The following is a 72,089-nucleotide window of genomic DNA, read 5'->3' on the forward strand; positions in this document are numbered from 1 at the left end:
CTTGCAACAACAATTAGAGGACGTCTAACTTGTTTTTGCAGCAAGTGTTTTGTGATGTGATATGGCCAAAGGATGTGATGAATGATATATGTGATGTATGAGATGATCATGTTCTTGTAATAGGAATCACGACTTGCATGTCGATGAGTATGACAACCGGCAGGAGCCATAGGAGTTGTCTTTATTTATTTATGACCTGCATGTCAAACATAAATGTCATGTAATTACTTTACTTTATTGCTAAAGCGTTATCCATAGTAGTAGAAGTAATAGTTGATGTGAAAACTTCAAGTTGACACGATGATGGAGATCATGATGATGGAGATCATGGTGTCATGCCGGTGACAACGATGATCATGGAGCCCCGAAGATGGAGCAAATGATATTGGCCATATCATGTCACTATTTGATTGCATGTGATGTTTATCATGTTTTACATCTTATTTGCTTAGAACGACGGTAGCTTAAATAAGATGACCCCTCGTAAAATTTGAAGAAAGTGTTCCCCCTAACTATGCACCATTGCGAAGGTTCGTTGTCTCGAAGCACCACGTGATGATCGGGTGTGATAGATTCTAACGTTCGAATACAACGGGTGTAAGCCAGATTTACACACGCAATACACTTAGGTTGACTTGACGAGCCTAGCATGTACAGACATGGCCTCGGAACACAGAAGACCGAAAGGTCGAGTATGAGTCGTATAGAAGATACGATCAACATGAAGATGTTCACCGATGTTGACTAGTCCGTCTCACGTGATGATCGGACACGACCTAGTTAACTCAGATCATGTTATACTTAGATGACTGGAGGGATGTCTATCTGAGTGGGAGTTCATTGAATAATTTGATTAGATGAACTTAATTATCATGAACTTAGTCAAAAATCTTTACAATATGTCTTGTAGATCAAATGGCCAACGTTGTCCTCAACTTCAACGCGTTCCTAGAGAAAACCAAGCTGAAAGACGATGGCAGCAACTATACTGACTTGGTCCGGAACCTGAGGATCATCCTCATAGCTGCCAAGAAAGATTATGTCCTAGAAGCACCGCTAGGTAACGCACCCGTCCCACAGAACCAAGACGTTATGAATGCTTGGCAGACATGTGCTGATGATTACTCGCTCATTCAGTGCGGCATGCTTTACAGCTTAGAACCGGGGCTCCAAAAGCGTTTTGAGAGACACGGAGCATATGAGATGTTCGAAGAGCTGAAAATGGTTTTTCAAGCTCATGCCCGGGTCGAGAGATATGAAGTCTCCGACAAGTTCTTCAGCTGTAAGATGGAGGAAAATAGTTCTGTCAGTGAGCACATACTCAAAATGTCTGGGTTGCATAACCGCTTGACTCAGCTGGGAGTTAATCTCCCGGATGACGCGGTCATTGACAAAATCCTTCAGTCGCTTCCACCGAGCTACAAGAGCTTTGTGATGAACTTCAATATGCAGGGGATGGAAAAGACCATTCCTGAAGTATTTGCAATGCTGAAATCAGCAGAGGTAGAAGTAAAAAAGGAACATCAAGTGTTGATGGTGAATAAAACCACTAAGTTCAAGAAAGGCAAGGGTAAGAAGAACTTCAAGAAGGACGGCAAGGGAGTTGCCGCGCCCGGTAAGCAAGCTGCCGGGAAGAAGCCAAAGAATGGACCCAAGCCCGAGACTGAGTGTTTTTATTGCAAGGGAAGTGGTCACTGGAAGCGGAACTGCCCCAAATACTTAGCAGACAAGAAGGCCGGCATCAAGAAAGGTATATGTGATATACATGTAATTGATGTGTACCTTAACAGTACTCGTAGTAGCTCCTGGGTATTTGATACCGGTGCGGTTGCTCACATTTGTAACTCAAAGCAGGAGCTGCGGAATAAACGGAGACTGGCGAAGGACGAGGTGACGATGCGCGTCGGGAATGGTTCCAAGGTCGATGTGATCGTCGTCGGCACGCTACCTCTACATTTACCTATAGGATTAGTTTTAAACCTCAATAATTGTTATTTAGTGCCAGCTTTGAGCATGAACATTGTATCAGGATCTCGTTTAATACGAGATGGCTACTCATTTAAATCCGAGAATAATGGTTGTTCTATTTATATGAGAGATATGTTTTATGGTCATGCTCCGATGGTGAATGGTTTATTCCTAATGAATCTCGAGCGTAATGCTACACATATTCATAGTGTGAATACCAAAAGATGTAAGGTTGATAATGATAGTCCCACATACTTGTGGCACTGCCTCCTTGGTCACATAGGTGTCAAACGCATGAAGAAGCTCCATGCAGATGGACCTTTAGAGTCTCTTGATTACGAATCATTTGACACGTGCGAACCATGCCTCATGGGTAAAATGACCAAGACTCCGTTCTCAGGAACAATGGAGCGAGCAACCAACTTATTGGAAATCATACATATTGATGTGTGCGGTCCAATGAGTGTTGAGGCTCGTGGTGGCTATCGTTATGTTCTCACCCTCACTGATGACTTGAGTAGATATGGGTATGTCTACTTAATGAAACACAAGTCTGAGACCTTTGAAAAGTTCAAGGAATTTCAGAGTGAGGTTGAGAATCAACATGACAGGAAAATCAAGTTCTTGCGATTAGATCGTGGGGGAGAATACTTGAGTCACGAATTTGGCACACACTTAAGAAAATGTGGAATAGTTTCACAACTAACGCCGCCTGGAACACCTCAGCGTAATGGTGTGTCCGAACATCGTAATCGCACTCTATTTGATATGGTGCGATCTATGATGTCTCTTACCGATTTACCGCTATCATTTTGGGGCTATGCTTTAGAGACTGTCGCATTCACTTTAAATAGGGCTCCGTCGAAATCCGTTGAGACGACACCGTATGAATTATGGGTTGGGAAGAAACCTAAGCTGTCATTTCTAAAAGTTTGGGGATGCGATGCTTATGTCAAGAAACTTCAACCTGAAAAGCTCAAACCCAAGTCGGAAAAATGCGTCTTCATAGGATACCCTAAAGAAATTGTTGGGTATACCTTCTACCTCAGATCCGAAGGCAAGATCTTTGTTGCCAAGAATCGGTCCTTTCTAGAGAAAGAGTTTCTCTCGAAAGAAATAAGTGGGAGGAAGGTAGAACTTGATGAAGTATTACCTCTTGAACCAGTAAGTGGCGCAGCTCAAGAAAATGTTCCTGAGGTGCCTGCACTGACTAGAGAGGAAGTTGATGATGATCATGAAACTTCAGATCAAGTTGCTACTGAACTTCGTAGGTCCACAAGGACATGTTCCGCACCAGAGTGGTACAGCAACCCTGTCTTGGAAATCATGTTGTTAGACAACGGTGAACCTTCGAACTATAAAGAAGCGATGGCGGGCCCGGATTCCGAAAAATGGCTGGAAGCCATGAAATCCGAGATAGGATCCATGTATGAAAACGAAGTATTGACTTTGACTGACTTGCCCATTGATCGGCGAGCCATAGAAAATAAATGGATCTTTAAGAAGAAGACAGACGCGGATGGTAATGTGACCATCTATATAGCTCGGCTTGTCGCTAAGGGTTATTGGCAAGTTCAAGGGGTTGACTACGATGAGACTTTCTCACCCGTAGTAAAGCTGAAGTCCGTCTGAATCATGTTAGCAATTGCCGCATTATATGATTATGAGATATGGCAAATGGACGTCAAAACGAAATTCCTTAATGGTTTCCTTAAGGAAGAATTGTATATGATGCAGCCGGAAGGTTTTGTCGATCCTAAGAATGCTGACAAGGTGTGCAAGCTCCAACGCTCGATTTATGGGCGGGTGCAAGCATCTCGGAGTTGGAACATTCGTTTTGATGAGATGATCAAAGCGTTTGGGTTTATGCAGACTTATGGAGAAGCCTGCATTTACAAGAAAGTGAGTGGGAGCTCTGTAGCATTTCTCATATTGTATGTGGATGACATACTATTGATGGGAAACGATATAGAATTCTTGGAAAGCACAAAGGCCTACTTGAACAAGTGTTTTTCAATGAAGGACCTTGGAGAAGCTGCTTATATATTAGGCATCAAGATCTATAGAGATAGATCGAGACGCCTCATTGGTCTTTCACAGAGCACGTACCTTGACAAGATATTGAAGAAGTTCAAAATGGATCAGTCAAAGAAGGGGTTCTTGCCTGTATTGCAAGGTACGAGATTGAGCACGGCTCAATGCCCGACCGCGGCAGAAGATAGAGAAAAGATGAGTGTCGTCCCCTATGCCTTGGCCATAGGGTCTATCATGTATGCTATGCTGTGTACCAGACCTGATGTAAACCTTGCCGTAAGTTTGGTAGGAAGGTACCAAAGTAATCCCGGCATGGAACACTGGACAGTGGTCAAGAATATCCTGAAGTACCTAAAAAGGACTAAGGAAATGTTTCTCGTTTATGGAGGTGACGAAGAGCTCGTCGTAAAGGGTTACGTCGATGCTAGCTTCGACACAGATCTGGATGACTCTAAGTCACAAACCGGATACGAGTATATTTTGAATGGTGGGGCAGTAAGCTGGTGCAGTTGCAAGCAAAGCGTTGTGGCGGGATCTACATGTGAAGCGGAGTACATGGCAGCCTCGGAGGTAGCACAAGAAGCAGTCTGGGTGAAGGAGTTCATTACCGACCTAGGAGTCATACCCAATGCGTCGGGCCCGATGACTCTCTTCTGTGACAACACTTGAGCTATTGCCCTTGCCAAGGAGCCCAGGTTTCACAGGAAGACCAGGCATATCAAGCGTCGCTTCAACTCCATTCGTGAAAGTGTTCAAAATGGAGACATAGATATTCGTAAAGTACATACGGACCTGAATGTAGCAGTTCCGTTGACTAAACCTCTCCCTAGAGCAAAACATGATAAACACCAGAACTGCATGGGTGTTCGATTCATCACAATGTAACTAGAATATTGACTCTAGTGCAAGTGGTAGACTGTTGGAAATATGCCCTAGAGGCAATAATAAAATGGTTATTATTATATTTCTTTGTTCATGATAATTGTCTATTGTTCATGCTATAATTGTGTTATCCGGAAATCGTAATACATGTGTGAATACATAGACCACAACATGTCCCTAGTGAGCCTCTAGTTGACTAGCTCGTTGATCAAAGGATAGTCATGGTTTCCTGACTATGGACATTAGATGTCATTGATAAGAGGATCACATCATTAGGAGAATGATGTGATGGACAAGACCCAATCCTAAGCTTAGCTCAAAGATCGTGTAGTTCGTTTGCTGTAGCTTTTCTGAATGTCAAGTATCATTTCCTTAGACCATGAGATTGTGCAACTCCCGGATACTGTAGGAGTACCTTGGGTGTGCCAAACGTCACAACGTAACTGGGTGACTATAAAGGTACATTACAGGTATCTCCGAAAGTGTCTGTTGGGTTGGCACGAATCGAGACTGGGATTTGTCACTCCGTATGACGGAGAGGTATCTCTGGGCCCACTCGGTAATGCATCATCATAATGAGCTCAATGTGATCAAGTGGCTGATCACGAGATCATGCATTACGGTACGAGTAAAGTGACTTGCCGGTAACGGGACTGAACAAGGTATTGGGATACCGACGATTGAGTCTCGAGCAAGTAACGTACCGATTGACAAAGGGAATTGTATACGGATTGATTGAATCCTCGACATCGTGGTTCATCCGATGAGATCATCGTGGAGCATGTGGGAGCCAACATGGGTATCCAGATCCCGCTGTTGGTTATTGACCGGAGAGGCTTCTCGGTCATGTCTGCATGTCTCCCGAACCCGTAGGGTCTACACACTTAAGGTTCGGTGACGCGAGGGTTGTAGAGATATTAGCACACAGTAACCCGAAAGTTGTTCGGAGTCCCGGATGAGATCCTGGACGTCACAAGGAGTTCAGGAATGGTCCGGAGGTAAAGATTCGTATATAGGAAGTCCAGTTTCGGCCATCGGGAAGGTTTCAGGTGTCACCGGTATTGTACCGGGACCACCGGAAGGGTCCCGGGGGTCCACCGGGTGGGGCCACCTATCCCGAAGGGCCCCATGGGCTGAAGTGGGAGGGGAACCAGCCCCTAGTGGGCTGGTGCACCCCCCTTGGGCCTCCCCCTGCGCCTAGGGTTGGAAACCCTAGGGGTGGGGGGCGCCACCCTTGCCTTGGGGGGCAAGGCACCCCCTTTGGCCGCCGCCCCCCTAGGAGATTGGATCTCCTAGGGCCGGCGCCCCCCCTAGGCACCCTATATATAGGGCGGGGAGGGAGGGCTGCGAACCCAAGCCCGTGGCCTCTCCCTCTTCCTCCCGTGACACTCCTCCGTCTCCCAGCGCTTGGCGAAGCCCTGCCGAGATCACCGTTGCTTCCACCACCACGCCGTCGTGCTGCTGGATCTTCATCAACCTCTCCTTCCCCCTTGCTGGATCAAGTTGGAGGAGACGTATTCCCAACCATACGTGTGTTGAACGCGGAGGTGCTGTCCGTTCGGCACTTGGTCATCGGTGATTTGAATCACGTCGAGTACGACTCCATCGACCCCGTTCTCTTGAACGCTTCCGCTCGTGATCTACAAGGGTATGTAGATGCACTCCTCTTTCCCTCGTTGATAGATGACTCCATAGATTGATCTTGGTGATGCGTAGAAAATTTTAAAATTCTGCTACGTTCCCCAACACCACAGTATTATTTTCCTTCAAGAGAGAAGCCTCTAGTGAAACCTATGCCCACCTGTGTCTATTTTCCATCATATATTTTCAGTTCTATAAACCAAAAAACCCAAAAATACCTCACTGCAATTTATTTACTTTTATTTTGTTTTATGTTTTAGTAATATTTTATATCTATCTCTATCAGATCTCACCTTTGCAAGTGACCGTGAAGGGATTGACAACCCCTTTATCGCGTTGGGTGCAAGTGTTTGATTGTTTGTGCAGGTACATAGATTGGAGACTTGCGTGTATATCCTACTGGATTGATACCTTGGTTCTCAAAACTGAGGGAAATACTTGTCTCTACTTTGCTGCATCACCCTTTCCTCTTCAAGGGAAAAACCAACACAAGCTCAAGAAGTAGCAGGAAGAACTTCTGGCGCCGTTGCCGTGGAGATCTACATCAAGCCTACCAAGTACCCATCATAAACTCTCCTCTCTTGCATTACATTATTTTCCATTTTCCTCTCGTTTTCCTCTCCCCCACTTCTAAAACATTTTCAGAAAAACACAAAAATATTTGCCTTTTTTTCGCCCTTTTCCGCTCCTCCTTTTTGTTCGCTTGATTTTACTAAACATATATAGTCGATGCTATGATGAAATCTTTTGAAGAAAAACTTGAGTTGTAAGTCTCTATCCCTAGAAAGCTTTATGATGAGTGGGAACCTACAATTAATATTAAAATTAAGGATTATGAGTGCCATGCTTTGTGTTATTTGGGTGCTAGCATTTCCACTATTCCGAAAACTTTATTTGATGTATTAGGTTTCCATGAATTTGATGATTGTTCTTTAAATTTACATCTTGCGGATTCCACTATTAAAAACCTATGGGAAGGATTAATGATGTTCTTATTGTTGCAAATAGGAATTATGTGCCCGTATATTTTATTATGCTTGATATAGATTGCAATCCTACATGCCCTACTATTCTTGGTAGACCTTTCCTTAGAACGATTGGTGCAATTATTGATATGAAAGAAGGAAATATTAGATTTCAATTTCCATTAAGGAAGGGCATGGAACACTTTCCAAGAAAGAAAATTAAGTTGCCATATGAATCTATTATGTGAGCTACTTATGGATTGCACACCAAAGATAACAATACTTAGATCTATGTTTTATGCCTAGCTAGGGGCGTTAAACAATAGAGCTTGTTGGGAAGCAACCCAATTTTATTTTTATGTTTTTGGTTTTGGTTCTGTTTTGCAATAAATACACATTATTACCTCTGTAGTAACTGTGTTTTGGTGTTTTAATTAGTGATTGAGCTAAGTAAGACCTTTGGGATGGCTCACGGTGGTAGTTGATTTGATCTTGCTGAAAAAAAAACTTTTGCTCCTAGTATTTTTTAAAGAATCACAGAAGCATTCTTTTGATCTGATTTTTTACACAAGATTGATATAGAAATTTCCCAGGTTGTCCTAATTTTTCAGAAATTTTGAGTTACGTAAGTATTAGAAGTTTTCAGATTGCTATAGACTATTCTGTTTTTGAAAGATTTTGTTTTCTATGTGTTGTTTGCTTATTTTGATGAATCTATGGGTAGTATCGGGGGGTATGAACCATGGAGAAGTTGGAATATAGTAGATATTACACCAATATAAATAAAGAATGAGTTCACAATAGTACCAAAAAGTGGTGATTTATTTTCTTATACCAACGGATCTCATGAATTTTATGATGAGTTTTGTGTTGTGAAGTTTTCAAATTTTGGGTAAAGATTTGATGGACTATGGAATAAGGAGTGGAAAGAGCCTAAGCTTGGGGATGTCCAAGTCACCCCAAGGTAATATTCAAGGACAACCAAGCATCTAAGCTTGGGGATGCCCCGAATGGCATCCCCTATTTCGTCTTCGTCTATCGGTAAATTTACTTGAGGCTATATTTTTATTCACCACATGATATGTGTTTTGCTTGGAGCGTCTTGTATGATATGAGTCTTTAATTTTTAGTTTGCCACAATAATCCTTGCTGTACATACCTTTTGAGATGGACACCATGAATCATGAATTTATTAGAATACTCTTTGTGCTTCACTTATATCTTTTGAGCTAGGCAATTTGCTCTAGTGCTTCACTTATATCTTTTTAGAGCTCGGCGATGGCTTTATTTTATAGAAATTGTTGAACTCTCATGCTTCACTTATATTATTTTAAGAGCCTCTCTAAACAGCATGGTAATTTTCTTAGGTTATGAATTTAGTCCTAATATGATGGGCATCCAAGAGGGATATAATAAAAACTTTCATATAAAGAGCATTGAATATTATGAGAAGTGTGATTCCTTATGATTGTTTTGAGATATAAAGTGTTGGGGAATGCATTATTTCAAAAAAAATCCTACAATCACACAAGATCTATTTAGGAGATGCATAGCAACGAGAGGGGAGAGTGTGTCTACGTACCCTCGTAGACCGAAATCAGAAGCGTTGAGTAACGCGACTGATGTAGTCGAACGTCTTCGCGATCCAACCGATCAAGTACCGAACGCATGACACCTCTGCGATCTGCACACGTTCATCTTGGTGACGTCCCTCAAACTCTAGATCCAGCTAAGGCCGAGGGAGAGTTTCGTTAGCACGACGACATGTTGACGGTGATGATGAAGTTACCAATGCAGGGCTTCGCCTAAGCACTACGACAATATGACCGAGGTGGAAATCTGTGGAGGGGGCGCCCCAAAGGGGGGAATCCTACTCCTACTAGGAGTAGGTTCCCCCCTTTCCTAGTCCAACTAGGAGGGGGAAGGAAAGGGAAGAGGGGAAGAAGGAAAGGGGGACCGACCCTCTCCCCAATTCGGACTGGGCTTGGGGGGGCGCGCCCCTCCTCTTGGCCGCCTCCTCTCTCTTCCACTAAAGCCCATGAAGGCCCATTAACCCCCCGGGGGGTTCCGGCAACCCCCCGGTACTCCGGAAAATGCCCGAACCTATCCAAAACCTTTCCGGTGTCCAAACATAACCTTCCAATATATCAATCTTCATGTCTCGACCATTTCGAGACTCGTCACCATGTCTGTGATCACATCCGGGACTCCAAACAACCTTAGGTACATTAAATCACATAACTCACAATACATATCATCATCGAACGTTAAGCGTGCGGACCCTACGGGTTCGAGAACTATGTAGACATGATCGAGACTCATCTCTGGTCAATAACCAATAGTGGAACCTGGATGCTCATATTGGTTCCTACATATTATACGAAGATCTTTATCGGTGAAACCGCATAACAACATACGTTGTTCCCTTTGTCACCGGTATGTTACCTTGCCCGAGATTCGATCGTCGGTATCTCAATACCTAGTTCAATCTCGTTACCGACAAGTCTATTTACTCGTTCCATAATGCATCATCCCGCAACTAACTCATTAGTCACAATGCTTGCAAGGCTTATAGTGATGTGCATTACCGAGAGGGCCCAGAGATACCTTCATTTGCTGCTTCACACATGACACCTAGATCGGATATGAACTCCTTCATTTGCTGCTTCCGAAGCAGCTATGTATTCTGATTCACACGTAGATCCCGCCACGACGCTTTTCTTAGAACTGCACCAACTGACAGCTCCACCATTCAATCAAAATACGTATCCGGTTTGTGACTTAGAGTCATCCGAATCAGTGTCAAAGCTTGCATCGACGTAACCGTTTACGACGAGCTCTTTGTCACCTCCATAAACGAGAGACATATCCTTAATCCTTTTCAGGTATTTCAGGATGTTCTTGAGCGCTGTCCGGTGATCCACTCTAGGATTACTTTGATAGCTCCCTGCTAAACTAATAGCAAGGCTCACATCAGGTCTAGTACACAGCATTGCATACATGATAGAACCTATGGCCGAAGCATAGGGAATGACTTTCATGTTCTCTCTATCTTCTGTAGTGGTCGTGCATTGAGTCTGACTCAACTTCACACCTTGTAACACAGGCAAGAACCCTTTCTGTTCTTGATCATTTTGAACTTCTTCAAAACTTTATCAAGGTATGTGCTTTGTGAAAGTCCAATTAAGCGTCTTGATCTATCTTTATAGATCTTGATGCCCAATAAATAAGCAGCTTCACCGAGGTCTTTCATTGAAAAATTCTTATTCAAGTATCCTTTTATGTTATTCAGAAATTCAGTATCATTTCCAATCAACAATATGTCATCCACATATAATATCAGAAATGCTATAGATCTCCCACTCACTTTCTTGTAAATACAGGCTTCTCCAAAAGTCTATATAAAACCGTATGCTTTGATCACACTATCAAAGCGTATATTCCAACTCCGAGATGCTTGCACCAGTCCATAAATGGATCGCTGGAGCTTACACACTTTGTTAGCACCTTTTGGATTGACAAAACCTTCTGGTTGCATCATATACAACTCCTCTTTAAGATATCCATTAAGGAATGCAATTTTGACATCCATTTTCCAAATTTCATAATCATAAAATGCGGCAATTGCTAACATGATTCTGACGGACTTAAGCATCGCTATGGGTGAGAAAGTCTCAATGTAGTCAACTCCTTGAACTTGTCGAAAACCTTTCGCAACAAGTCGAGCTTTGTAGACAGTAACATTACCGTCAGGGTCAGTCTTCTTCTTGAAGATCCATTTATTCTCTATGGCTTGTCGATCATCGGGCAAGTCAACCAAAGTCCACACTTTGTTCTCATACATGGATACCATCTCAGATTTCACGGCCTCAAGCCATTTCGTGGAATCTGGGATCACCATCGCTTCCTCATAGTTCGTAGGTTCGTCATGGTCAAGTAACATGGCCTCCAGAACAGGATTACCGTACCAATCTTGTGCGGATCTTACTCTGTTTGACCTATGAGGTTCGCTAGTAACTTGATCAGAAGTTTCCCGATCATCATCATTAGCTTCCTCACTAATTGGTGTAGGAATCACTGGAACTGATTTCTATGATGAACTACTTTCCAATAAGGGAGCAGGTACAATTACCTCATCTAGTTCTACTTTTCTCCCACTCACTTCTTTTGAGGGAAGCTCCTTCTCTAGAAAGGATCCATTCTTCGCAACGAATATCTTGCCTTCGGATCTGTGATAGAAGGTGTACCCAACAGTCTTCTTTGGGTATCCTATGAAGACACATTCTCCAATTTGGGTTCGAGCTTATCAGGTTGAAGTTTTTTCACATAAGCATCGCAGCACCAAACTTTAAGAAACGACAACTTGGGTTTCTTGCCAAACCACAGTTCATATGGTGTCGTCTCAATAGATTTCGATGGTGCCCTATTTAACGTGAATGCAGCCATCTCTAAAGCATAACCCCAAAACGATAGCGGTAAATCAGTAAGAGACATCATAGATCGCACCATTTCTAATAAAGTGCGGTTACAACGTTTAGACACACCATTACGCTGTGGTGTTCTAGGTGGCGTGAGTTGCGAAACTATTCCGCATTGTTTCAAATGAAGACCAAACTCGTAACTCAAATATTCTCCTCCACAATCAGATCGTAGAAACTTTATTTTCTTGTTAGGATGATTTTCCACTTCACTCTGAAATTCTTTGAACTTTTCAAATGTTTCAGACTTATGTTTCATCAAGTAGACATACCCATATCTGCTCAAATCATCTGTGAAGGTCAGAAAATAACGATACCCGCCACGAGCATCAACACTCATCAGACCGAATACATCAGTATGTATTATTTCCAATAAGTCTGCTGCTCGTTCCATTGTTCCGGAGAATGGAGTCTTTGTCATCTTTCCCTTGAGGCATGGTTCGCAAGCATCAAGTGATTCCAAAAGCCCATCAGCATGGAGTTTCTTCATGCGCTTTATACCAATATGACCTAAACGGCAGTGCCACGAATAAGTTGCACTATCATTATTAAACTTATATCTTTTGGCTTTAATACTATGAATATGTGTATCACTACTATCAAGATTTAGTAAAAATAGACCACTCATCTAGGGTGCATGACCATAAAAGATATTACTCATATAAATAGAACAACCATTATTCTCTGATTTAAATGAATAATCGTCTCACATTAAACAAGATCAAGCTATAATGTTGATGCTTAACGCTGGCACCAAATAACAATTATTCATGTCTAAAACTAATCCCGAAGGTCGATGTAGAGGTAGCGTGCCGATGGCGATCATATCGACTTTGGAACCATTTCTCATGCACATTGTCACCTCGTCCTTAGCCAATCTTCGCTTAATTCATAGCCCTTGTTTCGAGTTGCAAATATTAGCAACAGGACCAGTATCAAATACCCAGGCGCTACTGCAAGCATTAGTAAGGTACACATCAATAACATGTATATCAAAAATAGCTTTCACTTTGCCATCCTTCTTATCCGGCAAATACTTGGGGCAATTCCGCTTCAAGTGACCAGTCCCATTGCAGTAGAAGCACTCAGTCTCAGTCTTAGGTCTGGATTTGGGCTTCTTCACTTGAGCAGCAACCTTCTTGTCGTTCTTCTTGAAGTTCCCTTTCTTCCCTTTGCCCTTCTTCTTGAAACTGGTGGTCTTGTTGACCATCAACACTTGATGCTCCTTTTTGATTTCTACCTCCGCAGCCTTTAGCATTGTGAAGAGCTCGGGAATTGTCTTATCCATCCCTTGCATATTATAGTTCATCACAAAGATTTTGTAGCTTGGTGGCAGTGATTGAAGAACTCTGTCAATGACACTATCAACCGGAAGATTAACTCCCAGTTGAGTCGAGTGATTGTTGTACCTAGACATTCTGAGTATGTGGTCACTGACAGAACTATTCTCCTCCATTTTGCAGCTATAGAACTTGTTGGAGACTTCATATCTCTCAATCTGGGCATTTTCTTGAAATATTAACTTTAACTCCTGGAACATCTCATATGCTCCATGACGTTCAAAACGTCGTTGAAGTCTTGGTTCTAAGCTGTAAAGCATGGCACATCGAACTATCGAGTAGTCATCAGCTTTGCTCTGCCAGGTGTTCATAACATCTGGAGTTGCTCCTGCGGCGGGTTTGGCACCTAGCAGTGCTTCCAGGACGTAATTCTTCTGTGCATCAATAAGGATAATCCTCAAGTTACGGACCCATTCCGTGTAGTTGCTACCATCATCTTTCAACTTAGCTTTCTCTAGGAATGCATTAAAATTCAACGGAACAACAACACGGGCCATTTATCTACAACAACATAGACATGCAAAATACTATCAGGTACTAAGTTCATGATAAATTAAAGTTCAGTTAATCATATTACTTAAGAACTCCCACTTAGATAGACATCCCTATAATCATCTAAGTGATCACGTGACCCATATCAACTAAACCATGTCCGATCATCACATGAGATGGAGTAGTTTTCAATGGTGAACATCTCTATGTTGATCATATCTACTATATGATTCATGCTCGACCTTTCGGTCTCAGTGTTCCGAGGCCATATCTGCATATGCTAGGCTCGTCAAGTTTAACTTGAGTATTCTGCTTGTGCAAAACTGGCTTGCACCCTGTTGTATGTGAACATAGAGCTTATCACACCCGATCATCACTGTAGCAATGGTGCATACTCAGGGAGAATACCTTGAAATTTAGTGAGAGATCATCTTATAATGCTACTATCGTACTAAGCAAAATAAGATGCATAAAGGATAAACATCACATGCAATCAATATAAATGATATGATATGGCCATCATCATCTTGTGCCTTTGATCTCCTTCTCCAAAGCACCATCACGATCACCATCGTCATTGGCTTAACACCTTGATCTCCATCGTAGCACCGTTGTTGTCTCGCAAACTATTGCTTCCACGAATATCACTACCGCTTAGTGATAAAGTAAAGCAATTACATGGCGATTGCATATCATACAATAAAGCGATAACCATATGGCTCCTGCCAGTTTCCGATAACTGTGTTATAAAACATATTCATCTCATACAACAATTTTTATAATCACGTCTTGACCATATCACATCACAACATGCCCAACAAAAACAAGTTAGAAGTCCTCTACTTTGTTGTTGCAAGTTTTACGTGGCTACTACCACTACAAAAAAAAGACACACCTGTGACATTTTGGGCCGAATGAATTTTTTTTCTGTCATACATATGACACTTCTATGACGATAATTGTGAAAAAACCCGGTATCATCATAGATGTGGTGGGCTCCTACTTCCATGATAAAAAATCATGACAGAAAATGGGTTTTTCATCCTGGGCGGGCCGGAGACGCAGCTGCATGACATTCTTTGGGCCGTCCATGACGGAAAAAACCGTGGTAGAAGCGAGGGCGAGGAAAATTTCGGGGAGTTCCCGGTTACGGTGGGAGGCCGGGGGCCGAGCGATGCGCATTTCTCTTGTACACGTACGCGTGTGTGTGCGAGGCATTGGCTCTAACTGAACCCGAGCGAGGCATTGGGCTCTAACTGAACCCGAGCGATTGCACTGCAGGCTACGCATTACTGAACCCGAGCGATCGATCGATGGCTGTTAACTGAACCCGATCGAGGGATTCCTTCGCTACTGCTGCTAATTGAAGCTAACCGATGCTGCCTCTGAATGAACAGTGAGCGTTGTAGGGGGGGTTGGATGAACAGTTCCCGGTGGGGGTGGATGAACATGACCCCGTGGTGTTGCCTCTGGATGAACAGGACCCCGATCGATCGAGCCGGCTGGGGATGGATGAACAGGACCCCGTGGAGGGCTGGATGAATGGGACCACCCCGTGGAGGGCTGGATGAACAGTAGACGGTGGAGGGCAGGATGAACAGTAGCCCGTGGAGGGGTGGTTGAACAGGAGCCCGTGGAGAGGGCTGGTTGAACAGTAGCCGGTGGAGTAGCGCGCGGTGGAGGCTGGATGAACAGGAGCCCGTGGATGAACAGTCGCAGGTGGAGGCTGGAGGAGGTCGACGGTGGATGAACAGTAGCTCATGGAGGCTGGAGGGGGTCGACGGTGGAGATGAAAAGTATCTCGTGGAGTCCCGTTTTGCGGTACGCCACACCCCTCCCGATGAACAGGACCCCCGTTTCGACCGTAGGAAGTCCGTTTCGTCCGTTTTGCGGTACGCCACACCCCTCCTGATGAACAAGACCCCCGTTTCGACCGTAGGAGGTCGGTTTCCTCCGTTTTGCGGTATGCCAGACCCCTCCCGATCAACAGGACCCCGTTCCGAACGTAGGAGGTCCGTTTCCTCCGTTGTGCGGTACGCCAGGCCTCGTTTCCATCGCCTGTTCCGTCCAAGCCCTCCCGACACTACTAGGAAAAGGGCTATAGATGGAAATGACACTAATGGCGCACCAGACATGTGGTGCGCCATTAGTATATACTAATGGCGCACCATGTGGAGATGCTCCAGTAGTGTGGAAGACACTAATGGCGCACCAGGCACACGGTGCGCCACTACTATCAAAATGTTTTTTTATTTTTTCAAACATACTAATGGCGCATCCGGGCAGAGTGCGCCATTATTAGTTAGAACTACTAATGGCGCACCAGCCATAGAGTGCGCCACTACTGTATTTTTTTTACTTTTTTGCAAAACTATTAATGGCGCACCATTGCATAGTGCGCCATTACTAGTTTAATACTTTTGCAAAACTACTAATGGGCACTTTTTGAATTCATGAATATTTTTTCAAATTTGATGATATTTTTTCATATTCAATATGATAAAATATTGAATATTCATGAGGACCAGAGATGCGCCATTAGTAGGCAAAACTGGTGCGCCATTAGTAGGCCTTTTCCTAGTAGTGGACACTTGATCTCGATCCCCCTCCATCTCGATCTCTATCCCCCTCCATCTCGATCTCGATGCCCCTTCATCTCGATTGCTATCCCACTCCATCTCGATCTCGATCCCACCCGCACCCTCCCCCGCTAGCTCCACCGCCGCCGATGACCCACCGCACCCTCCCCCGCTCCACCGCCGCCGTCGAGCACCCCCCGCACCCTCCCCCACTCCACCACCGCCGACGAGCACCCCCCGCATCCTCCCCCGCTCCACCACCGCCGACGAGCACCCCCCACACCCTCCCCCGCTCCACCGCCGCGGACGAGCACCCCCCGTTTCATATTCATATTCATTTTAAAAAAATAATAATAATAAAGTGTAGACTACAATTGTTGTTAAACAACAATTATTACTATTTTTATAAAAAAATATTACTGTTTCATATTCATATTCATTTTCTAAAAAAATATTACATGCAACAAAAAATAAAAATAAATTACTTATGGCGCACCTCTGGCTGGTGCGCCATTGCTATTTATATAAAAAAAGATTACTAATGGCGCACCTCTGCCTGGTGCGCCATTGATATTTATAAAAAAAGATTACTAATGGCGCACCTCTGCCTGGTGCGCCATTGCTATGTAAAAAAATTACTAATGGCGCACCGACCGCAGGTGCGCCATTAGTACGCTTCCCCCCTCTCCCTCTCGCCAGATCCCCTTCGTCCCTCTCCCTCACCAGATCCACCCACGCGCTGCCCCGACACCGCCGCCCCGACCCTCGCCGGACTCCACCCCCGCTGCCCCCGCGCCCCCACCACCGCAGCTCCCCCGCGCCGCCGCCCCCGCGCCCTCGCGCCTCGAGCCGGAGGAGGAGGACCAGGAGGAGGAGGACCAGGAGGAGGAGGAGACGACGACCGCCTCTACCTCAGCTCAGCCAGGCCATGCGACGCCGAGCCGAGCGCCGCCTCCCTCGCCGTCCCCCCTCCGCCCGTGCCCGCGCACTCGATGTCCTCCCGCCCAAGCCCCTCCGCCCGCGCCCGCACCCCCGACGTCTTCCTCCATTCCTCCATCCCCTCCCCAGGTGATTCCTCCCTTCTCCTCCACCCCTCCCCTGCAAACCCTAGGGCCACCTAGAGCTAGTAGCTAGATTGACAGTGATGGTTAAGAAGGATGGATCATGCCTTGATCGAGGGCAAACATTTTTTGGGGATTTGGTTTCCTTGGCCTTTCTTTACCTTGTCGTCAAGATCGGCATGGCACTCATGAACGCGAGCATCATTGGGTAGCTACTCTCTGTAGCTTTGTGTATTGTAGCTGGATTAGCCGTGCTCGCGTTGTCTTTAGCTGAAACCGGGGTAGAGTTGTTGCTGCCTATGGACACTTTGGTGCCCTGATGCTTTGCAAAAGTGAGTGAAATGGGACGCTAGTGAAATGGAGCACTCCCAATCAAATTTCTACTATTGGTCTCCTATAAAATTATGAATCATGCAATATACCTTGTTACTAAGTGCGTAATCAAGTGCCCTTTAGAATGTCTTAAGCTGACACCTACTCTCAGCATATGACTCTAGCAGCTACTTGTTGTACCTATTTTGTTTCATACAGTACTGAATTTGTATGCCTATGCTTGATTATTTTGTTTCATATAGCTTTCTAGCTCCTTAGGGCGGTTGTTCCTCTTTATAGGTGTGTTAAACAGGGTTTTATGTGGTCATCTGGAGTTTATTAGGTAGAGAAAGTACCTTGTCATTTTAAAGCTTAGGGTCTTCAACTTCAACCATGAATTGGGATGATAATGTTTTTTTGCCTTCTTAACAGAATGGTGTCATAATCAGAACAAAGCTGCTGCAAATGCATACCTTTTTTTACAAGTGCATCTGCACCTTCTGATCCATTTAGAGTTATCATAAATATATTTCCACGGTTTTTTTCATTTCACTGTAGTCTTTGCTTCTGGACTCAATGCACATTCATCAGTCATAAGAGATAAATACTAGTAAGTCAAGGGCACCAGAATTTGATCATGCCTCTTTTGAGAAGTATGTCTATTGATTCAAAATTGATGATCATCTTGGTCTATGTCGGTGAGCTTGTGTTATGCACTTCTGTGTTTTACAAGTAATGACTTGCAAAGATGATGATCATCTTGCTAGTTTGCTGGGTTTTGTCTCCGACCATTGTGTCGTGATGAATTTGCAGGTACCCCAAGAGGCCCTTGAGTTTGCCGGAATGTCGATTAACTTCCGTTCCGGCAAATTCGGATACTCCATGTTTCCTATTTTCACCAAAGGTCATGCTGAAATTTTCCGTGAATTTTAGCATGACTTTGCTAAAAATAGGACATATGGGGTACTTGCGACTAATGCATGGGCCGGGGTATCTTAGTACTTAATTAAGTAGGATCAACTGCCCATTTATTCTTGATGCATTAAACCATAGGTTTTAGGGTGCCTCGGTGTCGATAAGAACCTAAATGATGAAAGCTTAGGCTTTTAGGGTGCCTCGGCTTCGACAAACCCTAAATGATAAAACCTTGGCTTTTAGGGTGCCTCGGTGTCGATAAGAACCTAAATGATGAAAGCTTAGGCTTTTAGGGTGCCTCGGCGTCGACAAACCCTAAATGATAAAAGCTTAGCTTTTAGGATGCCTCGGTGTCGACAAACCCTAAATGATAAAACCTTGGCTTTTAGGGTGCCTCGGTGTCGATAAGAACCTAAATGATGAAAGCTTAGGCTTTTACGGTGCCTCGGCGTCAACAAACCCTAAATGATAAAAGCTTAGCTTTTACGATGCCTCGGTGTCGACAAACCCTAAATGATGTAGTTTGGAATTATGAACGTAGGATATGTCGTCATCGGACAATAAAAGTCTCCCGGGGGAGTGCGACTGGTGCCACGACAATCGAGGTCTGTGCGACATGCCTCACCTGGACGATGATCGGCGCTTTAGCATTAAGATCGAGGAGACCTTCGAAGTTGAAATGGTACACAACAACGACAAGTGTTATTTTCATAATTAAGCATGACTTCAACTATTTCAACGTGTAATTTTCATCTTTTACAATTCGAGTATAGCTTATCCCATGCCATGCAAGACGCTATGTCTTGGAGAGGATGGATTTTGAAGACCATGAAATTTCTGAAACAAAGAAAATTCACCTAAGGACTCATCACGATGTGGACTTTGAAGTAAATCTATATAATTCTGAGAGCGTAACCCATTTTGGTTGCAAAAATTGGGAAGCATTTTGCAAGATGTATGGTTTTGATGAGGGTATGCTTATCACCATGGATCTTGGTAATCCTGACATCAACCAAGACAATATGGACATTTGGGTCCTTGTTGATACGCCTCCAGTTCTACCGCTATGTGAGTTTCTCAAACATAGTTATTAGCTAATTTATATTGTTTATTTCAAAATAGTTGACAGCTTATTTCCATTGACAGCTTATTTTTATTGTTCAAAGAATGTGCGGGAGATGGTAGACAAAACCCACTACACCGATGGCTCCGAATTAACAACTTACAAGGAGAAAAATCATCTGGTCGGATTTTGTACTGACATTGAGAATTACAATATCCACAATCAAACTCCTCAACATTATGGTAAATACGTGCCACTAGTGCATGTGTTCAACTACGGTAACTACCATGGAGATACCCTGGTAAGATTTTTACTATTACGACATCCGTGCATCTTTTGCATACTTCTAAAACTAGTACATCATTGCTAACTATGAAGTTATTACTATGTTTTTCAACAGATAATCCCAGAGAATTGTGTGCCTCATTTGATGTATCAGAAAGGTAGTCTTAATGTTTTGAATATAAAGCCAGTTCATCCTACGAATCTCAACTGTCCATACGAGATTTCTAAAAGAAGTGGAGACATGAAAATCAAAGGATGGAAAAAATGTATGGACAGTCGTAAGGAGCTTCTTGGAAGCAAAAGGAAGAGAAGCGCAAGAATTGGAGACAGGATGTTCTCCATTCTCCATAATGGAGAGTCAGGGTCTATATTGTTTTATGCTATTTTAGCTTAAATAGGGTATTTAGGTCCTGCCTAATACTGATGATCATGTGCTAAGAACAATTAAGTAGGGTTGGTTCGATGACTATCAAGATGATGATCGTATGACTTGTTATTAATGACGAGTAGAAGTTGTATGATGATGATTAGCAGGATTTGTTAGGATTAGTATTGCTTCCGACAAACTCGCTACTCGCGGTCTCAAGACATGTAATGTTCTATCTTTGTTCGGTCTTTTGAATTCGGAGACTAATATGATGAATTGTATTCGGAGACTAATCTTCTATTGTATTTGATGAATCTGTTGTTGCTGTGTGCTACTGTCTATATTCTGTTAAAGAATATATTTTGTAACCTGTGCAAAAATCAGAAAAGTAAAAAAAAATAAAACCTAATATTCATACTAATGGCGCATCACTACAGAGTGCGCCATTAGTATGCCAAAGTATACTAATGGCGCATCACCAAACAGTGCGCCCTTAGTATGCCAAGTATACTAATGGCGCATCCATCCGTAGTGCGCCATTAGTTTGCCAAAGCACATCGTTAAATATGGCCCCTGGGAGGCATACTAATGGCGCATGGTGTTATATACTAATGGCGCATTGGGTGGTGCGCCATTAGTATACCAGATACTAATGGCGCACCAGAGATGCGCTATTAGTAGGCAAAACTGGTGCGCCATTAGTAGGCCTTTTCCTAGTAGTGCGATGAACATGACCACGCATTCCGTTCCGACCTAGCCGGTTGGCTCCCACGCGTTCCGTTGCCTGCCGATGAACACGACGCATTCCGTTGCCCCCCGATGAACATGACGCATTCCGTTGCCTCCCCATGAACACGATGCATTCCGTTTCCTCCCCATGAACACGACGACAACACTGTTTCTCTATTCCGACCCAGCCATGTCAACGAGCCCTCGCCGTACGTATGCGCGAGTAGGCGTTCGAGACCCCGCCTGTATGTACACATACGTGGCCATATTTTCTTTCTTGCACCCTGGCCGCCTCTACTACGACACGTGCGCGCCTCTACATCCACCAGTATATATGTACGTACACGTTCATGACCAGAATGACAATGCTACGTATGCTACGTACGCTTCGACCAGGTGGGTCCCGACTATGAGGCACTTCCTTGCGTGCGAAGATGTAGCTGGTGGGTCCCAGCAGTCAGGGGGGCAAAATATGGTGGCCCGTCCGGTGGGTCCCCGCTATCAGGTGGAGGAATAATTATTTTCCACGTAATAATGAGGCACTTCCTTGCTGCGGCCGTGGACCCAGCTGTCAGTGTCTCCACGTACAGTCCATGTCCGATGGAAGCCGTTCCTTGACCATGTTGACCACGCCGCACCGAGAGCACCAGGGCGGTGGACGATGGCAAGGCCTAGGAAGGGGATGACGCGGAGCCAGGGAAGATGCGACAGTGGATGCCCACGCGTAGAGGAGTACGAGGGCACTGGTTCACTGCGGTGTGAGGCTGCTGTCGCCGCAGAGTAACAGGGGGTGTGGGTGAGTAGAGGGATGGCCTGTCCAGCGGTAGGAGTAGTAGGGGGCGGTGAGGCCTCTGCCGCATCGCAGCTGGCCACGGGAGGCAGGAGCACGAGGCACGACCAGCACTGGTTTGGGCGGCTGGAGCAAGAAGAACAGAGGTTGAAGAAGCACTACGGCCGTTGGATGGACATCGTACGGTCACTAGAGCTAGAATCGTGCATATTGACTAAGTTGACAAAGCCCTCCATTCGCGTCAACTTAGTAGGCCCACAAGTCAGCCTACCACTATACTGGATCCCAGCTAACAGGGGGAGTATTCATTTGTTTGTGCGTAATAAGGATGCACTTCCTTGCGTGCGAAGATATAGCTGGTGGGTCCGAGTTGTCAACAGCGGTAACCTTTTTTTGCGAAATACAGAGGCCCTTTCGGTGGGTCCCTGATTTCAGGTGGAGGAATCATTATTTTGCACGTAATAAGGAAGCATTTCCTTGTGTGCGGTCGTGGACCCAGCTGTCGGCCTCTCCACGTATAGTCCACTTCAGATGCATGTCGGTCATTGACCACATTGACCAGGCCGCGCCGAGAGCAGCAGGGCAGTGGACGACGGCGAGGCCTAGGAAGGGAACGACATGGAGGCAGGGAAGACTCGGCAATTGTTTCCCACGCGGAGGGGAGTATGACTGTACGAGGGTTTACTGGTTCGTCTGCTGTCGCCGGAGAATAACAGCAGGTGTGGGTGAGTAGAGGGATGGCTAGGCCAGTGATGGGAGTACGGTGGGGCGGTGAGGCCTGCGCGGCAGCACAGCCGGTCGCGGGGAGGAGGGAGCAGGCAGTCCCGCCGGTGCTTGTTTGAGCGGCTGGAGCAGGAAGAGCAGAGATTGAAGAAGCACGACGGCCGTTGGATGGACATCCAATAGTCACTGCTTGTGCGTCAACCTTTTTTTAGGAAAGCCTCAAATCTATGGAAAACATCATACAACCCATCTGCCATTATTTCTAATAATTTTCAGCCCATTTGCTAATTCTTAAGGTTTTTTTGGAGCCCATATTCTTTTTGTTAGCATTACAGCCCAAATTGTGGCCACAGTTAAAAAATTATACAAAATTTTGCATATTTCGGTGCGGTCCGAACTGTTTTTAATCCCGAAATTTCGACTCACATTCAAACTGATTTGAAAAATAAATTTATATCAATATAAAATCCAACAAATTCTCCACGCATAAAAATTAATGTAATTTAAAATCTTGAAATGAAAAAAAGATATTTGAAACTAATTGCCGGTTTGATGTGTTTTAAAAATGTACAACCCATTTCTCATTACTGATGGGCCATTTTCTCGGCCAGCCGAATGAAAGCTCTCCTCGTCTTGAAAGATTTGCAGCCCAACATGCCTGACAAAGCGACTTACTTGGCAAATCACAAAAAAACTGGGCTGTGGCCATGGACCCAGTTGTCAGCTTCTCCACGTACAGTACTCTTCCGATGGAAGTCGTTCCTTGACCACGTTGACCACGCCGCGCGGAGAGCACCACGGCGGTGGACGACGACGAGGGCTAGGAAGGGGACGACATGGAGCCGGGGAAGACGTGGTAGTGGAAGCCCGCGTGAAGAGGAGTACGAGGGTTCACTGGTTTGGCTGCGGTGTGAGGCTACCGTCACCGCAGGGCCTGGCCAGCGGTGGGAGTAGTAGGGGGTGGTGAGGCCTCCGTGGCAGCACAGCCGGCCACGGGAGGCAGGAGCATGCGTTACGACCAGCGCTGCTTTGGGCGGCTGGAGCAAGAAGACCAGAGGTTGAAGAAGCACTACAGCCATTGTCGTGGTTCTAAGACTGACAGTAGAGTAGGGGGTGAGAATGTAGAGGCAAGATCCTAGCTATGGAGGAGTTGTACACACGAGTTTTACGAGTTCTGGCCCTTCTTGGAGGAAGTAACAGCCCTACGTCTTGGAGCCCTGAGGCGGTCAACTGAATATATGTGTGTGAATTACAGAAAGTGCGAACCCTTGTCCTAGAGGAGGGGCGTGGCTTATATAGAGTGTGCCAGGACCCCGGCTCCCCTCCGTTACACAGGGTTCAATGTTCATAAAGGTGGGGCGTTACTGGTAACGTCTACAATAAAGTGTTATAAATGCCCATAAAGCTATGGTTTAAGTCCTGACCGTTGCAGAGTGGAGGGCTTCTCATCTTCTGGAGGTCGAGTGTCTTCAAGGTGGTCGAGTGTCTTCAAGGTGGTCGAGTGTCTTCAAGGTGGTCGAGTGAGCACATCTTCATGGTCGAGTGGATGATGGTTTCCCTTCGACTGCTTCTGATTCTTTGTAGAGATGTCCTTGGGTAGGGTATGTTGGACAGATCCATGACCCTACCCTAGGTACATAGCTTCATCATTAGCCCCTGAATGGATCATGGTTTGAGTGGGGAAGGAGTTGGGAACATTTCTGACCCATTCTTTGTGCTATGAGTATATCCTATTCTGGAACAATGAGTTGATGCAACATCCCAAAATTCTAAATCTGGGAATGTTATAATAAATAGATAGGTTTGATCAATTGTTTGGTTGTTGTGTGATTGATTGACTAAAAGTGAGTGAAATTCGAAACTTTTGAAAGTTAAATAAGAGGGAATAAAAGGACTTTCCCAAACTTCCATGTTTTTTGCTTTTATGATCTCCGTGAATTCAAATCCTTTTCAAACAGAAAACCCTGGAGAGAAGATGACATGACTTCTTCCATTTATTTAAATGAAATGGGGTGTTTGAAAATATTTGAATTTCATTTGGGAAAATATTTCCAATCCTGAAACTTTATGCAACTCAATGATTTTAACGAGAGAAGATAAAATGACTTCTTCAAATTATATGAAATATGAGTTGGGAGTTTCAAAGATTAAATTTAAAGACCTATTGGAAATTATTTTCAATTTGGAGTTATTTGGATTTTATTCAAATTATTTTTCTCCAAAAATAAAATATATGGAAAATAGGGTAACATGATTCCCTACCATACAAAATTGGAGAAAAAATTAATTTGAAATCATTTTGGTGTTTTTAAAATGATTTTAGTGAGTTTTTATTGCACCAGTAGCACTGTTTAATTTATTAAAATTTATGTGTATTTTATTTGACTTTATAAAAATGTTCAGCTTGTAGGAAATCTTTTTCTAAAGTTTTTGATATATAATATGCCTATATTATATTTTGCTTCTATTTTATTTTGTTTTATTTTCATTTGCCTGTGTTTTTTTTAAAAAAACTCTCTTCGAACAGTGCCAGGCCGAAGCCCAGCACTGCTCTCTCTCTCTCTCTCTCTCCGCGCCAGGCCAGCCGGCCCAGCCCAGCAGCGGCCTACACCTGCGCCAAAATCGCCTCCGTCTCCCTCTCCTGCTAGCTCGCCCGCTCGCACACTCCTTTGCCCAGTCACCGACAGGTGGGGTCCACCTGTCGGGACCTTCTCCTACCCGCCGCCGGAGTCCAACTCCAGCACTCCTCGCCGGCGACGCCATGTCCAGGCAGGACTCCTCTCCCTCTGCCCCTCGCACAAGCCGACCCCCTCCTCCTATTTATACCGCCGCCCGGACCCATTCCTCCTCCTTTGTCGCAAACCGCAGCCACCGCCGCCCTCGCCGAAGTTCCCGCCTCCGACGAGATCTGCCGCTGCCGCCGCGCCCCGTTCCGTCACCCTCGACCTCCGCCGCCGCCGCCATCGCCTTCCCCTACTCGCGCCGCTTCTCCCCGACCCCGCGGCCATGCCGGAGGACCGCCGGAGCAGCCACCCCGACGACCCCAACGCCGCTGCCGTCTCCTTCTCCGTCAACGTCGACGCCCACCACCGCGGTAAGCCGCCGGTGCTCCTCGTCCGTCCGATCTGGGTTAGATGGATAGGATTAGATTAGTTTTTTTCAAATCGTTTTTCCTTACGTAGTGAATGTTCACTGCTTTGCCTTCGCAGCAAACTGTTTTTAACCAATAGATTTCTGACACGTGGCCAGGGACCTAGGTGTAGATTTTATTTTTCAGTTTAGTCCCTGATTTTCAAAACACCACAACTTTTCAACCGTTAGTCCGAATTCAGTGAAACCAACGCCCACTTCCTCTTTATGATCCCTTCTATCTAGTAAAACAACTTTAACATGTTTTTGAAAGTTTCAAAATTTGAATTAGATCAGTTTTGAATTTGAATCTTCTTTTGATCGTAACTTGAGTTTCGTAGCTCCATTTTAGTTGATTCTTTTTGCCAATCGAAGCTCTTGACCTAAACTTTCTGATAAGGCCAAATTCACATAATTTTGGTTCCGAGAGAAATTGTTTTATGTTGCAAGAGTTATTTTCTTGGTTTTGATGTTTTCCGAATCGTCTTCTTCGATCTTTCTGATCTTTTGAGTGATTGCTTATGTGTGGTTACTATTGCTTGCTTACAATAGATTGACCGGAGTGTGACAAGTAGAACTATCAAGAGTTTTGAGTGCGAATCATCTTCATCAACATTGCAGGCAAGTTCACACTTTGATCATATCCCTTTTCATACCCAGTTTTTATGCATTACTTACAACCCTCAAACATTGCATGAGTAGGATTGATAACATGTGGGTATTGGGAAGTAGTTGATGAGGTAGGAACCTATTGCCCTGCATTCAAACCTTGGGAGTTACTATTACATTATGCGTATACTGCCATGCTATGCTCGTAGACGTGGATTTGGTTTGAGAGTATTTCATGAAAGATGTGAGATTGTTAATTAATGGTTTACTTAAGGTGGTAACTTTAACACACATCTGGGTGGATTGAGGCACCTGGGTACTCCAATGATTTCCTATCTAGGCACCTCGGTATCCAGGATTGCCTGTTTTTTTATGGACCGCCACCGAGGCTCAAAGGGATAATGAGATTATTCATACTGGAAACTTCCGTGTGCAGCCACAAGCTACTATGGGCTCTAGCATAGTTGACTAAGTCGTGTGAACTCTTATAGTGGTAGACTAGCAGATGTAGGGGAAAGTAGGTGTAACGGTCTACCCATCGTAAGGTGCTAGCGCTTCTGAAAGACTATGTCTCGGTCATCCGTTTCTCAAACATCATGTAGTGCGAGAATCCCAACGGAGGAGATCGAGTCTTGTGGGGAAAAGTGCGCAAACCTTTGTAGAGTGTATAAACTAATCATGATTAGCCGTGTCCCCGGTTATAGACGTCTTGAGTATCTAGTACTTGGATTATCCTATTGATATCATCACGCTACTTAAATAATTTGTTGGGTTTTAATGATGATGCTTAATTGGGATTGAGAATGCTGTCAACCATTCTCAATGTTTAACAACCACCATGATAGTTAAGTAAAATTTATTCCTTTGCAGTAGGGAAAAATTGGCTTTACGCAAAACTATAACCATAGAGCTTTTCCACTAGCCAAATATGCATGTAATGATAGCCATATTTCAGCATTGCTCTACAGTGTGAATTTGCCAGTACATTCAATGTACTGACCCTTTGTGGCTACAACGTCTCATGTTTCAGGATTATCTTACGACGAGTAAGTGATACGTTAGGGTTACGATTTCTACACTCAACTTTGCCGTTGGTGTTGATGGGAATCCACAATCTTGTTACTTCTGCTATTTTGGATTGAGGTAATAGTATTTGTGTTACTTTATACATGTGATTTACCTCTATTATAAATCCTTCGAGTATTGTGTGTGTCAGCATACTGATCCAGGGATGACACTTAAGCATAGAGACTTGATCCATTCGGGTCGGGTCGCTACAAGATGGTATCAGAGCACATGTTGACTGTAGGATGTGACCCCTAGAAATTGGCAAGCCATAGGAAAGATTTTTCTCTACAACTTTCTTTTCAAAAAGATATTTTACCTCTCTTCTCTTCTGAGCTTATTCAAATATACCCTTTTAGTGAGACCATATCCCTCTCCCCTTTTGACCACTCAAAGATTCGACTAATGAGTCCACTTCAAGAAGTACAAGATATCAGACAACTAAGACCACTTCGGAATGAAGAGGATTTTATCATGCATTACAATGATGGAAACTACAACGATTGAAGACTCCGAAGACTAGGAGAATTGGAAGGCTCTGAAGAATTTCCAGATTTGTATGACCTAGGGAGGCTACCCTTATGGAACTTGGCAGACTAAGGAAGCTGTCAATACCTGAGATCAAGGTGTATCGGAGAAACACCGGAACATTGAGCATGAGAACTCAAAGTTTTGTCAAAAAAAACCCTAAGGCAGGAGATATCAACTATGGAAGATAGCTCATGGCAATGACAAGGGCAAAAACATGGTTATCTGTGATGTCATCGTCATTGGTACTATGGTCACCGAGCTGAGCTAAGCATGCATTTCTTCGGAAGGATTGGATGGTAGAAGGCTGACGTAGCAGCTATCAGCAAAAGATGAAGTTTTAACCTTAGCCGGTGTATCACCAGGATCTGGAGTGTTACATCAAGAAGTTAAGATGGTGCTACAAGAAGCCGTATTTTGACAAGGAGCATTTCGTGAAGAACTTAGGACCCAGAAGTTGAAGTAGCCAAGATGGAGGAGCTACAACCTCGAGATACCAGAGATTTGTCAGGAACTGAAGGACAGTATGACCATGGCTCATGCCAAGGATGTTGAAACTCAAAAGTTTGGAATGCAACTCCAGAATATTCAAGGATGTCACCAGAGACTTTGCTACAGCAGAGATGAGCTGGCAAAAGTACTTGAGAAAGACAAGTATGACCGGAAGAAGCCATTGGAGGCATGAACAAGACTTGAAGAGTTATACGACCTTGAAGATTTATTGACCTTTAGAAGACCAAACCCTTTCATATGCCTATGTTAGATGCGATGATTGTGAGCTGTCATTTGTTTGATGTTTTCCGACAGCCACAATAAAATCTGTCTTTTCAAAACTGTTGTTTGCATTGTGTGTATCCCTCTCCTTCTCTCTTATCTTACCCCAAACCCACATGGACCCAATAGAGGATGAATGGAGATGAGCTTGTATTTTCTGGACCGATGAGTCAGTTGGAGACATACCGATGGATTCAGAACATGGAGGATCACATGGAGAATAACCCTATAGTTGGAAATGATATGACCCAGCATGCTCTTCAGTGCTTTGAAAGAGGTGTTGCTACTTGGTGGAGGATGTACCAAACCATCAATGGATGGCAAGGTGTAACCACTTGGAAAGAATTTAAGTTGACTTTGCCAAAGTCTCGGTTTGTGTCCCAGAAGTTGAAGCCTTATGGAAAGGATATGAAGAAACCTTGTGCTTACAAATTTTGTGGAGAAATAGGACACAACCATAAAGAAAACAAGGACGAATACCCTCATAAGCGTAGGATTTCCAAAGGACTTAGCCAAGGATCTCAGGGAACTTCGGTTGGAGATTGTTCCCAAAGGTTTTGTTGCAGTAATGGAAGTTCAGTCTACATTGTTGGGAAAGATCCGTGAAGCTCAGAAGGATGACAAAGAGATTGCTGAGGTAAAAGAGAGGATGAGCAAAGGAAAGGCCAAAGGTTTTCGTAAAGATGACCGCGACACCTTATGGTTCGAGGACCATGTATATGTGCCCAATAATGCAAAGATCAGGAAATAAATACTTCAGGAGGCTCATGACTCACCATACTCGATTCGCCCTGGAAACACCAAAGATGTATTTGGATTTGAAGGAGCGTTTTTGGTGGACTGGTATGAAGAAGGATATTGCGGAGTATGTAGTCGTAGGTGATGTATGCCAGAGAGAGTAAAAGCAGAGCATCAGAAGCCAGCAGGATTACTACAGCCTATGCCGATATCCGAATGGAAGTGGGATAAGCTTGACATGGATTTCATTACCGGATTTCCCAGAACCCGAACGGGATATGATTCTATCTGGGTAGTAGTTCATTCGCTTGACCAAAGTAGCTCACTTTATCCCAGTGAAAACCACCTATACAAGTGCGAAGTTGGCCAAGATATATTTGACCAGGATCGTATGTCTGCATGGAGTTCCGGGGACAATCGTATTAGATAGAGGAACATAGTTTACCTCAAGGTTTTGGAATCAGCTGCACCAGACTTTGGGTACTAGGCTATAGTTCAGTATAGCCTTTCATCCGCAGCCAGATGGATAGACCGAGAGAGTCAATCATATTCTGGAGGACATGTTGAGAGCGTGTGCACTAGATTATGGATTTAGTAGGGATGATAGTCTACCTTACACAGAGTTCTCATACAACAACAGTTACCCAACCAGTTTGAAGATGGCCCCTTTTGAAGCTTTGTATGGGAAAAGGAGCCAGACACCGTTGATGTGGGATGAAGTTGGAGACCGTCAGTTGTTTGGACCAAATGTGATCAAGGAGTCAGAAGAGAATGTTAAGTTGATTCGAGATAGATTGAAGGTAGCTCAGTCCTGACAGAAGAGTTATGTAGACTAAAAAAACGCAAGGAGGTAGCCTATGAAATTGGAGAGAGAGCATGTCTTCGTGTGTCCCCTCTGCGAGGAGTTAAATGATTTGGAGTTAAGGGAAAGTTAGCCCCGGGATTTGTAGGACCATACCGAGTTTTGGAGCGTATGGGAGAAGTGGCCAACAAGTTGGAGTCACCCAAAGGACTGTCAGGAGTTCATGATGTGTTTCACGTTTCTTAGTTGAAGAAGTGCTATGCAGGAGATTGTAGTAATTTGAGGACCAATAAAGTTAGCATCCTTAGTACCGATTGGATCTTATGAGTTGTTACTCTATGAAGGAAGATTTTGACCGTTTTCGAGGATATGAGAAATATGGTCTATGGATGAGTTTGTGTCATTTTAAGGGTGGTATTACCCTGTGAGGACACTTGACCCATGGAAAGGAGAATGATATACCACAAAGTGGATTTTTTGACAAAATAAGAATAAGTTTTTATCTCGGTATGTGGGATATCCCACGAGGATGAAGAGATGAATTACTATTGGATATAAAGGAGGTATGATGTTGGAAATATGGATCAATGGAAATTCCATGATGAGTCTGAGTAATCATGTCCTAGTTTAGTGCCAATAGAAGGAAGGAAGACAGTATAATTGGATGGATTTAAGAATACTAGGAAGCTGGAAGTTGGAATAATGATTAGTTGCTCGATGGTAAGTTCAAGGACTACAAGTGATGAGATGGGCCATAACCCACAGGCCCCAGGACCTGCCAAGAAGCAAGCACATTCTTGCTGAAGGAAAAACCCTGGAAGAAGTTACCATTTTATCGACAGACGATCTTATAGGAGTTACGCAAAACCTGAGAGTTGTGAAGGAATGATAGATGTTTGTGTGGCTTGCAGAATCAATGGATTATTCCGAACGCAGTTCATCGACAAGAGAAATTCTGCAATGCTTGTGAGGGTGACCGAGTGTTAGAATGCGAGATCCGCTAAACCATATACAGGGTAATGATTTGGGTGCGGGATGGATTGATCACCATACCGACTTACTCTTATTATTCGCTCTGCTATATGGGATGGTAAATCTGAGTGACTTACCTATAGTAGAGAGACGACGACCAAAACCCTGTTTAAACCTTAGAACGGTATAAGAATTTTCCCCCTTGTACAAGGCAGCTTTTGCCAACCGTAGGTTATACGGTGAGGATCAACCAGACCCATTTCGTGCAGGAGAAACCATAAATTGTTGACCACCATGAGATATCGATGGTTGTTTAGTATTGGCGCCAGGCCTATCAGCTATGAAAACCCAGTCTCGGAATAACCTTTCATTTGCCTGTGTTTAAAAAAAATTCTCTTCGAACAGTGCCAGGCCGAAGCCCCGCACTTCTCTCTCTCTCTCTCGCTCCGCGCCAGGCCAGCCGGCCCAGCCCAGCAGCGGCCTACGCCCGCGCCCGAATCGCCTCCGTCTCGCTCGCCCGCTCGCACGCCGCTTTGCCCAGTCACCGATAGGTGGGGTCCACCTGTCGGGACCTTCTCCTACCCGCCACCGGAGTCTGACTCCAGCACTCCTCGCCGGCGACACCGTGTCTAGGCAGGACTCCTCTCCCTCTGCCCCTCGCACAAGCCGACCCCCTCCTCCTATTTATACCGCCGCCCGGGCCCCGTTCCTCCTCCTTTGCCGCAAATCACAGCCGCCGCCGCCCTCGCCGGAGTTCCCGCCTCCGACGAGATCTGCCGCTGCCGCCGCGCCCCGTTCCGTCACCCTCGACCTCCGCCGACACCGGCATCGCCTTCCCCTACTCGCACCGCTTCTCCCCGACCCCGACGCCGCTGCCGTCTCCTTCTTTGGCGACGTCGACGCCCACCACCGCGGTAAGCCGTCGGTGCTCCTCGTCCGTCCGATCTGGTTTAGATGGATATGATTAGTTTAGTTTTTTTTCCGAATCGTTTTTCATTACTTAGTGAATGCTCACTGCTTTGCCTTCGCAGCGAGCGGTTTTTAACCAATAGATTTCTGACACGTGGCCAGGGACCTAGGTGTAGATTTTATTTTTCAGTTTAGTCCCAGATTTTCAAAACACCACAACTTTTCAACCGTTAGTCCGAGTTCAGTGAAACCAATGCCCACTTCCTTGTTATGATCCCCTCTATCCATTAAAACAACTTTAACATGTTTTTGAAAGTTTCAAAATTTGAATTAGATCAGTTTTGAATTTGAATCTTCTTTTGATCGTAACTTGAGTTTCGTAGCTCCGTTTGAGTTGATTCTTTTTGCCAATCGAAGCTCTTGACCTAAAATTTCTGATAAGGCCAACTTCACATAATTTTGGTACTGTTAGAAATTGTTTTATGTTGCAAGAGTTATTTGCTTGGTTTTGATGTTTTCCGAATCGTCTTCTTCAATCTTTCTGATCTTTTGAGTGATTGCTTATGTGTGGTTACTATTGCTTGCTTACGATAGATTGACCGGAGTGTGACGAGTAGAACTATCAAGAGTTTTGAGTGCGAATCATGTTCATCAACATTGCAGGCAAGTTCACACTTTGATCATATCCCTTTTCATACCCAGTTTTTATGCATTAGTTACAACCCTCAAACATTGCATGAGTAGGATTGATAACATGTGGGTATTGGGAAGTAGTTGATGAGGTAGGAACCTATTGCCCTGCATTCAAACCTTGGGAGTTACTATTATGTTATGCTTATACTGCCATGCTATGCTCGTAGACGTGGATTGAGTTTGAGAGTATTTCATGACAAATGTGAGATTGTTAATTAATGGTTTACTTAAGGTGGCAACTTTAACACACATCTGGGTGGATTGAGGCACCTGGGTACTCGAGCGATTGCCCGTCTAGGCACCTGGGTATTCCAGGATTGCCTGTTTTTTTATGGACCGCCACCCAGGCTCAAAGGGATCATGAGATTATTCATACTAGAAACTTCCATGTGCAGCCACAAGCTACTATGGGCTCTAGCATAGTTGACTAAGTCGTGCAAACTCTTATAGTGGTAGACTAGCAGATGTAGGGGAAAGTAGGTGTAACGGTTTACCCATCGTAAGGTGCTAGCGCTTCTGAAAGACTATGTCTCGGTCATCCGTTTCTCAAACATCATGTAGTGCGAGAATCCCAACGGAGGGGATTGAGTCTTGTGGGGAAAAGTGAGCAAACCTCTGCAGAGTGTATAAACTAATCATGATTAGCCGTGTCCCCAGTTATGGACGTCTTGAGTATCTAGTACTTGGATTATCCTGTTGATCTCATCATGTTACATAAATAATTTGTTGGGTTTTAATGATGATGCTTAATTGGGATGGAGAATGCTGTCAACCACTCTCAATGTTTAACAACCACCATGATAGTTAAATAATATTTATTCCTTTGCAGTAGGGAAAAATTGGCTTTACGCAAAACTGTAACCATAGAGTTTTTCCACTAGCCAAATATGCATGTAGTGATAGCCATATTTCAGCATTGCTCTATAGTGTGAATTTGCTAGTACATTCAATGTACTGACCCTTTGTGGCTACAACGTCTCATGTTGCAGGATTATCTTACGACGAGTAAGTGATACGTTAGGGTTACGATTTCTACACTCAACTTTGCCGTTGGTGTTGATGGGAATCCACAATCTTGTTACTTCCGCTTTTTTGGATTGAGGTAATAGTATTTGCGTTACTTTATACATGTGATTTACCTCTGTTATAAATCCGTCGAGTACTGTGTGTGTCAGCATACTGATCCAGGGATGACACTTCAGCACAGAGACTTGATCCATTCGGGTCGGGTCGCTACAAGATGGTATCAGAGCACATGTTGACTGTAGGACGTGGCCCCTAGAAACTGGCAAGCCATAGGAAAGATTTTTCTCTACAACTTTCTTTTCAAAAGGATATTTTACCTCTCTTCTCTTCTAAGCTTATTCAAATAAACCCTTTTAGTGAGACCATATCCCTCTCCCCTTTTGACCACTCGAAGATTCGACTGATGAGACCACTTCAAGAAGTACAAGATATCGGACAACTAAGACCACTTTGGAATGAAGAGGATTTTATCGTGCATTACAATGATGGAAACTACAACGGTTGAAGACTCCGAAGACTAGGAGAACTGGAAGGCTCTGAAGAATTTCCAGATTTGTATGACCTAGCGAGGCTACCCTTATGGAACTTGGAAGACTAAGGAAGCTGTCAGTACCTGAGATCAAGGTGTATCGGAGAAAGACCGGAACATGGAGCATGAGAACTCAAAGTTCTGTTAAAAAACCCTAAGGTAGGAGATACCAACTATGGAAGATAGCTCATGGCAATGACAAGGGCAGAAACATGGTTATCCGTGATGTCATCGTCATTGATACTATGGTCACCGAGCTGAGCTAAGCATGCATTTCTTCGGAAGGATTGGATGGTAGAAGGCTGACGTAGCAGCTATCAGCAAAACATGAGGTTTTAACCTTAGCCGGTGTATCACCAGGATCTGGAGTGTTACATCAATAAGTTAAGATGGTGCTACAAGAAGCCGTATTTTGACAAGGAGCATTTCGTGAAGAACTTAGGACACAGTGTGAATTTGCCATTACATTCAATGTACTGACCCTTTGTGGCTGCAACGTCTCATGTTGTAGGATTATCTTACGACGAGTAAGTGATACATTAGGGTTACGATTTCTACACTCAACTTTGCCGTTGGTGTTGATGGGAATCCACAATCTTGTTACTTCCGCTATTTTGGATTGAGGTAATAGTATTTGCATCACTTTATACATGTGATTTACCTCTGTTATAAATCCTTCGAGTACTGTGTGTGTCAGCATACCGATCCAGGGATGGCACTTAAGCACAGAGACTTGATCCATTCGGGTCGGGTCGCTACAGTTGAGGTGACGACTTCGACTCCTTTCTCAGTCGCCTTGGTCCATTCTTGGTTTTTCTCGAGTGAATTTTCACGGTGGAATTCCGAATGATGATGTGAAGGATGTTTGTCTTCGGTCTGACAGGTTGTTCTGCTCTCCGTGGATCTCGCGAGATTTGAATTTTGGGAAGCGCGCCAGACGGACGGAACAGAGGTTATCAGGACGGATTAGGAAAGTCTCCTCGATCCCCGCGCCACCTTTTTCGCCACGTACTGCACGCGCGACTGTTGCGGGATTTGTTTAGATCGCCTGGGTCCACCGGTCAGTCACTCGGGTGACAACCTTATAAAAGGCCTCGGACCAGGCCTCTGCCCCGTGCGCTCTCATTCTCTCTTCTTCTTCTCCCAATCTCTCCGCCACGCTCGCTTCCGCCCTCGTCTCCGGACCGTTGATTGAGCTCGACCCGCCGCCATGGGGAAGCAGAGGACGCTAGCGTTGGAACGCGCGAAGAAGGCGACATCGAAGGCGAAGGGCAAGTGGACCAGCCGGGGCGGATCCTCGTCGAGATCTGGCCTGCCGGCGGGCTGGATCCAGGGCGACTGGATCCGCTCGACAATCACCCAAGACGACCTCGATGATCTGGTGCAGGGGGGACTGATCCCCCACAAGTCGGCACGACTCCCGGGGAACGAAATCGAGCCGCAGCCAAGGGAGGGTGAGTGCGTCCTCCTCGCTACCCACGTAGATCGCGGATTCTCACTACCTCCCCATCCTTTCTTCCGGGGTTTTTTGAACTTCTTTGGGCTCAACTCCACCATTTCACCCCAAACACCATAGTCTATCTGGCCGCTTTCGTGTCGATGTGTGAAAACTTCTTGGGTTGTCGACCGCACTAGGGCCTTTTCAAACACATCTTCAACTGCCGCTCCCAGTCGGTCAAAAAGGCCAAGTCGAGTGACGAGAAGACACAAGTGATCCAGATGTCCGGGGGTCTGGGGATCCAGATGAGGAGCAAGAGTACTTTCCCAGCCATGATTCTTCCCGACTCGGTCCGGGGCTGGCAGTCGACTTGGTTCTACTGCAAGGACCAGCCGACCCTGGGTCAGTCGACTGGACTTCCTCCCTTTTCCTTGGCTCGAGTGGAGAAGCCCGCCCCCCTGAAGGTAGTTCCAGAAGAGAAGGCGCAGGTCAAGGTGCTGGTCGAGCGGGTCGTCCAGCTTGTCCGCGACGGGGTGACCGGGATGGACCTGCTGGAGGTCTTTCTCGGTCGACGCATCCAACCTCTTCAGGCGCACGATCATCCGATGTGGATGTACTCTGGGCTCGAGGATTCCACTCGGATCCACCCGGAGGACGTCAGCGAGGATACCTTGGAGAAGTGGTTGATGGGGATCACCAGCAACAAAGACAAACCTCGGGGGTCTAGGAGGATGATTCCATTTGACAACTCGCACGAGCCGGAGCAGGTATAATTCTGTCTTATCAAGTATCTTTTCGATTCACTGAGTGATATCTTGTTTATGGTCGATTGAATTTCCTTTGACCATTGTCCTTTTAGGCCCTCATCGACATGTAATCAATGCCCAATGGAGTGCAGGACCAAGAGGCCGAGGAGGAAGGGAGCAGTGGCGAGAGCGGCGAGGAGCATTCGGAGGCCGAGGGAGACGAGGAGAGCGACGAATCGACTGATGACGAAGAAGTCGACTCACCTGCTCGCAGGGAGAGGAGATCCAAACATGCTCACGACCTGGAGAGCGCTCTGGACTTGGTGGCCGCGCCGACTGGGCATTCTTCAAAGCGTCCTAGGACGTCTTCCCCGACGCCAAGTGAAAAGGCTCCAAAGCAGTCCAAAGTTGCACCGCCTCCTACACCGAAAGCGCCGAAAGCTACCTCCTCCAAGCCGCTAAAAGCTTTGGCTAGGATCAAAGTGACCATTCCTACTATCTCCGAGTAACCATCTGACTTGTCCTTCTCGTCGACTCAATTAGCCAGACATAACCGATTGAATGCGGGTCTTTGTAGTGCTGCTACGTCAGGAACCTCTTCTCTCCAATACCAGGACGAGGAAATGGAAGATGCGGTAACCTCCAACCCAGGTATAAACTCTTGCGATTTTGTTCTTGATTCTTTGGTCGACTACGTTCGAGTGGCTCACTTGGGGTCGAATGATCTGCCTTGCAGCTCCACCCGACGTCATCGATCTTCCAGATGACGATGAAGATGTGGCTCTTAAGCCCAGGAAAGGCAAGAAGGTAACCGCTGGTAGGATGTATCGGCAAGAACCCACTACGACACCTCCCGTCCGTCAACCTGAAGACGCGGGCATGGCTTCTGTGACCTTCGCCGCACCTTTGTCGAGTGGACCTCCCGCACCGTCGACTACACCTGTGATTCCTTCAGCTATCCAACTCCACGCCATGGAGCTCCAAGTCGTCGCACCTGGGTCGTCTGCCCACTTTTTCACCAGCTACCCTGTCCCGGACAACCAGTCGGAAGCGGCTGCGGAAGCCATCCGACAAGCTGACATGATGATGGAGCGGGTGAAGACAGTGCATGAGAACAGCCAGGCTACCTACGACGCCAGCACTGCTCTTTGCGCCAATGTCCAGGTGAGTAAACTTTCTGACTGTTTTTGCTCTATGAGGAAATGTTACTCAAAAAATCTTCTTCTACACAATCGCCTGTTGTTTGCATCGAATTAGAGCACCCACTGGGTGTTTTTTTTGATTTTGGTAGTTTCGCTCTTCTACTCGGTCTGGGCGAGTGGAATCAAAACCGGTGGGGGCACGCTAGGTGCACCCACTGGGTGTAGTCCCCGAGACCGCGGTCGACTACTGGTAGTCGACTGGGGTCTGAGTTCTTCTTTCCCTTTTTTTACTCCTTACACTCGACTCAGGCGGACCGGTCGAGTAGTTTCGTTCTTCCACTCGGTCTGGGCGAGTGGGATCTGAACTGGTGGGGGCACGCCAAGTGCACCCACTAGGTGTAGTCCCCGAGACCGCGGTCGATTGCTGGCAGTCGGCTGGGGTCTGAGCAGTTTTTTTTTGAGTTGAGTCTTAGTCAGCGGGGGCACACCAAGTGCACCCACTGGGTGTAGCCCCTGAGACCGTAGTCGATTGTGTGCAATCGGCTGGGGTTTAAGCGAACTTCTTTAGGTTTTATTCACTCGGAAGTAAACAACCTTTGATCTTATCGACTGATCCGTCTTTTGCCTTCTGGAGATGTCTTGTACTCTTATTTCTAAGTTTTCTGAGCTTGAGGAGAAGCAGAGGCAACTCAACCTCGACTTGGAATTAGCCCAGCAGAATCTGAAGAAAGCTCAAGACGAAGCCACTGGTATGGAAGATAACAGACTGTCGACTGACTTCCAAAACATTTCTTTGATCTCTTCTTTGATTCGATTGCTTCTTTTGCATAGAAAATGAAGTTGGCTCTGGAGAAGAAGGACTCGGACCTCGCCGCCACGCAAAAAGCAGCTCAAGATAAAACTGCTCTCGCGGACCAGAAGCTTGCTTCAATCGGAACGCTGGAAGAAGAGGTGACCAAACTGAAATCTTGTCTTAATGAAGCTAACCACGAAGTGACCAGTCTGAAGAAGGACAAGGTCGCCCTGAATGAAAAGCTGGAGTCTGCGATCCGCAAGAGGAATGGCACGGAAGCTTATCTGAGGACTCTTGCCAAGAAGCTTTATCTCACGCTGGAAGGTATTTCTTTTAATCCGACTGTGTTGATGCTTGCGACCGGATCTTGCTCGGTCGATTGACTAACTTTTGCCGCAGAACTCTGTCAAGATGTCGACGAGGAAACTGGAAGGGTCGAGACGGGTCTGGACCCTATCGCTTCTCCATTCTACGACGAAACTGCAATGAACGTGCTCCGACTGGAGTCCCGTATCGACAGCGCCATAAGGTACCTCGCGCGCCTGAAGGAGGTAGTGTCCCGAATCGACTCATCGCTTTGGCCGGGGGCGACGCTTCAGAATGACCTGGAATCCTTGATGACTCGACTGAACGAGATCCCTGATCGAGTGCAAGAATGGAAGAAATCCTCAGCCCAGTGTGGTGCTGATGTGGCGCTGTCCTTGGTGCGAGTCCATTGCAAGGAAGCTCGTGAAGACAAGCTGGCTGCGATCAAAGTTGCTAACACCAAAAAGCATGACTTCCAGTCCTACATGGAGACTTTCATTGCTACCGCCACTCGGATCGCTGATGGGATCGACCTGGACTCATTTGTGGCGCTTGCCACCCCTCCTCCGGCCGAGTGAACAAACTTATGAAACTTGAATCTGCTTTAAATCTGCCTCGGAATGCCGAGTGATTGCTGTAACCGCTGAACTCCTTCGGGCTTGATGCCCGGGCACTTTTGATTTGCTTCTTGGAACTTTTAGGATTTATCTGAATTTGGTTTATCTCCGAATGTGCTTGCGTTTGCCTTTGAATGCACTTTGCTCACTGCTTGGAATAGTCTTTGTGCTGGAGACGCAGCTCTGATGGGGTAGCTCCAGTCGACTCGCGCTTCGTCGTCCTCGTGGATAGGGATGGAGCAGATGTTGTACTTGTGTCGTAGCTCCGAAGGAGAAGGTTGCAGTCGACCTGCACCTCGTCGTCCTTGCGGATAGGGATGGAACCGATGTTGTACTTGTGCCGCAGCTCCGAAGGAGAAGGTTGCAGTCGACCTTCACATCGTCATCCTTGCGGACGGGGATGGAACGAACATTGTACTTGTGGCACAGTTCCAAAGGAGAAGGTTGCAGTCGACCTGCACCTCGTCATTCTTGCGGATGGGGATGGAACGGACGTTGTACTTGTGCCGCAGCTCCGAAGGGGAAGGTTGCAGTCGACCTGCACCTCGTCGTCCCCATGGATAGGGATATGTTTCAAACTTAGGCGAGTACTAGAATGTAGCTAAGTCTCCTAGTGAGAGAACTTAGGAGAGTGCTGGACTGGAGCTAAGCCCCCGAGTGGGAGGGTTGCTCTCCACTCGGTAGGATTTTTTCAAACTTAGGCGAGTACTGGACTGCAGCTAATTCTCCTAGTGGGAGAACTTAGGCGAGTGCTGGACTGCAGCTAATCCCCCGAGTGGGAGGGTTGCTCTCCACTCGGTAGGATTTTTTCAAACTTAGGCGAGTACTGGACTGCAGCTAAGTCTCCTAGTGGGAGAACTTACGCGAGTGCTGGACTGCAACTAAGCCCCCGAGTGGGAGGGTTGCTCTCCACTCGGTAGGATTTTTTCAAACTTAGGCGAGTACTGGACTGCAGCTAAGTCTCCTAGTGAGATAACTTAGGTGAGTGTTGGACTGCAGCTAAGCCTCCGAGTGGGAGGATTGCTCTCCACTCGATAGGATCTTTTGAAACTTAGACGAGTACCGGACTACAGCTAAGCCTCCTAGTGAGAGAACTTAGGCGAGTGCTGGACTGCAGCTAAGCCCCCGAGTGGGAGGATTACTCTCCACTCGGTAGGATTTTTTCAAACTTAGGCGAGTACTGGACTGCAGCTAAGCCTCCTAGTGAGAGAACTCAGGCGAGTGTTGGACCGCAGCTAAGCCCCCGAGTGGGAGGATTGCTCTCCACTCGGTACGATTTTTTCAAACTTAGGCGAGTACTGGACTGCAGCTAAGCCTCCTAGTGAGAGAACTTAGGCGAGTGCTGGACTGCAGCTAAGCCCCCGAGTGGGAGGATTGCCCTCCACTCGGTAGGATTTTTTCAAACTTAGGCGAGTACAGGACTGCAGCTAAGCCTCCTAGTGAGAGAACTTAGGCGAGTGCTAGACTGCAGCTAAGCCCCCGAGTGGGAGGATTTCTCTCCACTCGGTAGGATTTTCTTTCGAACTTAGGTGAAACAGATTCGCGACTAAGCCCACCCACTGGGGGATTTCAGAAGTAAATAAGAACACAACAATTGAATGATAGGACCATAAGCTCTTGTCTTGGATAAACAAATTACAAAGGTGTTTCTTATTACATTTTATTCAAACGAGTGCTTAAGTATAAAAGGGGCGGAGCAGCTGCGCTTTCCAAGCCTGTGGCTCATCTTTCTGATGCTCAATACTGTAAACATGGTATGCTCCGTTGTGGAGAACTTTGGTGATGATGAAGGGGCCCTCCCAGGTCGGGGCAAGCTTGTGTGGTTTCTGTTGATCCACTCGAAGAACCAGATCTCCTTCTTGAAAAGCTCGACCCTCACATTTCTGGCGTGGAATCAACGCAGGTCTTGCTGATAAATGGTCGAGCAGATCAAGGCCATCTCTCTTTCCTCCTCTAAGAGATTGACTGAATCTTGCCGGGCCTGCTCTGCTTCCTCTTGAGAGAAGAGCTCAACTCGGGGTGCATTGTGGAGCAGATCACTTGGCAAAACAGCTTCGGCTCCATAGACTAAGAAGAAAGGAGTTCATCTGGTCGACCGATTAGGAGTTGTCCTCAAACCCCACAGAACCAATGGAAGTTCATCAACCCAAGCACCTACTGCGTGTTTGAGATCACACATCAGTCGGGGTTTCAGTCCTTTGAGAATTAGGCCATTGGCTCTTTCTGCTTGTCCGTTTGACTGCGGGTGAGCGACAGAAGCATAGTCGACTCGAGTGCCCTGAGAGGCGCAGAAAGCTCTGAACTCATCGGAATCGAAGTTCGATCCGTTATCCGTGATGATGCTGTGTGGGACTCCATATCTGACTGTCAATTCTCTGATAAAACTGACAGCGGTGCTAGCATCAAGGTTCTTGATAGGTTTAGCTTTGATCCATTTGGTAAACTTGTCAACTGCAATGAGCACATGAGTGAAGTCGCTCCTGCTAGTTCTCAGTGATCCAACCATATCCAGTCCCCAAACAGCAAAGGGCCAGATGAGGGGGATGGTCTTCAGGGCTGACACTGGCTTGTGAGACATGTCGGAGTAAAACTGGCATCCTTCACATCTGTCAACTATATCTTTCGCCATTTAATTTGCTCGTGGCCAATAGAATCTAGTTCTGTATGCTTTAGCCACGATGGCCTAAGAGGATGCATGATGACCACAGGTCCCCGAGTGGATGTCATTGAGGATCATTCGACCTACTTCTGGTGTTATGCATTTCTGACTGACTCCAGTCACGCTTTCCCTAAATAGTTGTCCTCTTATCACAGTAAAGGCCTTGGATCGACGGAAGATCTATCGAGCCTCTTCTTCATCCTCCGGGAGTTCTTTCCTGAGGATGTACGCAATGTAGGGCACCGTCCAGTCGGGAGTAATGTCCAGAACCTCCATGATCAGGTCGACCACGGCTGGGACCTCGACTTCAGTCGGATCTGTGGCGCTCTTAGGTTGCGGGGGCTCTTCAGCAAAAGGATCTTCTTGAACTGTCGGCGAGTGAATATGCTCCAAAAACACATTGCTGGGAATGGCTTCTCTCTTGGAACCTATCTTTGCCAAATCGTCGACTGCTTGATTTTTCAGTCGGGGTATGTGGTGGAGTTCTAACCCCTGAAACTTCTTCTCAAGCTTTCTCACCGCGTTGCAGTAACCAGTCATGGCTGGGCTTCTGACATCCCACTCCTTCATCACTTGATTAACTACCAAATCTGAGTCGCCATAGACCATGAGGCGACGGACGCCGAGTGAGATTGCCATGCGCAACCCAGACAGGAGTGCTTCATATTCTGCTTCATTGTTGGAGGAATCAACGTGAATCTGGAGGACATATCTGAGCTTGTCTCCTTGGGGGGATACCAGAACTACTCCAGCACCAGAACCGTTCAGCATCTTGGACCTGTCAAAGAACATGGTCCAGTGCTTAGAGTGAACTTGAGTCGGCAGTTGCTGTTCGATCCACTCTGCGAGGAAATCTGGTATTGCTTGGGACTTGATAGCTTTCTTTGCCTCAAACTTGATATCTAAGGGAAGGAGTTTAATCGCCCATTTGGCCACTCGACTAGTTGCATATCTGTTGTGCAGAATCTCTGACAATGAAGCATCGCTGACGACTATAATAGAGTGATCCGAGGAATAGTGTGCAACCTTCTTCGTGGTCATCTAAATCCCATAAACAAGCTTCTGATAATGATGATATCTCTGCTTTGACGGGGTCAGGACTTCAGAAATATAATAAACTGGCGTTGAGCCTTATAAGATTTTCCTTCTTCTTCCCGCTCGATTGTAAGTACTGTACTGACGACTTGTCCAGTGGCTGCTATATAAAGTAGTAGAGGCTCTTTGCTGATTGGAGCAGCAAGCACCGGCTGGGTGGAAAGCAGGGCTTTTAGTTTTGCAAACGCTGCATCAGCTTCTGGGGTCCACTCGAACTTGTCTGATTTCTTCATCAGTCGGTAAAGAGGCAGCGCCTTTTCACCGAGGCGAGAAATGAATCGACTTAGGGCGTCCAAGCAACCAGTAAGCTTCTAGACATCATGCACACGCACAGGGCGCTTCATTCGGAGTATAGCGCCTACTTTCTCTGGGTAGCATTGATTCCTCGTTCGGAAACAAGAAAACCGAGTAACTTTCCACCTGGAACTCCAAACGTGCACTTTGATGGATGGAGCTTAATATCATACCTTCTGAGGTTGGCAAAGGTTTCAGCAAGGTCACTCAGTAGGTCAGAACCTTTACGTGACTTGACCACAATGTCATCCATGTATGCTTCCACATTCCGACTGATCTGAGTGAGCAGGCACTTCTGAATCATCCTCATGAATGTGGCTCCGGCATTCTTCAAACCGAATGGCATTGTGACATAACAGAAGCACCCAAACAGGGTGATAAAAGCTGTCTTTATTTCGTCGGGCCCGTACAGATGGATCTGGTGGTACCCGGAGTAGGCATCCAAAAAGGACAAATGCTCGCACCCTGCAGTCGAGTTGACTATCTAATCGATGCGGGGGAAAGGGAAGTGATCTTTCGGGCAGGCCCAATTTCATATGCTTGAAATCAATACACATATGAAGTGAGTCGTCTTCCTTTGGGACCATGACAACATTGGCTAACCACTCGGAGTGATAAATCTCTCGAATAAACTCAGCTGCCAAAAGCCGAGCCACCTCTTCACTGATTGCCTTTCTTTTCTGGACGGCGGACCATCGAAGATGCTCTTTAACTGGTTTCACCTTCAGGTCGACTCGCAAACGATGCTCAGCCAGTCCCCTGGGAACACCCGGCATGTCAGAAGGCTTCCATGCAAAGATGTCCCAGTTCTCACGGAGGAACTGGATGAGCGCTTCTTCCTATTTGGAGTTGAGTGAGGTTGAAATGTGAGTCGGAGCAGCATTGGGATCTGTCGGGTGAATGTGAATCGACTTCGTTTCACCAGATGACTGGAATGCTGAATCTATGGCTGGCTTCTTGGCTCGCAGCAAGTCACTCGGATCTGCATTTTTCTGGTATTCTTGCAATTCCACCATGGCCATCTGGGCATCGGCGATCTTTGAGCCCTTGTGGAAGCACTCTTCTGCCTTCTTCCGATTGCCAGAGATAGTGATCACCCCTCTGGGACTAGGCATCTTCAGTTTGAGGTACACGTAACACGGTCGAGCCATAAACCGTGCATAAGCTGGCCTGCCCAGAATTGCGTGATAAGCACTCTGGAAATCCACAACTTCAAATGTCAACTTTTCTTTGCGGTAATTTTTGGAATCACCGAAAACCACGTCGAGTGCAATCTGACCGAGGGATGCAGCCTTCTTGCCTCGAATGACCCCATGGAAACTCATATGGCTTTCAGTGAGTCTGGACATCGGAATGCCCATTCCCTTCAACGTTTCTGCATACAATATGTTCAGGCCACTACCACCGTCCATCAGGACCTTTGTCAGTCGAGTGCCTTCGACCACTGGGTCGACCACCAGTGCTTGCCTCCCAGGGGTGGCGATGTGCGCTAGATGATTAGACTAGTCGAATGTAATGGCAGTCTGCGACCACTTCAAGTAACTAGGTGTTGTCGGAGCGACCATGTTCACTTCTCTATTGATGACTTTCAATCGACTTTTGCTCTCAATGTTAGCAAAAATCATCAGAGTGGAATTCACGTGGGGATAACCATCATCATCCTCTTCCTCATCCTTAGCCTTGTCTGCTTCTTTCTCCTTTTCCTTGGGCTGTTTTTCTCAGAACTGCTGGATTAGGAGCCGACACTACCGAGTTGTATGCTCTGGGTAAATGACATTACCTTCTGCATCTTTTTTGGTGTGGATATGGAACGACAAATCCAACACATCATTCCCATCTTGATCTTTTACTTTCTTGGGGTTCCATGGCCCTTTGGGCTTCCCCTTGAACTTTCCTTGAACCACAGCCAAAGCTTCACCCGAAGCAGCTGGCTTGGCCTTGCGCTTCTATTTCCGACCGGAGTTTCCTCCTCCGGCTTCGTGGGCGACTGCTTTGTGCTTGTCGCTCCGGAGTCGCTCTTCTTCTTCACCATTGGCATACTTGGTGGCAATTTCCATCATCCGAGCCAGAGTCATATTTCCTGTCCGGCTGAATTTCATATTCAACTCCCTATACCTGACACCTTCCTTAAAGGCACAAATTGCCTGATGATCTGACACGTCTTCTACCGCTTGGTGTAGGGTGATCCATCTTTGGATATAATCCCTCAAAGTTTTATTTGGCTTCTGAACACAACACTGTAACTCTGTCAAACCTGCCGGCCGTTTGCAAGTGCCCTCGAATGTTCTGACAAACACTCATGCGAGATCTTCCCAAGTATAGATGCTGCCAGGCGCTAACCGATTCAGCCATGCTCTAGCTGAGCCCTCCAACATTAGAGGAAGGTGTTTCATGGCCACTTCATCATTGCCGCCACCAATCCGGACAGCCACTCGGTAGTCTTCAAGCCAAGTGTCAGGCTTGGACTCTCCGATGAACTTACTAACTCCAGATGCCAACCTGAAGTTGGGGGGAATCACCGCAGCTCTGATAGCTGTGCTGAAGCACTCTGGACCAGAGACATGCACCCTGTTGCTGGTTTGCGGACCTCCATCATGGCCCTCTCAGTGAGCTCTGTTTTTGTCGACCAAGCCCTGCATGATAATACATCTCGCATCAAAGCCTGGCTCCCTGGGGTCGATTGGAATACCTTGCCCAGCACTGTGAGGGCGTCTATCTTCATGCTGCCGAGGCACGTACGACCCGCTCCTCGGGGGAGGTGTGGGCACTCGATGGCGATCATCACAATCGACTCGGCGATCATGCTACTCTCGGTTTCTGTACTGATCTCGTCGATCCCCACGTCCCTCACACCTCGGAGGCGGTCTTGGGCTATGGGCCGACTGAACTGTGTCTGCCATCACGGATCTGCTGTGGATCCTATCCCGTGACTGAGATACAACCGTATTCTGTTCTCCTGCCGCCTGCAACAAGGCTCGGATCTGCACCAGACCTCGACCAGCTTCTGACTCGGAGGGTTGGATCGACTCTGCTATCCGGGCAGCAGCAGCTAGATACTGGATCGAGGTTCGGTATACCTGAGTCGGAGGAGGAAAAAGCTAGCGTCGACTGGATTCGGGAGCACGCCGCTGAGTGCGATCGTCGAGTGCGCGCTGGAGGTTCTCCAGTTGAGTCCGCTCAGCCAGGTTGGCCAAGAGCGCCTGCTCCAAGGCCTGGGCCTCAGGGGTTTCTCCAACTATAGGAGTATGCAATGCATCCATGTTCCGGCGGCGAAGTTCCTCCCTCTGCTACAAGGAGAGGGGTTCGGGGCGGTACTCCTTTTGAACGCGCGACGGATCGCCGTTCCCGTCGCCTCCGTCTTGACGGTTGAAGCCAGGAGGGCTACGTGGTCCATTGACCATCAGAACTTCAGCCGCTGGGTCGCTGCTGTCGCACTCGGATGCGGTCTCTATGGAGCCAGTCAACAGATCGAACAGGCCGTAGAGAGGTTCGTCGGGCTCGATCACCGCGACTTGAGGGGTGGCCGACTGGCGGGCCACCGCATGCTTTACCCACTGCTCAAGCCTCGACCGACCGGAGCGTTTGCTCCGGGAGCCGCAGGGAGGGGGAAAGCTGATGGAGTCGACTGGTACTGGGTTGATGGTTGTCGCAGGAGGACGCCGCGGACGCACGCGCGAAAGTGCGTCGCCCCGCGGGCGGGGAGCGCGTCGGCGTCGAGTGGAGCCTCACTGAAGCCAAGCGGAGTCGTCGGCGACAAACACGAGCGTGCCGAGACGGATCTCGCGGCCCTCAACCAAACCTCCTCTTGGAAACATGATGAAGGGGGTCCGAAAAATTGCAACTTCTCCAACAAGTCGCTAAGACACCTGCCCCATGGTGGGTGCCAACTGTCGTGGTTCTAAGACTGACAGTAGAGTAGGGGGTGAGAATGTAGAGGCAAGATCCTAGCTATGGAGGAGTTGTACACACAAGTTTTACGAGTTCAGGCCCTTCTCGGAGGAAGTAACAACCCTACGTCTCGGAGCCCTGAGGCGGTCGACTGAATATATGTGTGTGAATTACAGAAAGTGCGAACCCTTGTCCCAGAGGAGGGGGGTGGCTTATATAGAGTGCGCCAGGACCCCAGCTCCCCTCCGTTACACAGGGTTCAATGTTCACAAAGGTGGGGGCGTTACTGGTAATGTCTACAATAAAGTGTTATAAATGCCCATAAAGCTATAGTTTAAGTCCTGACCGTTGCAGAGTGGAGGGCTTCTCATCTTCTGGTGGTCGAGTGTCTTCAAGGTGGTTGAGTGTCTTCAAGGTGGTCGAGTGAGCACATCTTCATGGTCGAGTGGATGATGGTTTCCCTTCTACTGCTTCTGGTTCTTTGTAGAGATGTCCTTGGGGAGGGTATGTCGGACAGATCCATGACCCTACCCTAGGTACATAGCTTCGTCAGCCATTGGATGGCCATCATACTGTCACTGGAGCTAGAATCGCTCATATTGACTAAGTTGACAAATCCCTCCATCCCCATCAACTTTGTTGGCCCACAAGTCATCCTCGCACTATGGTGGGCCCCAGCTAGCAGGGGGGTATTCATTTTTTTGTGCGTAATAAGGAGGCACTTCCTTGCGTGCGAAGATATAGCTGGTGGGTCCGACATGTCAGTGGGGGAACGTTTTTTTCATGAAATACAGAGGCCCTTCCGGTGGGTCCTAGCTGTCAGGTGGAGGAATCATTATTTTGCGCGTACAGTCCATGGCCGATGGATGTCGTTCTTTGACCAAGTTGACCAGGCCGTGCTGAGAGCACCATGGCGGTGGACGATGGCGAGGCCTAGAAAGGGAACGACACGGAGCCGGGGAAGACTTGGCAATGGTTGCCCATGCGGTGGGGAGTGCGAGGGTTTACTGGTCCGGCTGCCGTCGCCGGAAAATAACAAGAGGTGTGGGTGAGTAGAGGAATAGCCTGTCCAGCAATGAAGTATGGTGGGGCGGTGCGGCCTATGTGGCAGCATAGCCAGTCACGAGAAGCTGGAGCAGGCAGTCCCACCGGAGCTGGTTTGGGCGGCTGGAGCAAGAAGATCAGATATTGAAGAAGCAACACGGCCATTGGATTAACATCCAACCGTCACTGCTGCTAGAATTGTTTGTGGACTAAGTTGACAAAGCCAAAGTACACGTCAACCTAGTAGACCCACAAGTCAGCCTCCAAATCTGTCCCAAATAGCATACAGCCCGAAATTTCTAGCCAGATTCAAATTAATTTTAAATCTATATATACCTTAATTTAAATTCAATGAAATTTCACCCGGACAAAAACAATGAAATTTAAAATATCAATATCCGAAAGACAACAGTATTTTGGAACTAATTGTCTGTTTGCTGTATTTTTTCATTTTACAGCCCATTTATTATTACTTATAGCCCATTTCTTATTACTTATCGCCCATTTTCTGGGCAAAATGCATCTCTCCTCGTCTTGAAAGATTTTCGGCCCAGCAGGGCGTATAAAAGCAAGTAGGCCTACGTTGGTTATTCTGCAAAAAACAAAATAGCTGGCTAGAAATTTTCAGAAAGGAAAAAAACAAACTGGGCTGGTCATGCGCTAAACATATGAAATAAAAGCCTAGGCTAGATGGGCCACGGGTCCCGCACAACCCAGTTGATACCCTTCTCCATCCCGAAAAAACAAAATTACTGCACGCGCTGCTGGGTCCCTACTGTCATCCTCACCATGTACAGTCATCTCCTTATTCCTCTCGGTTGTTGACCATGTTGACAACACCGGAGGGCAGCGCCGCGGCGAGCGAACCAAGGAGGAGGATGATGGTGAGGCCTCGGACGGGAACGAACAGGATCCTGGGCAGATCACAGCCAGCCGTGGGAGGCGGGAGCAGGCGCTCCCGCCGGTGCTGGTTTGGCTTTGGCGGCTCGAGGAAGAAGAGACTAAAGAAACGTGATAGACGTTGAATGTCAATCCAACGGTCAAGGTTGGCACAATCGTTTGTTGACTAAGCAGACACCAAGTAGCATACTTTTTTATATATAGGAAGAAAACTGCGAGGAAAATGCGTTTGTCTGCCGTCCTCCTCACAGGGAACGTTCGCCACATAAGTGACTAGCACCCCTGGTTTTTAACCGAGAGGTCTTGGGTTCGAGTCCCAGGAACTCTCAATTTTGTCCTCCTTCCTTCCTCACAAAAAAGGGAAAGAAAATCAAAGACTTGGGAAGGCGTACATAACAAGCTATTGCACCAGTAATGAGACATTGCCGAGTTTTAGAAAAAAGAAAGATGTGCTCCTGTAGCTGGTTCGAATCCAAACCTAGACTATGACTATATATGGTGCTATGCTACTCTGCAAGTAATGAAACCGACATATCCAACGTTCGCTTCTCCTCTTCTCTACTTACTCTGCCTAGCATCAGAAGCTCTGGTCGTAGCAACCATGTCCGTTGGCTGCTCGTCCACCTGCTCTTCAGCAGGCAACAACCAGATATGCGCCAAGTCGCAACCCGTACAATCGCATGTGGGTCTCATCACACCCTCACCGGCACGTGCACCGTAGCCGATTTCTCATTGCAACCCGCTGCCGTTGGTGTGGTGCCACTGCTGCAAATCACGTAGAGTTATCCGTCGCGTCTCAACTACAATCCGCAACTCTGGCCGAGTCTTCTACAAATGCCTGAATCATGGGGTAATAATATGTTTAAGTGTTGTTCTGCTGCTTTCAGTTGCTGATTTTTTGATAGTTTGGTTGATGATCTACCAATTTGATTCGTGCAGAAAAGGGAATATTCGTGTGATTTGTATTTCTGGGAAGTTGCTGATGTGGGGTAATGCAACTACGCTGATTATTTGGTTAGCCGAGGAATCCCAATACCAGCAGGTTGGGGTGTTGGACAAGTAACTGAAGGAACGGCAGAAGAGGAAGATGCAAAGCAGAAGGTTAAAGATGCAGTTCCTCTGATCATGGCCAAGCAACAGCTGCTGAACGACCTTGACAGCAATGAGGAGATGAAAGAGCTTGTGAAGATAATGGGCAAAATCGATGTGCTCTGCAGGATGATTGTCTCTTTATTTGTAGTGTATGTAGCACTCGTGATGTATTCAGTGGCTACGACATGAGCACTTTGCTGAAACTAGTAATGAATGAAACCTGTGTAGCAGGCTTGGTGTAGTGTTGTGAACATCTAATGATTTCTATTTACGGAAATCAGGCTATCCCCTTTTGCTCATATAAATAAATAAATAGCAAAGGCCCTGTCGGGTCAGCTTTGTTCTCATTCGAAGACATCGAGCAAATTGCAGTCCAACAGCAAACTATGTCATCAAATTCAAGTTTCATAGCCAAATATGAGTACAACTAAACAACAATGTCATCATGTTTTAGTTGTCATACAATCACCAAAGACAAATCAGCATACATAACAAGTGATGTTCTCACAGCAAAATACTAAACAACATGTTCATCAGGTTTCAGTTGTCATAGCAAACACAATTTCACATAGTAGATAAAAAACATCTTCTGACAGGTAAATACAATAAAAGCAATGTAATCATCATCCGCAGCAGCAGCGTCAATATCTTCGCCATGTGTATCAGTCTGAATCGTAATTCTCCACAGTGTCATCTTCTTCTTCGTCCTCAACATCCTCGAATGTTGGCTTCTTCTTGATCAACTTTTGTATGTCCACAACACGACAAGTAATCTTTTCCCCGGCATCATTGACGTGATGGTTCTCAAAGATATTAGGAACATCTGTGTTATCTTGTACATTAGGAGCAGTGTAAGCATCATCTTGTTGTGCAACTTCATTAAACGAATTCCTCTGCTCAAACCTTTGCAATACTCTCCAGTCATCGCTACATGCAAATGTGTCTGCCAAGAAAAATATCTATGTTGCTTGATTTGCCAAAATAAAAGGCTCGTTGGTCTGGTACGCCACCTTGACATTGATGGATTTGAAATAATCATCAGCTCTGGGTTTTGCGATCCTGGAAAATAGGTTATACCAACGACAGCACAACAGAACCACACACCGATGATCCTCGAAACTAAAGATATACTGCAACTGAATAATGTCTGTTATGTTAGGATACATTTCAGTTGTCTGGCACTGTTTTGTGTCTTCCTGCCTTCGTCTCATGCAAGGGTGTTGTAGCGCACATCTCCAACAACGCAAGATTCATAATGTCTTACCCGAGTATCAGGACCCATTGCTAGTGAGTAAAGGGCATCATCAACTGCCTGCCCATCCTCCCGCATCTTCTTAACCCATGGTTAGAAAATAGACAAGCTAATCATCTTATGTACTCAATATATTAAAAAAACTGACAGTGCACTTCAAAAGCTTACATGGTTCTTGAACCATTTCGCAAATCCTGCCATAACCAGTTTGTCAATGTTTCTTGGATTTTGTGGTAGTAACTCCTCTTTGTAGATGCTGCACAACATAGTGATCGCGTCAAACATCTAAATATATAAGAATATGCTGCAAGTTTAGTAGATTACGATGTATAAGTTGCAGTACTGCACTTACTTGATATAAGGTAGTATCTCAGGACAGTTATTCAACACATACCAAACCATTTTGTCCAAATCTTTAGGTTTGTCCTCTTATCGACTCTTCCCTGTAACTCGAACAGAATAATCGAAAACATTGAGCCTGGGATTGTCTTCACCCACCTCTTTGCTAAGCTGATCAGCTATTTCAATGTATTTTGAGCAGAATGTTAACACTTCTGTAGCAATGTAGGCCTCTGCAATGGAACCCTCGTGTCTAGCTTTGTTCCTAACATAGCCCTTGAAAGTGCCTAGCGGCCTTTCAATAGGGTACATCCAGCCATACTGTACTGGACCTCTAAGTAGTGCCTCATCAGGTAGATGAACAGCCAAATGCGCCATCACATCAAAGAAGGCTGGAGGATATATCTTCTCAAGGTCGCATAGGATAGTTGGTATCTTGTCTCTAAGACGCTCCAAAGCATCTATCCTGATATTCCTACTATAGAGTTCCCTGAAGAATTGTCCCAACTCTGCAACTGCTTTGTATAAGTCAGGGCGGCCCAATCCTCTAAGGATAACAGGTAAAACCCTTTGAAGTAGGACGTGGCAGTCATGAGTTTTCAACCCTTGTACCTTGTTTCCATCTGCACCGACTCTCTTTTCAGGGTTGGAATCAAATCCATGTGGGAATCTCACACGTGACAGGACCTCGCAGAATTCTTTTCTTTTTACCTTGTCCAAGACGTACACAGCTGGTGCCATATCCTGTTGTTTACCTTCATCTTGCACCTGCAAATCCTTTCTGATACCCAGATGTGTCAAATCAATCCTAGATTTTAAGGTATCTTTCGTCTTGCCTTCAATGTTAAGAAGTGTGCCGATAATGCTGTCACATATATTTTTTCTCGATGTGCATCACATCAAGATTATGCCGCAGATCTAAATCTTTCCAATACTCCAAGTCCCACAAAGTGGACCTGCGGGTAAACAATAATCTCTCTTCTACCCTGCCACTCTTCCTTTTCCCGCTACCATTACCAGGATGGTTTCCTAGTGTAATATGCCCGACCTTCTCTAATTCCACTTGCAACTCATCGGCGGTGAGCCTCTTTGGTGCATCACGGTTTTCATGCTTTGCATTGAACACATGTCTTCGGTATTTTCTAGGATGCGGCTTGTCCTTGGCAAGGAAACGGTGGTGTCCAATGTAACAGATCTTGCTAAGTATTGCGTATGATAGCAGATTCCTGTCACAGCGAACACATGCATTGTAACCATGTGTCGTTCGCCCTGACATAGTGCCCAAAGCCGGATAATCATGGATGCACCAAATTATAACATCACGCAGAAAGAAATCAGCTGGTGGGCTGCTATATAGGTCTCGAGTGAGAACACCCTCCCATAGCTGTTGAAGTTCCTCCACAAGAGGCTCCATGAACAAATCAAAATCCTTTCCAGGACTTTTTGGACCTGGGATGAGCAAGGCCATCATGTAGTTTGATTCTTTGGTGCAGACATTTGGAGGCATGTTGTAAGGGATAACAAGCACTGGCCACATGCTATATGTGGCACTCTGGTGGCCAAATGGGTTAAATCCATCTGAAGCTAAGCCAAGTCTAATGTTTCTCGGGTCAGCAGCAAACTCTTTGTGTTTATCATTGAAGATTTTTTACTCACTACCATGAGATGGATGGCTCATTACATTCTGATCTCTGTACTCCTGGTTCCTAGAATGCCACAGTACATCCTCTCTTGTTTCAGCATCATGAAACAACCTCTACAATCTTGGTGTAATTGGAAAATGTCTCAGAACATTATGAGGAATCCTCTTCACAGCATCGCCATATTTCCATCTTGATGATTTGCATTTCGGGCATTCACTTAAGTTGGCATAATCCTTCCAGAACAAAACACAATTATTCTTACAAACATGGATCATATCATATCCAATTCCAACTACACGAAGGAAATTCTTCATTTTACTGTAGGTGTGTGGCAGCTCAGACGCATCTGGAAAGATTCGCGGAAAGCAGCCAACATCGCATCGAATGATTTGTTGGTCATCCGCTCAGATGTCTTCACCTGAAGAAAGGTGACCATAGCTGAGAATACTGACAGCTTATTTCCTGGGGTGACAGCAACATTGCATTGTTCCAACATGCGGGCCCATCGTTTTTCTTCTGCAGGTGAAAGTTCACGGAATGCACGAGCATTTCGTAGCATTGTTTCAATGTTGGTCAAACTCACTGGCTCTGCCACCACCACCTCCTCCTCCTCTTCCACCTGAGCATTAGGAAGATCAAGATGGTGATCTGCTGCTTCCACGTAGTCAATAACATTGACGTTCACAGCTTCACCATGATGAACCCACCTAGTATATGTGACCAACATCCCATACAAGTGTAGATGATTTTGCACAGTTGACTGGGGTCTTGTAACTGAATTCATACAACTGCTACACGGGCAGAGCACATCTAATATCGGACCACCATACTCAGCTCTGATAAAGTTCATGAAGTTTTCAACCCCCTCGACATATGCAGCGGAGAATCTTCGAGCAGAAGTTATCCAAGTCTTGTCCATCTGTTAGACATACAAATTAGTTCTTCTACTAGATATTACAGGAAAACATATATGCTTTTTTATGAAGTCCAGAAAAAATACCTAGGTCGATGTCTAAAGATATGGCAAGATATTTGGACGAGCAGATCTAAGTAACGAAATATATGTAAAGCTAATTCAGCAAACAGATTTGAGTGCCAAATTATGGCAGGCTGTTTCAGCAGTCAATGAGGCCGAGCACACAACCATCAAACTATCGAAGGCCATCGCAGCAACAAAGATCGAGTGTAAAATGGTGTAGAGCTATTTCAGCTAACAGATTGGCTACTAGACCATGGCAATCTACGTCACAATAAATATATGGCAGGATATTTTAGCAACTAATCGGCCTTGGCATGCCATCTCAGCTAAGCAGATTGAGTGCAGAACAGGGCAAGGAAGCTTCTTAAGCAGAGCATATTGACAGTAAACTACTTCGGCAAACAGTGAGATTAACATCGTCTATCAGCTAACATTCAGTGCTACACCGACATGAATGGGGCCTCAGTCTAGAATGCGCGTACCATGGGAGAAGCTGACTGCTGTGCGTCTCCACACGAACGTCGCCAGCGGTGGCGGCGCTGACCGCCGTGCGCCTCCACAAGAATGTAGCCAGAGGTGGCGGCGCGGCTAGAGGACGACAGTCTACGAGAGCGTACTGTGGGAGCGAGAGGATCGCCGAACCGCGGCGCCGACGTATCGGCGCGGCGGGGAGGGCGGCTTTGGCGGAGCGAATGGAGTGGAGGGGGACAGGGGGGAGGGGGGTTTGGGGAATATTATTGGCTAGTTGGCCGAAGGGCGGTTGAATCGGATTTGGGGGGAATTTTGGGTGTGGGGGGGGGGGAGGATTTTCGCGCGGTGGGCGGGGGGAGTTTGGCGCATGGTCGGTTTCTCCAAGTGCAGTCCCACGTGTCAGTGAAGAGGCAAGCCGAAGCGCGTTCCGTTTGCGTGAGCCGTGTGCAGGACCGAACGTGTGTGGGGTGCAATGCGACCGTGACAGGAGTGTTGTGAGTGTACCGCCTTTTTTCCTTTTAAACTAGGTGCTTCGCCCCCTCAAAAAAAATCTGTTGCTTCGCACGATCCATCGATACTACTACTAGTAATCCGGTAATCCCGACTAAAATGGCGCGGCCGGGTCTTTTCCCACGCGATATGCTGGGAGGTTGGCTTAGTTGGGTTTTTTAGGACGAGTAATGCTACACCTACGTAATCCCAGTTACGTAATTAACGTAATGTGAAACGTGTGAGCTGTTGATTGTAGATTGGGGGGAGGGAGGGGCCCACCACCATGAAAATCAGGGGAGGAGAGAGAGAGGCAATTTACGTTAACCCTTTCATAGGTTCCCGTAGATGTAGAAAGATGTGTCCGATCCTGCAATATAGGCCGTCCGATCTATATCTAACGGATAGGAAGGAAACTATGACAATTTACCCGCACTCCTCTCCACATTTGCAGATAAGGCTTTCCCTCGTTCATCCTTTTCTCCCACAAGATCTTGATCTTCCGTGCAACGCACGGGCATCTTGCTAGTACTCCTACAATATGTATATTATTGTGAAAGTTCATATACACCGGCCGAGATTAATGCAAACACGGCAGATTTTCATTACATTTCGAACTTTTATAGGACAAAAAAATAAAAGAAACCCGACCCTAAACCTATTCTACGGCGGCGACCGACGTCCTCCATCTGTGATCTCCATGTACGGGGGCGGGGTTCAAGACCCGTGAAGTGAAGGTGCGGTCTCCGGCGAGGAAAAGTAGAACACGGGAGACGGACCGGCCAGTTGGCACACCATGCCCTGCCGCCTCCCATGCCCTACTCATCCTCGGAGGAGTCCCCGACCTCGGCGGTGCCGGACGTTGGACGGCGGCAAGTAGGACGCGTGGCTGACGGTGCTCCCGTCGTCGGCCGCCAGCGTGGCCACCGCTTGTGCGGCGACTTGAGCGAGGGCGGCGACCTCGAGCTCCATCCCCGAAGACAAGCTCTCCCGCAGAGCGTTCGCGCTTGCGGTCATGGCGGATGTGGTTCCAGGTAGGAGGACGATGCGCTATGGTGTGGAGGTTAGCTGGGCGTTGCCGCTTTAAGTAGCGCATTCCGGTGAGGCCAAGCGTCCGGGTGCGTCATTAAGTCGCCGGAGTTGGTTCCGCGGGCACCGAGCCTCTTAATGACGACATACGAACGGACGGCATGAATGCGGGCAGCTGGCGCCGGCTGGGAACGCACCGCGCGACGGCGCGAGGGACGAGGGTTTTGGTGTGCCAGGGTAGTCAGCTGCGGTCGTGGCAACGTTGGAGATGCCCTTTGCTCACATGCGATCCCCGCATGTCATTGAAAAAGCAAGACGACCCGGCATGGTCTCAGGTCCAGAGGATGCAGTTGGCCGCGCTACACCACTCCGCGGACGCGTCGCGGCGCCCCGTGCATCCTCGACGAGCCGGGTGTTGGGGTGTGTTTGGATTGTGGCCAAAGTGCACCTTGCCAAAATTTTGGTCATGACCAAAAGATTGGTCTTTGTTTGGATGGTTGCCATTTTTTGGCATGCCAATGAACTCTAGCCAACTCTAGTTCATTTTTCTTGCCAATGTCGGCCAAATCATGGGCAACCAATACCTCAACCAAAATTTTGGTCATGACCCAAAGATTGGTCTTTGTTTGGATGGTTGCCATTTCTTTGGCATGCCAATGAACTCTAGCCAACTCAAGTTCATTTTTCTTGCCAATGTCGGCCAAATCATGGGCAACCAATACCTCAACCAAAATTTTGGCTACCCAATGCTTTGATGGGGCAACCTTGGGCACAAACCAAACATACCGTTGGTCGTGCCACAGCACTAACGCCACCCTCGGCAAACTGAAACCGACCGTGTCTAGCGACGATATGAGCGTGTCGCTCACCGCGGTCGCCGTGTCCAGAGGCGGTGCTGGAGCTGCGCCCCGTTGTTGGCCCCAACGACCCACATGAACGGTTGTCGGTGGCGAGGAGGTCGTGGGCCAGCTCCTCCATTGGACTAGTCTGCGCTACGTCGTCCCGACGGGTGTGCCCCACATGTCTGTTTCCCTGTTTTCCCGGCCATATTCGAGCGTCAGTGCTCCGCGTTGCGCATTAGGCCTTTCACTATGTAGGCCAAGCGAGACAACTTATTGTTTATTTGAGCCGTTCAAGTATAATCATGTGGCGTTTGCTTATTTCTCATTCCTCTCCAACCCTCTTCTCCATCGATCATGTCGCCCTCCAGTCGAGTCCATCCTCCCGCATGCCTCATTTGAACATTCCGCCGAGTATCATTCGCATGTACCCACCCTAGTCCTCTTTCAATAGATCTCCGGACCCCGAGATGAAATCGAGAGGGAACGAGTGGGGGCACGTGATACCTAAGGCGGATTCAAAATTTTGAACCGGTGATCATAGCATCCGCAAATCATATATAAAGGGTATTCAATGTTCGTTTCGTTTTTGAACGTACAATATACTCCCTCCTATCCTTTCTAGTTTACATATAAGTTTTATGTGTAGTCAAAGTATATCTACTTTGATCAAAAAGGTATCAACATTCAACAACGCCCAATCAATATTGTTAGATTCGTACGTACTCCTAGATTTGTACTCGAGATGGTTTCCAATTTGACTATTGACAAGATTAATAGTACATGAGATGTATAATGTGAAAATTATATCATTGGAAACTCCTTTCACATACGAATTTGACCGTATGCTTTGTGTAAGTTGCATGTCATATATTATTACTCTAACATTTGGTCAAAGTTAGCCTCGAAAAACGCATTAGACCCTGTATGCTTTGTGTAAGTTGCATGTCATATATTATTACTCTAACATTTGTGTAAGTTGCATGTCATATATTATTACTCTAACATTTGGTCAAAGTAGTATAGTGGAAGTGGATCCTCTGACGTAGGTATCCCTGCCTTACCCTCCCTTTCGGTCACTTACTGGCGGACCCGATGCTTGCTAGGCCCCGCATGTCAGTTACTCAATGGGTTCGGCCACGTCAGGGGATCCTCATCCGTAGTATACTCCCTCTGTTTTTATTTACTCCGCATAAAACGGAGGGAGTGGTGGTATAATAAATGACGCGGGCGGGGGAGGGGGAGGGACGTCGGTTTGCTCTCAACTGCGGTCCCACAAGCGAGCGAAAACGCAAGACGAAGCGCGTTCCATTCGGTGAGCGACGTGGAGGGTCCAGCGTGCCGGGCTGCAACGCGAACGTGACAAGAGCGATGTACAGTCAAAACCGATTGACCGGTCGTCACCGGAACCACTATTCACACCAGAACCTTCGCTGCTCGGCCTACGCCAGCCACTGCCCTAAAACCACACCAAATCTCCAGCCCATTCCCCCACCTTTCGATCCCCTAGCCCGCATCAAGCGTCCCCTAGTTCGCCGGAAAGCCATGGTGCGCCGCAAGATCACTTACTACAAGATGCTGACGCCGGAGCGCCGCGCAGAAATCGCGGCGGCGGTCGGCGCCACAGACCTCCGTTCCCAAGCTCGCTTTGCGGCGGGCCAATCCCCGAGTTCTCTGGAGCCAAGCTACGAGGAGGAGGAAGCCGATCCAATGTTCATGGCGGAGGTCGCGGCGCAGAAGGCCCCCGATGGGTATGAGACGATGGACGTCGACTTTGTGCCGGCGTCCGAGTCCCCCATGGTGCAGGCGGACCAGCGGTTCAACATGGCGATACTAAAGGAGGACCGGGAGGCAGAGGCTCAACTCGACACGGAGCGCGCGCATGCCGCTGCCATCGAGGCTCTCCTGCAGGCGGAACCGGATGTCGTGGATGTGAACCGGGCGGCGGAGGCTCAACTTGAGGCGGAGCGCGCGGATGCCGCTGCCATCGAGGCCCTCCTGCAGGCGGAACCGGACGTCCTGGACTTGAACCGGGCGGCAGAGGCTCGACTCGACGCAGAGCGCGTAGATGCCGCTCTCATCGACGCCCTCCTGCAGGCGGAACCGGACGTCCTGGACTTGAACCGGGCGGCGGAGGCTCGACTCGACACGGAGCGCGCGGATGCCGCTGCCATCGAGGCCCTCCTGCAGGCGGAACCGGACGTCCTCGACTTGAACCGGGCTGTGCTCTCGTCCGTGCAGAGCGCCCGCACGCTCCGCTTGAACGAGTAGCTGGAGGCCGAGGACAACCACGGTGCGGAGACACACGTCGGCTGGTTCGCGCCGGCAGCCAAAGACGACGAGGTCGTCTCTTTCCGCGAGCAGTGATAGTTTTTCTTTATGTTGTTGTTTTTATGGATCTTTTGCTGTGTAAAAACATATATTTGTTATGCAAGTCGCCTGACTTGGGTCAGTCTACCATTTCAGGCGGTTGGATGAATATCCTACGTCTCCTAACCCTTCTTTCCTTCTTCCTCACCTCTTCTTCTTCCCCAACAGACCACCGCACGGGCCGTACGGATACTCCCCAACATGCGGTTGGATAAACGTACTCTATGAACAAAAATTATGTGTCAGCGATAGTATGGCTGAGTTTGGTGTGTTCACATGCGACAACACGTGTCAGTGAGGGTGCGTTCCCTTGGTTGGGTTTGCGGCGTGCAGGAGCGACTGTGTGAGGGTGCGGTGCGACCGCGGCGTGCAGGAGCGACCGTGTGAGGGTGCGGTGCGACCGCGATAGCCGTGCGCAAGTGTACCTCCTTCTCATTTTGAAAACTTTAGGCAAGCTTGGCAAAAATGTGTGGCGAAGTTTGGCAATGCAAGGCCTAGACCCAAACAGGATAAGTACGTACGTACTAGGAGTACTAGTGTTAAAAAAGAAAGGCTGGGTTTTCCTTCGCGGGATTTAATCGATACAAATCCTCGTTTCACGTGTCAATTAATGCGTATTTTTTTCTCCAAAGACCAAAGAGCTAACCATCTCACTCCTCATCGCTTGATTAATGCAGCGCCATGCAAACCAACCTTCTCACTTCCGCATGCATGCAGGGGATATTAATGTCCTTGGTTGCTAACCCCATCAATTTTGCCTCGATTAGTGTTAGTGGCCCTTTGCAAATTGTAATTTTGATATACTGGCCTTGTGTACAAAAAAATGGAGGTAGTAACTATATTTGACTTCCTTCCCCATTGCGGTGACGTCGACGATATTTTTTTGGTGGTTTGGCGAAGTGCGTTCGACGGAGAACACCATTGAGGGAGACCACGGTAAGTCGTTCGCAAGTGCCGCCTGCAAGCCGAGACAACCGCCTTATTTGCATCCAGGAAGTCCTTTACTAGTACTACTAGGAGTAACTAATGCGGTGAGATGGCTTCTCGAAGAAGACGATGGAGAAGCGGAGTCAGCGAAGAGTGAAATGATGGTTGCTTCGTCCGTGCTTTTGTGATTTGACGCCTCACTGCTTTGTGATTTGTGATAGAAGGGACAGGGGAGTAGACTCTGTGCTCTATACTGTACTACATGCGTCCAAGCATGGGAGAAAGAGGAGAGACGTTGCATTTTTCTATTCCTTCAATCAATCAATCAGGGAGCTTCGGTTCCATCTTTTTGGCTTTGGCAACACCGTCCACAATGGTTCCCACGATGCCAAAAGCTATTTTCACATTTGGCTACACATTGTGGATGCCCTTAACCGTACCACTTGGTTTTGCTCCTGTGTGCTATCTATACAAATCTCAATTATATTGATCTAAAAAATTATAGAATCGAGATTAGTAAAAAGGAGGTGATTTTGCCGCGCGGATGGCGGGGGAGGTTTCTTATTTGAGCAATGCTACATCCACGTAATGGTTTACGTAAAGTTACGAACTGATGTGATGTGGGACTATTTGATTGGATTAAAGGAGAGGATTAGGCCCACCCCACCTGAAAATCAGGGGGGCATATATAGATTAGATGGAAAGTATACGTAGCAGCTACGTAGCCCTTTGTAAGTCTAGGATTAGGCTTCTTATTTTCGGAGGACGTTGTCCTGGCGGTTTGCTAACATGCGGTCCCACGTGTCAGTGCTTTACCAAGCCGATCCGCGTCCCACATGAGGCAGAACAACGGCAGAAGCAACACGTGGTTAAGTTGAAGAAGATGAGGGAGAAGCGGATTCAGCAACGAGTGAAATGATGGTTGCTTCGTCCCTCCAACTTAACTGCGGGAAAGGTGCAGCTTTGTGATTTGACGCCTCATTGCTCATTACTACGCCGGCGCCATGACTGGGGTGCTTCACCCCGGCTGCTCTGCACTGTATTCCGGTATGGCACGTGGACCCGGTAGCTTGATGTCCCACATGTCGGCGAAAGGGACTAGAAGATTTATGAAAGCGAGCGCTCCACTCTTACGACGGAGGAGTAGACGACACGACGGCCCAGTGAACTGTCACTTGTACTGTATAGTACTATAGTTTTGCTGTTTCGCACGATCCATCGATACAAACCCGATTAAACAGGAAAGGGCGGGATTTTTCCCGCGCGGTAGATGATACTGGCCATACATTTCAAAGGCAATTTTAATGTATGCAAACTGAATAATTATAAGTAACAATATGATATCTAGTAAAACTAAAAACACATATGATTTATTGTGTTAGAGTGTAGTAGTAGTGTTGTATTGCATAGTTGTTAGATGTAACATGCGAGAACGTGTAGAGATGTAGTTTTGGAGGGCCTACAGAGAGAAAAGCGTAATACGGTCACCGAACTTCAGAATAAGCTGATTACGGTCACTATATATGTTTTGCGGTGATTATACGGTCACTTGCTCACAGCTCAGCATCGGATTGCACTCTGTTGACCGGCCAAATAGTCTGCGTGGCGCCATGTTGACTAGTTAAATTGACCATGTTTGTTGTGGGTCCCACCTGTCAGTTCGCATAGGCAAAAGGTCAGATAAACACAAATTTACGCAGGCGCGACAAGGCTCCAACCCGTGCGCGGGAATCACCTGGTTGTGTATGTGTCTGTCAGGGCCTGATGTGTGCGCATGCACGTGTAGGTTGAGCACTTGAGCGTGAGAGTGTGTGTTGGTCGTGTGGTGTACTGGTGTGTGCATGCATGCGTGCGTGTGTGCGTGTGAGTGTTGTGCGTGCGTGTGAGTGTTGCGTGCGTGCGTGGCTGCATGTGTACATGTGAGTGTTGCGTGCGTGCGTGGGTGCATGTGTTTGTGTGAGTGTTGCGTGGATGCAGTTTGTGTGCATACGTGAAAGGGGCGTACAGGGGGGTATGCGATGGAGAGAGAGATGCTCTTCGTTTCTCTTTATTATGACTAACTTTGTATATAGTATAAAAATATACAAATTCACAGTGCGGAATAAATATCATTGTGGGCACCATGCAATGCAAATTAGCGTTCGTACTCCTCCATATAACTTTGTAATGTTGTATATATGTAGAAACTCTAAAATAATTTTTTGGCCACACTTTATTCAAAAGGAATGTTGTATGCGAAATAAACGTGAAGAGAGGGCTTTTTAGATCAATGGGGTACGTGATGTAACATGTGTGAATGTGTAGTTGATGCATTTGGCGGGGCCTAGAGAGGTATGTGTGTGTATTACGTATTCGAGAGAGGCATGGATAGAGGGGCCGACGGGGGGGGGGCGTGGGAGAGATAGCACGAGAAATGAGAGTGGTCTAGAGAGAGAGACGAATATGACGTCACGACAAGAGATTCCATTCCCTTGAGTGTGTATATGCAAGGGGGGAGGGAATAGAGGCACCAGGAGAAATTTTCTGTGTGTGTGGTGTTTGTGTTGGTATGTGTGGGTGTGAGAAGATAATGAGACGTGGGGGCAGAGGGTGTGTCACCGCGTGAGGTCCGGTGGGTCGAGGTGAGGCCCTTCGTTCTGTTCCGTCCTGCGCCACATTGGTCGGCCCGTGACGCATTTAGGAAGACCCATGGATGACTAGTCGTACAAGACAAAGATAGCAGAATTGTGAAGGACTCTGTGTCCACTGACAAAGCCGGCTAGGATTTGTAACCCTAGGTTCTCGGACTAAGGTAACCCCTTTATCTCTGATATTACTATTCATCCAACCTAACTTTAAGGGGCATCCTACAGAATGCTCTGCTAGAATCATACTCGTCGATTAGGAAGAGAGGTGTGAGACAATGCGTGAGAGACAGGCGTAAAGATAATGTGCGTACATGAGACACGTAGGCAGGTCCATGTATATAGAAAGGGTCGATGAGGATTGTGCGTGTGTATGTTTGCGAGAGGAAGAGTGCTTGTGATAAAGGTTAGTGAAAACAGTTGTAAATGGTTACGAGAGGGAGGGAGGGTTATATCTAGAGCATGTGTGCGAGAAAGACACCTCGGGAGAGAGTGTGTGAGCATGTGTGAGAGACCACCGATGGAGAGTGAAACTACACGTAAAAGACTGCTCTACACATTGATTAAAGATATAAATTGTATCCAAATATTAGGATGGGATCATGATATTTGCAATTCGCGTAAGGAGCGGTCATTGATCCATCAGACATCTAGATTCTATCGAATTTGAGCATGTCTATGTTATTATTCGACACAATTGATCCACATAGTTAGTATTTTGAACTCCAGACAATGCATCGCTTTAGCAATCGAATATAAACGTGAGTATAGTTCATGTTGTGTGTGTAAAGCACATTATACATACGAAAGTTACACAATGGACATTATAAATAGCTACTACCTATGAACTAGCATACATTTGAATTCAACTTAAGGTGGTTTAAAAAATCGAATTCAACATGAAGTCCATTCAATTATTTGAATTTGATATCATGGCATTTGTAAACCATACCTAAATTATGGGGGCACCAATCTTTGCTCTGATTTTGTACATAATAGCATATGTAGTCGTGTACAAAATAGATTCAAATTTAGCTCCTCCATTCCAAAATAATCGTAGTTATAGGATTTTCAAGTGTCAAAATTTCAAAAAGAAGCGGATAATTTAATGAGGTTTTCAAACATACAAGGTCAAATATAACGTTGTATATTTAGGTCAATCCTCATAGTTCAAGAGTACTCTAAACGTGAATGCTTGTGTTTCAAAATTTCGAACGAAGCGCCAAAAGAGCCTCTACTCGCCCGAAACCGCGTGAGACCAATGTTTGGTAGTACAAGGAAATTACTTTTCTAATAACTCCGACCCGTGAAACCTACCGGCCCGACGTCCAAAGGTCTAAACCGGGGTAGGTTTGTAGCTTCATCTAGACGCCACGCAACCGCATCCGAAAAACATTCATACACAATGGCCGCCTAAGCACACATGCGCGCGGCCGAAATCGCTCCCGCCCACTATTTGGGACACCTGGGATTACCATCCTACCCCGACCCGAAGTAGGTCCGAAATTTAAGAGGGGGGAAAAGTTTGTACTTTCCCCAAATTTCAAACAAGCGCGTCCCATCTTCTGTTCAAAAAAGCAAAAACCAAGCGCTCCCAGACCCGAAACATGGTTCCCCCCACCCGTCCGATTCCCCATTCGTACTCCGTGGGCGCCAAAACTACCTCTCCACCAGCCGCGAAACCCCGGCATCTTCCGTCCGCCACCCATCCCACCCATCAACCGCTGCCCTCCGCCATCACGCCGGAGCCGATACCCCGACGTTGTCGTCCACCGCAACCTCAACCGCAACACCCTCCACGGCTAGTAGTTGAAGCCGAGGCCGAGCCGTCCGTACCCGAGCCAATTCAACCACGCTGTCATGCGCCTCACCGCTGCCGCTCCAACTTCGCCACCCTCCACCGCACCAGAGCTGTTCCTGCTACGCCGTCCTTCCCCGCCTCGGATCTGCTTCCCCTCCGCCAACATACGGCCATGGCAACACAGTCAACAATTTGGCCATGGGTTCGTCCAAGGCTGCGCCCTCCAGAACATCAGTTTCCCCGGTAAAAAGAAGAAAATTGGCGCAACTTGTGGAGGTGACCACACCGACAACCAAAAAAGTTACTCCTCTTCCCTTATTCGTTCAAATCTTACGTCTCTGCTTGCACGGTATTCATCCCACAGAAGACACTAGTTGACCGCTTCTTATTGATACTAGATGTTCCTAGTAACTTGCGATGCACAAGGTTTCTCCTCATATACTATTTCACCTTAGCTAGAGGTCCGTCGCCCCCCTGAATTTCAATTTCTGGCCACTTGATTCCCAATTAACGAAAGCATTCCCCGGAGTAACAGGCGCTAGTACACCTATTACACCGGGGAAGCAGCGCCTTGGTGTTTATCTTAGGGGCGTGTGCGGCCTAGAGCTACTGGCGCCCGATCTGGAGGTCGGCCGGGATTAAAGGGATGGCCTGGGGGCGCTGCCAAGCACGGCGGTGGTGTGAGGTCGATGGGAGGGCGGGGCGGCGGAGGTAGGGGTCTGGGCTGGTGGTCGCTGGCGGTTCGAGAAAGATCGTCAACAGTGACTGGCGGGAGGTAGACGAAGGCCATCTGCCCGTTCCTTATAGATCGGACGGTTCATTAAAAAATCGACTGACCTATTTATTTTCAGTCGACTGTTATCTTAGATATGACCACATGTGGTGGTGTGCTGGAGGAGTACCTGCATTTCCTGTGCTCATATATTACAAAATCATACAGAGTAGAATCTAATTTTGTTTGCCATGCAATGTTGTAGAGCTATCATATGTCTCCTGTCATTTATTTTTCAGCCACCTGCTATCTGCTACTTTTACAGTGCACTAGTTCTGCACACACTTCACCCTTACTCTCACTGTTGTGTTTTTATGCAAGGGTATTTCAGACTCTGCTGCCATGAGAGAAGCCAAAAAGAAAAGAGAGAAGTCGCTCCAGTTTGGTGTGCGGCTAGGCAAGACACGTTTCAACGCTTTAAAGGGTGTAGTGTCAGCAGATGGAGACGGGGAACGTAGCTCTGGAGTTGATGACCTCGCTCGCAATGAACCACCATCCCAGGTGCTTGCTTTAACTTCGCGGTGTCATATGTGGTTGCATGTTCCATATGGTGTCTAGCTTGTATTCGAAAGGCCGAAGTCGGTAAGATAAGGAAAGATATTTTTTTACATGAACCACCATCCCGTGAGCACCAGAAGACAAATAGCTAGTCAGGGCACTGGCCGAGCCAGTGACAAGCCCAGCAAAGATAGGCATCACCTGGAAGCCAACTAAAAAGCTGCGATGGTGGCGAAGCAGCCCGCCTCCCACCAGGCTCTCAGGTCCTAGATGATCATGCTCACCACTCCAGCCGGATGTCTAGCTTGTATTGCTTCCAATTTGGTTAAATTGCATCTGCTTAGCTTACACATTATACCTTTGAATATGACATGCCTTTCTGTTTTTGGTACATACTAGTACATCTGTGTATTAACCATGTTCTTACATCAAACTAATGTTTGTATCCCTCATCAATCACTTATGACGAGGCAGGCAGGCAAGGGGACTACTCCTCATTTAAAGAATGCAGCGTCAGCCTCCCGACATGATTCTCAAGAAACAGAAATGCTAGATGAAGATAGTGAACGTAGCTCTGTAGTTGATTACATCATTTCCCCTACACTAGCATCGCAGGTGCTTGCTCTAACTTGGCAGCGTGATATGTGGTTGCATGTTGCATATGGTGTCTAGATTGTAATTCTTCCAATCTGGTTAAACTGCATGTGCTAGTCTGCTTAGCTTATACATTATACCTGTTAATGTGACATGCCTTCCTGTATTTAGTACATAGTACATCTGTCTATTAAGCATGTCCTTACATAAAACTATTGTTTTTTTGTATCCCGCATCAATCAACATGACGAGACACCTTTAGTATATGCAGTGCGATATTAGTTGCATCTTTCATATGATTTATAGCATGCGCTGCTTCTAATTTGTTGAAATTCCATTTATGATGGGACGCTTTTAACTTGGCAGAGTCATATTGGTTGCATCTTTCATGTGGTGTCTAGCTTGCATTGCTTCTTATTTGCTGGAATGGTTTCTGCTTAGTTTACACAAACAGTTGTGAACATGCCATGCCGTCCTGTTTTTCGTACATATTCCATCCTGGTATCATGTGTTTGCCTTACATCAAAGTAGTGATTGTCAGTATCATGCATGAATGAGTTCTGAAGAGAGAATTTTATTGCTTTTTCTTGTCGGTTTTACTTGACAATTCAAAATCAATAAAGCGGAAGGAAGTTAGCAAGGCAGCGGATAAAGGTGCTCCTTCCGAACGGAGGGCCTCTACAGTTTCTACTCCTCCACACCCCCAAGATGATTTCCAAGACAACACATGCATAGACACTCAACAAAGCTGTGTTTATGATGAGCACGTCTCCCCTAGTGCAGCATCACCGGTGCTCCCTCTAACTTGGCACTGTTATATGTGGTTGCATGTTATGTGTGATGTCTAGCTTGTATTGCTTCTAATTTTTTTGAATTCCATCTGCTTACTTTACACATTATACTTGAATAAGACACGTGTTCCTGTTTCTAGAACATACAATATCTGTCTATCACACCATGTTCTTACATCAAATTACTACTGTTGTGTAACCTGCAACAATCACTTATCATAAGACACGTTTGACTTCGGAGTGTGATATAGGTTACATCTCACATTCTTTTCTAGCTTGTATTACTAATTTGTTGAAATGGCACTTATGACGAGACAGTTTTAACTTGGTAGAGTGATATTCGTTGCATCTTTCATATGGTGTCTAGCTTTCATTGCTTCTAATTTGTTGAAATGACTTCTCCTTAGTTTACACATCAAAAGCTGTGAATATGCAATGTTGTGAATATGCAATGGCACTAATGATGAGAGACCTCTAACATGGTAGTGTGATGTTGTTTGCATCTTGCATATGATTTATTTCTTGTACTGCTTCACATTTGTTTAAATGCCATTTATGATGGGACACTGTTAACTTGGCAGAGCGATATTTGTAGCATCTTTCGTATGGTGTCTACCTTCCATTGCATTGCTTCTAATTTGGTGAAATGTATTCTTCTTAGTTTACACACCATAGTTCTGGTTATCTCTTCGTCCTGTTTTTCATACATATTACATCCTCCTATCATTTGGTTGTCTAACATCAAAGTTCAGTTCCTCTGCATCACATATCAATTTTTCTGAAGAACTAAATTGTTATTCGTTTTTCTTGTCGGCTTGACTTAACATGGCACAGAGAAAGAGGAAGAAACACAGAATGGCAGGGAATGAGAAGCGGATGAATCCTGCAGATTTTGCTTGTACTGATGGTGCAATAGAAGGTCAAAGTCCAGCAGAAAATTCTACAAACACGGCATCCCATGCTACACGAGTTGCAAAAAAAGACAAATAGAAACAAATAGCTGCCACCAAACAAGCGAAGACAACCCTAGTTCTTGCAACACCTACCACAGTACCACAAGCTACACGACGTACTCGTGCGTCAACTGAGCTAGAAGCATGTTCCCAAGCTCCCTTGCCACCTGACACTACTATAACACCCTCGATGCGACTATAGCTCCCACGTGTCGAGGCACGACTTAGAGACATAATCGCATTGAAGGCATATGTCGCAAGTTAGGCAATCTTCACAACATCCCATGTAATATAATAATAAAAAAAGAGATAACATAGTTGGCTTACACTCGCCACGTCAATCAAGTACATAAATAACATTACATCATCCAAACACTCATGGCCCGACTACGGCGCCAAAATAAAAGAGAACCCAACATGCGACACGGTCCCAATCACCCCCAACTGGGCACCACTACTGATCATCGGGAAAGGAAACATAGTAATGTTGAGACTCTTCGTCGAACTCCCACTTGAGCTCATACGCGTCTCCTGGAGCAGAATCATCAGGCCCTGCATCTGGTGATATAGTAATCTGTGAGCCACAGGGACTCAGCAATCTCGCACCCTCGCGATCAAGACTATTTAAGCTTATAGGTATGGCAAGGTAAAATATGAGTGGAGCTGCAGCAAGCGACTAGCAAGTATGGTGGCTAACTTATTCGCAAAGAGAGCGAGAAGAGGAGGCAAAGCACGAGCGAGAAGCTAGAGAACAACCTGCGCAAACATTACTCCAACACCGTGTCCACTTCCCGGACTCCGCCGAGAAGAGGCCATCACGGTAACACACTCGGTTGATTCATTTTACATTAATTAAGGTTCAAGTTATCTACAACCGGACATTAACAAATTCCCATCTTCCCATAACCGCAGGCACGGCTTTCGAAAGTTCAATCCCTGCAGGAGAGTCCTAACTTAGCCCATGACAAGCTTTCACGGTCAACGAAGGAATAAACCACCTCCCAAGACGTTCCGATCAGACTCGATATCTCGGTAACTCAAGAAACTTCGACAGGTTAAAACAAGACCAGCAACACCGCCCGAATGTGCCGACAAATCCCGATAGGAGCTGCACATATCTCTTTCTCAGGGCACACTCAGATGAGCTAGACGTCAGGTAGGCCAGCCCAGAGTTGCCCCTGGTAGCCCCGGACATCGCTCAGTTGGACCAACACTCAGAGGAGCACTAGCCCGGGGGGGGGGGGTTAAAATAATGATGACCCTTGAGTCTGCAAAACCCAAGGGAAAGAAAAGGCAAGGTGGCAAAAGGTAAGACCAAGGTTGGGCATTGCTGGAAAATCTTTAATCAAGGCGAACTATCAAGGGGGTCCCATTATAACCCAACCGCGTAAGGAACGCAAAATCCGGGAACATAACACCGATATGACGGAAACTAGGGCGGCAAGAGTGGAACAAAACACTAGGCGAGAGGCCGAGCCTTCCACCCTTTACCAAGTATATAGCTGCATTAAGTTAACAAGATAATATAATGATATCCCAACAAGAAAATAAATGTTCCAACAAGGAACAACCTCCAATCTTCACCTGCAACTAGCAATGCTATAAGAGGGGCTGAGCAAAGCGGTAACATAGCCAATCAACGGTTTGCTAGGACAATGGTGGGTTAGAGGTTTGACATGGCAATTTGGGAGGCTTGCAAGCAAGTGGTAGGCATCGTAGCATTGGCATAGCAAAAGAGCGAGCAAACTAGCATAACAAAGATAGTAGTGATTTCGAGGGTATGATCATCTTGCCTGCACAGTTGTCAGAGTTGACTGGATCCTCGAAAGCAAACTCAACGGGATCCTCGTTAGCGAACTCGTATCCCGGCTCTACCCAAACAAGATAAACAAGCAACAAGGATACAATCAACCACGTGCAAGACCAAGCAATATGATGAAATGATGATATGCTATGCGGGATGCGATGCGGGATGCAAAATGCAAGATATGACAAGAAATGCATGAACCTGGCCTCAACTTGGGAAACCAAGTGAGCCACTGGAAAGATGAGATGAAATCGCTTGAAAACGATATAAAGAACGCCGGAATCGGAGTTACGGTTTGGAAATGGCAAGCGATTCAAATATGACACCGGTCTGCGATTTACAGCAAGTAGGCATCTAAATGCAACGAAATGAGCATGCTACAGCACCCAAACATGACAGAAAAATGCATGGCAGTAAAGCATTCAAGATGGTTAACAAAAGTCTAGCATTGAGCTATGGCCAATTCATCCATTAGGAGGTTCAAACAAGCATGGCAAAAACGCAAATGGTAAAACAGATCTCAGACTTAGTGAAATTAACACTTGTCTGGAATTTCAGATCATATAGCCCTCTTCGGAGCAACAAAACAACATGCTACAGGACCTGAACATGACAAAGAAAGACATGGCATGGAATTACTCAACCAGCTTAACAAAAGTCCCTTAGTGACCTTGAGCCAAAAGGGATCAGAAAATACAATTGCAAGCACGTGAACATAGCAAAAACATAATCAGTTTTCAGACTTGGTGAAAACTGGGACATGCTAAAACATAACTCACGAAGGCATGTTTACAAGCTTGATGCACTCACCGCGGTGCAAGTCATGGCAAGACAAGCATACATCCCTTAAGAAGGCACAAAATGGAAGCTAGACATGGCAAGAACAATGGCATAGGATGCACGGATCAACTACAACATCACCGGCAAAATCGCAAACAAGTTGACGATCTGCCCAGATTCGCAACGAAGCAAAAGTAGAGCTCGATTGACTCAAGCTAGGTTGCTCCATAATTACAAACAAAGACATGGATGGATAAATCACTACAATATTAATCAAACATCCTTACTGATCATCCTCAAAATAGGCACGGATCACTAGGAAACAACAAGAACATATGGCATCATGAGATAAACAAATCCCAGGACTTAGTGAAATCACTAAGTCCGTGAAAACAGAATTAGCAAGTGCACCACTTTGCAAGCTTGCACAAGTCACCACACACATCCTAAAAATATATGGATTGCACCTTTGGAGAGATGACAAAACCCTTAACAAAACATATGTAGAACTCACGGGCATATCATGCACACAATAATCATGGCAAAAATGACAAAAGTCTAAGATGAAGTAGCAGATCTGACAATTAACTCAAGTAGCCCTCTTCTAACAGCATTTCGGACATCAAGATGAGCTCAAATGAAAATGATGCAATGGAATGAAATGATGTACTCTCTGAGATGAACATTTTGATATGCTATATGCATGAATCGGAGCTACA

The sequence above is a fragment of the Triticum aestivum genome, chromosome 2A (genome assembly GCF_018294505.1).
Source record: "Triticum aestivum cultivar Chinese Spring chromosome 2A, IWGSC CS RefSeq v2.1, whole genome shotgun sequence".
NCBI classification, from domain to species: Eukaryota; Viridiplantae; Streptophyta; class Magnoliopsida; order Poales; family Poaceae; genus Triticum; species Triticum aestivum.